This window comes from Meleagris gallopavo, chromosome 1, assembly GCF_905368555.1.
Source record: "Meleagris gallopavo chromosome 1, MGAL_WU_HG_1.1, whole genome shotgun sequence".
In the NCBI taxonomy this organism is placed as follows: domain Eukaryota; kingdom Metazoa; phylum Chordata; class Aves; order Galliformes; family Phasianidae; genus Meleagris; species Meleagris gallopavo.
This window is the reverse complement of record NC_139404.1, coordinates 43715811-43787899: the sequence shown is the minus strand read 5'-3', so window position 1 is coordinate 43787899 and position 72089 is coordinate 43715811. Positions and strand designations below refer to the sequence as shown.

The following is a 72089-nucleotide window of genomic DNA, read 5'->3' as shown; positions in this document are numbered from 1 at the left end:
TCAAGCTTTAACACTCTTCCATTTGCCTTGTTCAAACCCTCAGAATAAGCTTAGATGTTCTGCAAATGGTGTCATGACTCTTGTTATATGCTATCGAGGGCCAACTCTGTAAAGTGAGCTAGCACTTGTAACCACATGCGATGTAACCATTGGTTAAACTGGCGCTGGATGAAATGGCAGAAATCTGTGGTCCTGGCAGAGTTTTCCTGCTTTGTTCATGTCTGCTCCTAGTGTCAGGTGGTCAGAGCACTGCTGATCAACTGTTCCCAACTGGAAATAGGAAAAAGGAAGATAAGGCAAGGGATAGAACAGGCTCTAGGGACTGCAGACTCTCTGGGCCACAATCTAAGCTCTTACATCAGCTCACACTCAACACAAACACAGCCTCTGCCTCAGCTCTGCCTCAGCTCAGGCTACAGGAGTATCTTGTGTGTAACACCGCTGAATCTTTCTGCTACTTTAAATTCCGGAGGTTAATCTATAGATATAGCTACTTCCCACTATGCAGTTTTCTGTTGAAATTTTTACATGCTAGTGCACACAAATGAATGTTCTGAGAACTATATTGACAATAAAACACACTATATGTGGTGGTAAATAATCTCTTAACAAGGCTCTGGTTTTGTAGCAATATGTGGAAGATACGAAAAGCAAAAGTGCAGTGGGTAAAGATAGTTATGTTCCTTTAGAAGAGGGTGTATATGTGCGTGCAGCAGTCAGATAGTTATCCTACAAAACACTCTGCTAAGGGCAGTGCTGATATCTAACTGACAGATCAGCAGCAGTACTTCCTGCTAAGAGTGCACCATCCTGTATTCTGCTACCGGACAGGGGCTTTTTTTTGTTTGTTTTGTTTGCCATTTGGGGTTTTCTTTTTTGGGAAATTGATCTCTTATTCCCATGCAAATAAAGATTATCTAGCATTAGCACTTAGAAGAATATTTGAAAAGCACAATTTCGGAAATTTGGTCCTCCTGACACTGTGAGCTACACTCACACCAGATACAAATACACCAAAGCATCTAGGAATGTTGTAATCAGAAGGCAGAATGTTAAAGCTGGATCACACCTTCCATTAACTCACACCCCCATTTGGTCCTCTATGTCTGCAAGAATACTGATGGAATATGAAATATCCATTGGGAAGTACTCACACTTTGCATGAAGGTTCAAACTGTGAAGCTGTTTTGGGGATCTCCGTCTCTTTCATTTAGTTTGAATCAAAATTTTATTCTGGTCCCAGGAAATTTATTTAGACCGACACAACTGATTCCTATGACAGTTTCTATTTATAAGAATTACCATTTAATCCATTATTGACTGAACTTTCACTTAGCACTGCTTCATACAGTTATCCTGCTCTTTTCCATGGAATGGTCATTGTCAGCTGGGTTCCCAGTCTTTTGTTGAGGGAAATGTTGCGTTCTTGTAGGCATGATACTTGCACTCAGAGGTTTAGGTCTAGTTCTGGCTTCATTTTCAAACTACTGAAGGACTTAGGCTAATTTACTTCCCTTATCATGATGTCCTCTTGGAAAATGAGAATACCAGTACTGATCTCATGCACTGTGTGCTTCAAGGTCCACAGACGGCATATTTTAAGTGTATGTTTTATGCATGTTCCAAGGCAACATTTTGTTTCAATAAGATCCAAAGAATGGGCTTTTCTTAACATTTAATTTTATAACTGAACTATGTGGAAGAAGCACATTATATTTTCTTCTTGATGGAAAGAACTTGATCCATAGTACTGCATCCCCCATGGCTCATTTGCTTTTAGCTTGGAAAACAGCATAGTTTTTCCCCAAAGCAGCCCTTTGTTACTGAGTAGGCATCTGTTTTGTGACAAGCCTGTTGACTGGGATCTGTCCTCTAAGATTCATAAAAGAGTTGCATGTCCAGCCCATGAAGATGATCAGTTTACTTTGGCTTCACTCGCAGTTTTGTAGTTGTCTTTGTTTGCTACTGTGAAGTGCAGCTTTAGCCATTGTGAACGAGGGCAGCTCTGTCAGCTTGCATCAACTGATGAGTTTGCCTAATGATTTCCCTTTCCCTTCTCTTGCCTCTTGGGGTAACACAGTATGGGTGGTGTTGACTCCAGAACAGTAGCCCCATGTTAATGTGCAAGGCTTTATGCAGGCTTTGAGTACTGAAGGATGTTATCACTCAACACTGTTCTTTCAATATATAGTGAAGTTTTACCTACTTATGTCTCTTCCAGAAATTGTGAGCATGTCCATCTGTCTAATAAAGCAGCAAAAACTGCTTTCTCTTTCATATATTTTACAAAAAGATTTTTGATTAAGCTCTGTTGAAATAATGTTATTTTGGTTTATTATAAGCATGTACTTTTTTTTTTTTTTTTTTTACGTTAACATCTAAAATTATGTTTTGTCTTTCATTCTTGTTTTTATGTGTTTATTCTCCCCAGACACAGGTACTACAGCTATTAGATATCAATTAATCATTCTTTCTCTATAACCAAAAAATCGTGCTCGTATGATATCCTGCAGCTCTCTGTTGTTTACATAGTATTAGCACGGGGAAATACTACGTTCAGTTTGATGCATAAAGCCCTCCTTGTATCTTGTGCCTTTGTCTGTAGGCTGTTATGCATGTGACTAAAACCATGCATGACTTGAGCAAATGTTTGAATAGGGTTTCTTGTGCAGTAGGACTGTATAAGCCATTAGGCATACTCCCCTTAACTTGGTGATGAAAACATTGTGGTACATTTGATGGCACAGAGTGGAGTAAAATCGCCTTTGTGGAAGCAGAATAAACAGCTCTCTGATTTGGTTTCATTATCGTGCACATGGTTGAGCTGCAGACTTCTGGCAAAATTATCAAGGAGGACCAAGAATGAAAAATATTAAAAATTGTAGATGAATTCTGGACTGGAAAGAGATAAAAACATATACTGAATTTTTTGTTCTGAAATTTGAAATCAATATTGGTCTGTCATTTTTATTCTCAGAGCCCTGAAATTTGTTAATTGACAGATGGAGCTGTTGCTAAGAATCTTTTCTAACTATAGAGTCTTTTGTAAGGGTGTTGTTTTTCTTTCTTGTCTGTATGTAATGAATCCTATCTTAGGGACTTGCATTTTGCTGTGGGAATTTGAAAAACATGGGAAGCTGCTCTCTGCCAAGCTATTTCCTTAAGGATCCACTTTACATACTGCTGAATCAATGGCCTGTCAGGTGTAGTTACATGCCATGGTGATGATACGAGGTCAATCAAATGAAACCAAGGTATGTATTCCCAGCAGATCCCGGCTATCTGTTTAACATTGTCAAACTACATTTATTTTGATACAGAGCATCCTCTTTCAGTTTAATTTATTTCTAGATTTGATTAAATCTTAATTTGCATCTATTTTTTAAAACTCAGACAATGGAAAAAAAAATTCATTCATTTTACTTTGTCTTGAAATGCTATGCTATATGTTTATTGTATGATCTTTCAAGACAAAGCTGCTTATTGTATCTCTCTGCAGATCTTCCTGTTCTAGAGAAAGTGTTTATTTCATTTAATAAATCATATTTTTTGCTCTAATGGTGATGTGGCATTTAATAAATCTATCCTACAGTAACATAAATTAAATATTTCCTAAACAAATATATGTTTTTTTAGAAAATGCTACCTTAGGAAAAAAAATTCTACATTTTTTCTTAAGAGATGATATTTATGAAGAAAATTATACATGAATCTTGTTTGTAAATCACTATTTTTACACAGAATAACTCAGTGTGCCCTGGAAAACCTACATCTCACCAATGTCTGAAATATTTTGATACCAAACAAGTAATTGTTTTCTTAAAATGGATTCGGGATTTTCCTTATTTCCTACATAAAATGAAAAAAGTCAGCCTAATGTCTGAAAACTGCAAGCATTCAAAGCAAATACATTTTTGATATCCTGTCTACAGTATAACAATGCAAAACAGCATTTTTAACTATTGTAAAGATTGCAGAGGACATACATGATACTTGACTGTAGAAACTAAAAGTGTGGATGAAAAAAATTCATTTCTTAAGTAAAGCTATAAGAAATGAAAGAGAAAATGTGGTTATTTTATCATTTTGCTTTTACAGAAGAAAGGGACCACGAAGTAAGAAGGAAACTAAAACTAGAACATTTCAAAATATATACATATATAAATAAATGATTCAGGAGTTAAGACACTCCTACAGAAAGCTGTTCTAAAATTTTGTATGAAAAAATCTGTTTTGTTTTCAAGATGTCATTCATCAATAATTTGTTATCCTGATAAAAGCAGTGTTAAGCATTACCATTTGAGCACAAATTTGTGTAAATTTGCATTGTGATTTCTTTCTTTCATGTATTCTGAAATCATTTGATGTTTTTATGTGCTACAAGACCAGTGCCGATTCATTTCAGTACATGAATTTTATGTTCCAAAATATGAAAAAAAAAATGCAGTTCTTCACATAGAAGCAGCAGCAAAGATCTCATCCCACAATGGAGTGCTGGGAAAAGAACACAAAGGTGGGATGTATGATGATACCCTAACCCGTTAGTGTGGGATAATTTGTAGCTAATTTATGAAGTTGATACACAATTTGAGGAAATAACCATCCCACCCATTTTCCTTTGCGCTCTCTATAGAATTCACATCCTTCCATTTTTGTTTTTGTTTCCTTGAATTGTGCCTCATAACTTATTGTCATTACTCGTTAGCTGCTGATGTGTTAGGAAGGCTGTCCAGACAGTGACACTGCATGGAAATAGCTGAGAACTTTAGATGAGAGATTCATGCCTCACGATGACCTTTAATGATACGTGCAGCTAAAGAAAGCTGCTTCTAGTTTACCACATCTGAAACAAAGGGAGAACTCCTGTTATCTTTAGTCTTTGCTTTCATGCTATTTAATGATATTCTAATGTAAAATGAAATTCTTAATGTAAAAAATATGTCTTCACACAGGAGCCTAATTTTATCATCGTTTTGGTGAACAGCCTGCCTTATTTCAGCTCCCTTTTCCCTCTGACCATCAGATTCAGGGCCTGCTGACCCAGCTCTCAGCTACATTGCTGAATGGTGTGGTAGGCCATCCTGAGCACTGCCGCATTCCCACCTTTCTCTTTCTCTTGCATTGCTCTGAATGCTTGAGTTCTGCTTGAGTTTTCTTTTTTTCAGTTTTTCCCTATTTCCAGCAAAGAAACACTGGATTGGTCTTTGTTCTCCACAGCCATGCCCCAGCAGCAGTCTGGACTGCTCCAAGCCCACTGACAAAGCCAGGACTCCATACAATGGCCATGCAGGGTCCAGGGGAGTTGGGACTGGAGAGCACTATACTCCAGGGTAACTGTGCTTAGGCAAGCTATAAGCTGGTCCTCAGCTGGCAGCACTGCTGCTGGTGGAGAGCCTGTGGTTGGGCAGAGAACATAGGGCTCGTGTCGTCAGCTGCCACTGTGCTCTGGCATAATGGGGATCGGCCTGTGCTAGGTGAGCAGTCCAGCTGGAAAAAAAACTTATTGACTGTGCCCTAATCCAGTTTATCAGAGGATGAAATTGGTCTCTCCCATAGACGAACTCTGTGCCAAGGCTGAGCACTCTCCTCTCCCTGTTCCATGAGGTTCTCGGTGCACTATGAGCCTGTGCCCCAACCTCGAGAGAGGAAATATGGCCAGGGAACTCTCAGAGCACTTCAGAAATCTATCTGGTGAAGACATACTGAGTATGTCTAGCTTATTCATATTTCTAAAAATGAGCAAATACCTTCTCTATTTGGGACTCTTTCCATTTGCATGACACTAGGTTGGTTACTCAAGACAGACTGCCCACTGTGCTCTAAAATGGGGAAGGTTATCTGTGTGCAGCCTGAAAATGGAGCTGTGTACCAGCAGCTGTTCAATCCCATTACAAAGGAGGCCAAGAGAGTAGGAGTAGAAGCAGAATACAGCATATGAAGTGTGGCTTTATTTTAACTGAAATGTATAACTTCCTAATAGAAATAAATGATTTCTTCACAATGCAGTACCACGGTGGTGAGAACAAATTTTCCAAGCAAATTGCAAAAGTTCAGGAAATTCTTGGCTTACTATGTGTTCAAGAGACTTTATCCAGCATAAATCATATTTTTAAGAGTTTCCCAATATTGCTTGCTGCCTTTGTACTTGAGTAGCAGACTCTATATAGAAATGAAACAAATTTGTTTTATCTTTGCAGAAGAAAGTGTCTGCTGCATTACTTGCTGGTTCTCATTCATTCTTTCATTCAAAAACAGCAGGAAAAGGGCTTTTGTATTGAGAAAAGTCAAGGTCAGGGATTTTTGTTTTTTTGATGTTGGCTGCCAGTAGCTTGACTTCTCCGACTACTATTGCCAAGCCAGCTTTGGATAGCAATCTCATTGTTAGCTTACGGGAAGAGGCTTCACAGCTACAGGTCATTGCAGTGGACACACAGCAGAAGACTTCAGGACTGAATTAAAGATCCTATGCTGTCTCTGTGTTGTATATGCCAATCTGAAATGAAGTTAATCAAGACCACTAAAGGGCTGCAAAATTTGATCCTGATATTGTAAACTTTTTCACGCACGCACATCCTTGGAGTTTGTATGAGCAGAAATTTTATTTACAAAACCCGGTTTACAGAATAAAGGCTCTATACATCGCTATTCACCATAACAAGTATTTCTTTTCATAGCAAGCAATTGAGAATGTAAAACACCCATATGGTTTTGTAAAAAAGAGAACCAATAATCTGCATGTGATGAACTGCATGTCTGGGACATTTTTTAAGCCCTGACACAATCAATTGCATTGCCTTATTCACAGTTAACTAGAATGTTTTTATAGACTCAAGTTAATGGCTGCATGACAGTAAAATAATCCATTAGTTAAAACAAACACCTATGTCAAAAAACGTTGCTGTAGAAGTTTGAGCATTTCTCATTGAGTTTATTTTCCTGGTAACGGGGTGTTTTGGTAGCAGGCAGGTGCAGCATGGGTAGAAAGGTAGAAATGTGCTCTAGTACACACTAGTGTGGTGTAGTGCTGTAGAATAGTGGTCTGTAAAACCGATTCATCACACCAGACTGCAGCATTAATTAGATATGCCCTTACAACTCTCACTGAAGCAGTGTGTGGCAAAGAGAGATTCCACTTTTATCACACCTTTTAATGTAGTTTTCAAGATTTTACGAATGTATCAGAGATATTCGGTAATCGAAAGCAGATTTCAAACCCTTTGGAGAAGCACAATGAATTGCTAACCATATGGGCTTTTGTTATTCAAAGAAAGCTGTAATGAGACAAAAGATGAAGTAAGTTAGACCAGCTGAACACTGATCTGAGGCGGTTTGACGCAGGCCCCAATACCTTGGCTTGTTCACAGGCTGCTCTTTTAGAAGACTGAAAGAAAACCTTTTTCAGCTCTTTTTTTTTTCTTGGCTATGTTGGAAAGAAAGCAAAGAAAAAGCCATCTCAGCGCTGCTTTTCATGGTCTGCTTACTTTGTTTTCACACGAGATCCTGTGCGCTACCTTTGTTTTCCCCCCTTGGTTTTTGGAGGGCTCCCTGTGCCAAACAATGGCGAAGCCTGATAACAACGGGCAGTTGCTCTGTGGCCCGGCTGTACCACAGGATTCGCTCCAAGAAATGGAGAGGGGTGTGTTGGGTCTTTTTTCCATCACCGGCCTTTATAGTTGGCGGGCCAGATGGCATGATACAGGCGCAAAAAATAACAACAATAAATAATACCGCGACTCGCAACGTGGACCAAGCTCGGTTACTTCCACTTCATCACACTGTTTGGAAGTCTCTTTGATGTACAAAAGCCCCCCCTAAGATAATGAAATGCGGTGGCAGCTGGCTAATGGCTGGGAAAGTGCAAACCCTGCATTGAACTCTCCCCGCCAGGCTATTCAGCATCCAGGCAGCGTCAGTCCCAAGGAGACAAGAAGCTGGGAAGAAACAGTCTTGTTGCCGTGCAGCACCATGCTGCTGGGCAGGCTGCTGTAGGTGGGGTATTATTTGCCTGGCTGAATAGCAGGGATGTGCCCAAGGCAAAGGGAAAGTTTTACTGTCTTAATACATTAACTTTGCAGTCTCTGTGCTGGAAATGTTAAACAAAGCCACAAGGTCATGCTGCTTGAAGAGACACTGCTTTAAAATGAGCTGTATTTTTTTTGCTGCAGTCCATCAGTTGTGGCTTCATGGGTCAGTCCATTTCGGGGAGAACTAGCTGGTGGCTTGGCTCCATGAGCAATAAAAAATAGGCACAGACAGACTTTTCTCTCAGCTGCTCCAGGCCTAAGTGTGGGGCAGGCTAAATTACAAAGACCCAAAATAGGAAGCAGACGCTGACAAACATGAAAACCCTACTTCAGGAGCCTTGAAACAGTCAGGGATTTATTTCTCAAACACAATGAAAAGTTTCTTATCCCACCATTAAATGATCCCATGTTCATATTATCACAGTGGGGTCTGCAGATCTACATGCAGCGTTAATTGTGTCACCCCAGTGCCACCATCCCCACCATGGGGCTTGGAAGGCCTCACACTGGGCAGCCCTGCACCTTCCCACTGCCAGGGGACAGCACAGCGTGCCTCAGTGGAGGTACTGTGCCAGGCTGGAAACAAGGCTTCGTCACAGAACAAGCGTCTAAGAAAGCAAAATCTGTCAGAATAAGTATTGTGGGGAAAGAGAGATCAACTTTGGCTTTTATTATTCTGCAGGAAATGATAATTTTTGACGATAACATTCTGAAATGCTTATGCACCATTATAAAATACAACTTGCCAACTGTCCGGTCTTAAGAGCTGGCTTATTCCAAAACATTGCTGTCCTGGATGTTACAATCTGACAGGCCAGTGGAGGGTCATTTTCTGACTGACTGTTATGCAGCATTCATCTCAGAGCAGGAGATTGCCTGAGAGCTGTGGTATCCTCCAAATCTCATCAATTTGGGAGGAGATGGAAGACTAAAAGAAAGGATGTTCTGCATACCTTGTCTCAAATAAGTACCTAGATGCATACCTAAGGCAAGATTTCTGAATATCACTGCATACTTTCAGTGACTGTATGTCAAAGGCATATTGATTATTGTCATTTAGGCTAATGTATCCTTTATGCTATAGTGCAGCTCCAATAGATTTCCTGAGAGCAAGCATGAGTTAATGTCACAAAAATCACCAGTGCCAAGTGGGAATAGCTCTATTTAATACAGAGATTATGGCAGTAAACTTCTGATCTATTCCTTATGATCACTTACCTGAGCACTGTGTAAATGCTTTTTAGGAAAAGTCTTTTAGTTTCATGAGATTGATGTTCACAAAGAAATCCAGGTGTATATATTGGCTCTATCAGTCAGCCTTAGACCATTCCTTCCACAAAGCTTGCTTTCCAAATCTGGTTTCAAGAGCTGTTTGCTTGACAGACTGCTTCACAGACTTGCAATTGTTTGTTTCTGGCTCTTTTTGATTGCTCCACTGATCTCTCGACTTTGGCCTTGAGGCTATTATTTATATTGTACTTTTATTGGTGTTTGCTATTTGAAACTTTGTTTTCAGTAGATTTGCTGCTCCGTCGTAAACTGCTTTTCTGATTAAATTCTGTTGAAAAGGCTTGGTGGATTGCTTCACCTTTTTTTTTTCTTTTTTTTTTTTTTTTTCTTCCTGTTTGTCCTCCTCCTAATTGCTCATTTGAGAACTCACCTGCCTTTTGTTTATACCTTCCGTGTGATTTGGTCTCAGATTAACAGGGACAGCTGCACAGCTTTTACTTTTAGTAGTTATTTTGCAGTGGGGCAAAATATTAACCTATACTGTCCTCCCCCAAAAAATCAAGTGAATTGCAATAGACTCTTTCTCTCAGAGTGCAAAAAAAGTATTTTAATTTTTGATAGTCACTGCAGGCAAGTATTTTTCTGTGTCTAGATGTGTCTGCTATAAGTATAGAACGAGCTTAAGAATCGGGACATATGAAACTAGCTTGCTCTTTCTGCCAATATGTATGAACTTATATTTGCAAGAACTTGAGTGTGAAATTCAAATCCAAATTCAGGTCTCAGCCCTGTAATGCCATGAGCTGGGTGGGACTGTATGCACGCATTCAGTATTTCCTGAGCATAAATCATTCAAAAAATGTGTTGTGGTTCTCAGCTCTATAATTCTTTGAATTTATCTACCAGATGTAGTTTGGTCCTTCTTAGATCTGCTAATCAAGTGGCTTCTGTTTTGATTTGAGTGATTTACAAACTTCTGTAATTTCTCAGTTATTCAGCTTTCTGCCTGTTTACTTTCTACGGGTGATTGCTTGGTTGATGCCATATCCTTAATGGGAGCCAACTTTCCTACAATTTTCTTTATTACAGTCTCTAATGTGGGACTTTCTTCCTACTAATACTTTCCAAAAATGTGTTTTCTTTTTTTGAGTTTCTTGGTAGATAAGGGAAAGAAAGGGATATGAAATGCCAGAGATTAATTAACCTCTCATAAGACCTGTTATTCATACCAAATTTCAGTTCTTCTCGTAGAATGGTTTGGGTTAGAAGGGACCTTCAAGATCATCCAGTTCTTTTACTGATTTTAGGTTGTTATGTTTCAATTGTTCAAACCTGAAGCTTTAAGACTTTAAGACCTTTGCTGACAAGAAGGTGAATGGTCACAATGACAGCTAAATCCAAAGAGCTCTGCAAGCGCTTCAGGTTTGTTTTTTTTTTTTTTTGGAATTGGACAGGATGTTCAGAACAGGAACATCAATGGGGAAAGAGTTATTTTCTGTGCAGTTCTGTATTTGCCTCACATTTTTCAAAAGCACACTAGTATTCATCATTCTCCTCACTCTAACCTTCTGATTGAATCGTTTTCTGGGTTTGTTTACATTGCTCATTTTTGCTAGTCTCTGGTCTTTTCAGTTTCTAACAGTCCTCTCAACATTTCGTTTGCTCTACTGATGTGGTGACTATTTTCACATCTGGGGTTGCTGAAACAATACAAGGAATGGGTTCTACTCTCTTTCCAAGTCAGTGTGGCAATGTTCTCTACACATGGCATTAGTGAAACCTTCTCCACTATGTGAGCTGCACACTGGGCTCATTCCAGCCTCCATTTCATTCCACTGCAGATTCTAATACTGCATCACTTCTTTGAACTGAAGCTGTTTATATTAATAAATGGATTATAAGCACATTGTTTGATCCTTCATGTGCTTTTGATGCTAATTCTACTTTATTTATTTGTTAATATAAATACCTTAAATAAATTTAGTTTCCTATGATAGCATGTATTTGTTTCAGTGGATCATGCTCTATTCTCTAAGTCATTATGAGTTTTATCTCCTGTCCAGACTCTGTCAGAGGTGCAGGGCATTTGATTTCTTTTTCTCAGGAGGAAGATTCAAAATCTATCGTAGGACTGACTTCAAAGTGTTTCTTCCAGTGCAACCTCTGTGGGAATTTAGCCTACTTATGCCAGCAAATCTACAACTGACTGTGTTACAGTATCTTATCTGCTGGAGTCCACAAAGCATTTGATAATCTTCTTCAAAAACAATGCATTTAGGTGTTTCATTTCCAAAGAAGAAGTGAGGAAAACATAATTACTGGAATCTAGTTAAAAAACCAGCACCACCAACAACAAAAAACTACCAACAACAAAACAGAACATGTTTCTTCTTTTTTATTTTTTATTTTTAAATCAGCCTAAAAACTCTTTCTCACCTATGTGGTAGTGTACCTTTGTGCATCAGATCAGTGATTCTCCTGGAAATATCTGGTAATTGCTTTTGAACTGTAAGCTCTCCTAAGCAGCCTAGCTCAGGAGAATTCCTCAAGGGTATTTCAATTGCTCTGATCCACTTGGATAAAGTAAGTTTCTGTGAATCTTTGGGCTTGCTTCCAGAAGAAATGGGTCTGATTGGAAGACTCTCTCTACTGCAAGAATATCTAAGCAGCACTCTTTGAGATGCAGGCACTCCTAAAATGAGAGTAAAGTAAACTCATCAGTCGCCAGCTAGAAAAAAGAAGAAAGGAGAAAAGAAATGAAAACATAGAGGATGTAGCTGACAATTAATTCACTGCAGATTCCACATAGCCTTTGTAGTATCTGGAGAGAAAGAGATGCCAACAAGATCATAAATATTCTCCTGTTCTTCCATCAGAAGATAGTTTAGGCCTCCCCTCTTCAAATATTTGTTCACATATTTAATCTTACTGACTTTTCAAATGGTAAAATTTAACATGAAGGCCAACCTACATAAGAACAAGAAGTGCTTTTTTTTTTTTTTTTTCTTTCTCCAAAGTGCACGTCAGCCAAACTAAGCTGCAGCAAAATATTAGGGAATGTTTCCAAACCATTGTGTGTAGACTTGCTGGAGGGATTCCTGAATTGCATCTCTCTCAGAGTTGATACTCTTGAGTATCAGGAGTGTGATGGATACACATGGTTTCTTTTGAGTTATCTCAAGTGCTTTACAGTGAGCCAAATTTCCATTTGCCAGTAACTGAGTTTTCAAGGGGGAAAAAACATCTTGCCCAGTTGTGAAAAAACATAAAAAACACACTTGTTTGGGAGAAAAAATGAAATCTGTTTTGATTATGAAACCAAAGTATTTTGGAGGGAGGTAGAGTGGAAGCAGGATGATCTTTTGAGTGTAATGTTTAGATTTTGTGGGTCCACAGATATATTTCTAATGAAATACGTCTGCATGAATTTTTCCATAATGGCTATCTGCCTTGGGTGGAATATTTCTGGAAAAAAAACTTTAAAGACAAAATAGTTAAGCCATTTTTAAAAACCACTTTTAAAAGAAAATATATTTTTCTTAGTAAAAAGTAAAAAACCTTCAACCACTCAGTGAATTGTTTGTGGAAGTATTGGGTCTCTGTAGCTCTGAAATGGCATCCTGAAGCTTGGCATCTCTTTTAAGGAATTATCTTTTTGCCTTCTTTTCATTGGACTTGGCTGGTGTTAGCCAGTGTGAATATTTTGAAAAACCTCTTTCACACGTGCTCTACTGAGATTTGTTAAGGTTTGGCAGCTAAATTCTCAGAAAACAGGGGAAAGGCACAAAGGAAAAGGAAGGAAAAAAAAGAAAAAAGAAAAAAGGTAGAAATGGAAGAAAAAGAGAAAAATAAGAAAAAAAATCTGTGGTTAGCAGATGGGAGCTCTCTTCAGGGTGCCTTGCTTAAATCAAGACTTTCTTAGATGTATTTTTCCCAGTTGAACGGAGCTACCCTGGTGCCAGGAGCGCTTGTGGGAGGTAAGGAAATTTCTTTTGACTGTTCAGGTGGTCTGGAAGAGGAGTAGGTTTGCCTTGTACAAGGCATTATCAAAAACATCAAGAACTTAGGTTCAAGCCTAGTTTTGGTTATGGGGTTACTTTCTCAGATAAAGATCATGAAAGATAAGCTGGAAATGCTTGGTGGTGGAAAGTAGGAATATCAGGAGTGGGGAAGGTAAGACCAAAATAAAGCCTTTGGGAAGACCTGAAAAATTAATAAGGAAAGCTGGGCTGGGAATGAAGGTTATTTGCATGGAAAATGTGAAAAGGATTGCAACTGCAAATACAGTAGGAGAGAATGTTTTGTTGTTGGAGTGAGAAGATTGGAAGGGAGAGAAAAAAACATAGAAGGCATAGGGAAGAGAGAGACAGGAACAGGACAGTTTGGTCAGGGCATGGAGGGTCAGGTCAAGAGCCTACAGTCTTCTCCTGTGTGTTATGGATATCTACAGACTGAAATGAAATGCCAGGTTCCTTGCTGGCTGCAGCCATCTGAGAAACTCACTGCCAGAGTACGTGTGCATTCCTCTTGAGTGTAATCAACTCTCACAAAGAAAATATAAAACGAATGTGACATGGCTGTTTGTTGAATTTGTTGAGTCTGCCGCGTGTGCTGAATTGCAGGCAGGCTGGGAGAGGGTGGGGAAGAGATGGAAGGTTATGTAAGTCAGTCTGCACCTCAGTGCATTCACGTCAATGGGCTGGATTGATGTTGCCCAGGCAGCTTTAATTCTGGCATTTTTATCTTTTTGCATGCTGACTCTGCAACATTAGCAATGTTTTAATGCACTTCAAGTATGTATGAATAGAATACAGTAGAGATATGACACAACAGACAATATGCCTGGGCAAAATTAATTATCTACAGATCTGGCATGTGATTGGAGGGGCTCTGCAGTACACCTTTTCCCTTCAACTCTTGTTATATCATGTAGTCATTTAATTTGACAATAAGAAACCAAAAACATTACAATGTGGGGTGAGGAAAGACAGCTTTTTAAAGCTGTTTGATTGTTTGCCAAAGCTTCTGCAAGTGTTCCTGTTAGGACATATTACTGTGTACTATATACAGCATGTTTATATTCTTACAACATGTTTAAACTTCTCAGTTATAAATTTCTTGTATGTCTAGAATTGCCTGGGAAAGCAAACCTGCACAACCTGTTGTCCTTTTTCCTGGGCAAGGTCAATGTGCCTTCTGTCAGGTCGGTAGGACCTCAGAGACAAGACTGGAACTCCACAGTGGACTGGGTGTGTTTATAATGGAATGGGATGAATTTGGAGAAATCTGAGTGATTTATGTGAGATGCAATTATAGAAGAGTGATAGTAAGAGATCAAAGGATGTTGATTCAGTTGTATAATTTGGCCTCGAGACTATTAAACATGGGTTACAGTTCACCAGGGGAATTTTCTTTCTGCTAGCCTGTTCTACTCACAGCCAGAGAGGGGGAAGGGAGATGGAAAAAAAAAATTGTTTTCATTTCTACCAAGCTGAAGCAGAGCTCGAGGGGGGAATATTTGGAGCTGAGCTGTATGACCTACTCCTTTGTTTACCTAGATTTGTTAAAATTCCTTTTCTTTCTGCTTTGAAAGGGTTTGTAGCAAACTCTATTAAATGTGAATGTTTATCACATGCTTAATTTTAGCTTTTTTTATCTAACAACAGGCAAGTTCTTCAAGATACTTTTCTCTGACAGATAACAAAAAGTGCAAATGGGAAAACTTACAGAACTCTTTAGTGCTAGAAGCACTAAAACAGTGAAACTGCAGAAGTTCAGAAATGCAAATAGGAATTCACTTCATTGTTTCTCTCTCAACAAGTTCCTACATGTACCTATTGCCACAGAAAGGAGACTTCCTTCTTGTGTCCTTGCCCAGGAGGGAAAAAAAAAAAAAAAAAAAAAAAAAAGGAAGCTAAAAAATGCTCCTACATTAAGTTCAGGACAAAAGGAAACATTGTGCATAGAGAGGCTGGTGCACACTTGAATTCCTGTGCCAAATGAAGACTCTGGCAATTTTTCAATGGTTTAAATCATGACCAACATTTCTCTGTCAGCAATCAAATCTTGGCCTTTTAATCCTTTGGAAAGTTAGTATTATTTGCTTTGTCACACCCAAGAGTTTTTAGGACAACTTTGTGCTGTACTATCATCCATGTTGTGAACCCATTGGGTCCACGGTATATTGTCCTGCTATTTACAGCAATAGGAGGAAAAGGGGAAAGAATACTGTCTTAAAAGAGTGAAGTTGTACTTCAGACATTGACTCTGCATGAACAGTTCGCAACAAGCAGAAGGGAAGAGAGAATTAAGCAGTATTGTTCTCCTAAAGAGCTTTTCCTCCCTTGCTAAGATACTGCCTGTTCTCATGGAGCATCACTGCAGGGAGATACACCCCACGTCTTCATCAAACAGTATAGGTGAATAACATACTTTTTTTGTTCATTTGCTCAAATCTGAAAAGCGAGAGGGGAGCATGAGGAGTCGAGTAGAAGAGAAACTATTCAGTTAAGATAAATTCAAAACCTTTTATTTAAATTGTGATAATTTTTCTTGTTAGTTGGGTAATTTTAAAACAAAATAATGGTGTTTTGAAAGGAAAATTAAAAAATCATTTATAAAATAAAATTGAATGAACATTTTAGCTTTTTCAGACTTCCAATTTAAAAAATGTCAAAATGGAAATGTCAATTGTCTTTTTTTGTCCTATAACTTTTTAGTCTCTCCCCCATCATGTTGGTGAATCATGAAGTGTTTTTCCCCTTAAATTTCCTGAGACAGAAACATACCACAAAGACTTGATCCAGCTAAAAAACTAAATAGCCATCTTCTGCTTAGAGGTTGCAAAATGTGAGCTATTGTTCTTTGCATTTTAGCCTCTATATCAGAGACCAGTGTGGTCTGTATATAATTCAACCTTCTCTTGCCACAAACTGGAAGACCCTGATAGAAGTTTTACTAGCTGCCCTGACTGGGTGCTTCCTCCATTATCACTTCATTCTTCCCCACAGAGTATATGTTTGTTTTGGGATTATTTGTTTTATAAAGTCTGGGAACTATAGTGTTTGAAAAACCTCTGTCTACAGAAGATGAGTCCAATAATGTATTTTTATGCCTATTCATTTGCATCCATCTTGGGGAATATATAAAAATATCTGCTTTCTGCCCACCAGAAATTCCTGTTCTGCGACATGCTTTTCTCCAATCTCCTCTCAGCTTTATCCAAAAACATTTAATTTCTAGCTATCGTTCTTCTTGCATATGGAAAGCCCCTCAAATGTCTTACCATGACTACTACTACTGTGACTACTACCGTTTGCTGTATCAGTTCACACTAATATAATTTCCTGTAAGAAGAGATGAATATATTAGTTCTGCAATGAAATCATAGAGGGGTGGTGGAAGAGAAAGCCTGACCAGTGTTTTCAAAGAGAATAATCTCAATGGAAAATGCTAAATTGGTTCCATGATATGAGTGTTTGTTGTACAGTCTTGCTATAGCACAGTCTCCTGACTTTCTCTTTGGTTTTCTGGCTGGCAACAGATACTGTTGCTGCCACCTGTTTGAAGACAATTGTGCAACTGGGACCATGGAATGATGTCCAGTTGCCTTTTATAGAATATGAATAGGGCCTTTGAGTTTGACTGTGCTGAGCAGTTTGAGGCTGAATCACTCTGTAGACTTGCCAGAGAAAGCGTTTAGCCTATGGACATGAGCCAAAGCCCACTGAATCTCACAGCAAGGCTCTTTTTGGCTTCGGTGGGCTCTGGCTCAAACTCTGTATGAATGAGAATTTCTTCTCAGGAATTAAATAAAATTCCTTATTTTTTGTTTCTCTTTTTATTTTCCCATAGATTCTCACCTGTACTTTTCCATTTGAAGCACTGCCTCTTTGCTCCACTCACCCCTGCTCTGGAGCTAGAGTATTAGGAATGATGGCAACACAGATGCTCAGTCATGAATAAGGCAGGTACAAGGAGCCGTCTCAGAGCTCAGCTGCTTGAACTGCACTGTACCCACTGTCCACTTTTACTTGCTATTCATTTCTGAATGTGTGCTATTTTGAAATGCCTCAAATGCTGTTGGACTCCGAGCTATTTTAGACATGAGCATGTCATTTCCCCTCCCTCTGCTGCAATCACAGTTGGATCCTGCAGGCATTTCCCATAACAGGCCTCAGTTATCAACGGCAAGAGTTTTAGTGCATTTCCCTTTGCAAAGACTTTTCTTGCCAGATGGGAGTTGTTAGTTGTTTATATCAGGCTATGAGTAATGCCCTTTCGCTAGCACTGTACACAATGGTTTTTTTTGACATTTATTCCTTCTGTTGTTATACAATGTTAGCTTTGCAAGTTATAAAGAACAACCTTTTTCCCTCAGGTGTCCTTTTGTGTGCTTTTTCCTCTATTTTTTTCCTCTCCAGATTTTCTCTTCCAATTTTGAAGGTAAAATGAATGTATAAAAATAGGAAAAAGAACAACAAATCTTCCAAGTCTCCTACTTACCGATGTGAGTAGATCCTAGACATAGATTTGTGAACCCATTTGCGGGTTTCTCAACTTCCGTTTCTTCTTGAACCTCCTTTATATCTGTTACAGGACTACTATTTCATTCTGTTTTCCTTGACCCTCTTGGACACAACATAAATACCTAAATTTTACCATCTCTAAGCTCTTCCATTACATGGTAGGATGAATCTTTTCTCTGTAGACCTCAGTGCATTATAATCCACACAGTAAGATCTTACATTATGGCACATTGAGCATTTTCTGTGAGAGGAGCGCTCAACCCATGCTTATTCTGAGTATTGACCTTAGGTGTTCGGCCAATCAATTTGAAGTCTTGATCATGAAGATTTTTTGTGATGACTTTGGCATCTCTCTCATGCTTTTTCACTTCATAGGTAGATAGATAGATAGATAGATAGATACATACATACATACATACATACATACATATTTTTTAATCATTCTGTCTGCTTGCTTCCCTAAATGGTTCAGGATCCCTTTAGATGTGCTTAGAAGATGGGTTTGTTTGAGCTGTTACACTAAGCTGTTATCACCTTTTTTAACATTACAAACCTGAAAATATTTCCCATGCCCCACTGTACAGAACTAGAACCCCCATGACTTGTTCCTACCTGCTTGAACTATCTTTTACAGCCTTCTAAGAAATAGCCTTTAACAACAATAAAACCCTTTAACCATAAATGTATGGGTAACATCTGTACTCTGCACTTTACGGTGCTAGTAATTTAGGAAAAACATGGCAGAACTTCTAATCTGATCCTAATTATATGGTTGCCCTTTTGCTTTTAGTCACTGCTTTGGAGTGTCCACCACTTAGGAGTGTGAAAGGCTTTGTGAGAATGCACAAAGAAATAAATAACTGCTGTTAAAACTCTGTGTTCTCTCTACCATTAACTCAGCCATAGAAAAAAATAAAGGAAGAATGTACCCTCAGGTATACTTTCCTTGATGCATATAAATTCAAGACCCATGAAAATGTTTATCTGTAAATAAGCAGCTTGGTTTAGTCTTGTTTCTCAAGATTATCTGGTTGTGAGTTAGAGTCTGCACTCAGTAATAAGTGAAAAACAAGTTTGATCACTGGAATTCTGTTATTTTCATCTGCAATATTATGCAAGATCAAGGTAACAAATTTTGTTGCCAGCTGGAGCTGCAGGGTAACAGGTTGCTGCTGGTTTTCCCTGTAGACAACAGTAAAGAACACATTTTATGTCAAAGTAATTGCACTAACAGGTGCCGTTGAGCAACTGTGTTTTGGTTGCGACACTTGTGGCTCAGCACTTACCACAAATGTTTATATAAAAAAAATTCAGTTCTGCTTTTAAATTCCTATTCAAACTGACAAGAAAGAATAGGGTAAACAAGAGTGAAGCAATAACTACAGTTTAAAAACTAGTTGAAAGTTCCTTTCCCACTTCTGGTGGTTGAATGTTGCTGTCCTATCAAAAGTCCTTCCTTGGGCATTTATCACAGAGACTGTTAGCAGACTTCCAGGGCTGACAACATGAAGACATGTAAGAACTGAGTGAGATTCTTGCAGTGGGATACATGGTGATGTGATTATGTCACATATTTGGGAAATAATGTGATTTCAGGCTCCAAACACAAGCTGCACAAGCAGTGGGCTCTTTCCCTCTTGCCTTTGTAGTGCACTCAGCTGCAGAGCAATCGATGCAAGGAGCAGTGTTGGGAAGGCTGGAGCCAGAGCGTGCCAGAGATGAAAGCTTCATGTGAGATGCCCCAAGGGTGTATTTACAACATTGTAGGTGTATATAGTGATGGAATGGCTGTGATATAAATCTCCTAAAGATGGACTAAAGAAAACTGGCTTTAGCTGTATTAGTGTTCTCATACAACCAAAACGTATCTTATTCTAACTCAGATTTCTATTCCAAAATTATGTTTGTTTGTTTGTTTGTTTGTTTGTTTTGGAAGCCAAATATTTATGCCTGCAGCCTGCACAGTTCTTTGAATCTAAAAGAATCAGCTCTTCCTAACAAAATATGCTGAGAACAATCTGGAGATTGTACCTCCACCTCTCCTTCTAGATACATCCTGTGCCTACAGCCTCCATGCCTTTTTGGTTTGCCTTAGCATCTTTCTCATATATTCTTCTCTGGTTTTAGAATGGATAGATGATTTCCATGAGGACTGTGATATTTCACAAGACCCACTCTTTCTTCAGTCTCTATTTTCTCAGTCTTTTCCTTCTTGGAGACATTGTCTTTGCTTACTTGTGGGATTTCTCCAAATCTTCCAATTGCTTCCTTTCCTCCACCTATACCCACCAGGCTTATTTCTCTGAAACTTACTTCACTAGACTTATTGTATCTTAATATTGTATCTTAATTAACTGTTCATAATTTCTGCTGCAAATTTATACATGCATGTGCAGTGCCACAGCCAAGGCAAGAGTATGGACAGCTGTATAAAACTCAGTGAATGTGGGCTAAGATAATTCATGGTACTTCACATTCTGTAGGCTTGAAGAGTGTCCATGGTTATCAAGGAAGACTGAACCCTTTATACAACTCATCCTGTGTTTCGGCAGCCTGAGACTTCCCTGTCCTCATCCCCTTCACCTCCAATTCATTCTGATTCTGATGAGTAGTAATTTTTTCTACTGCCAGCAGTGCTAATGCCATAAATTGCATGATCCCACTCCAAGCCCCTTTGCTTCCACTCTTACGAGAATGAAAAACACTCTAATGGTGTGGAGGGATATTTACAGTTCATGCTCTCTTTTTACTTTGTTTTCCCACAGAAGTATTGCTGAAGTTTTGCAAAACAGTTGTTTGCATGCATGGATATGAAGGCCTCCTCTTAATTTGGTTTCCTCAGTGCCTTTAATTGATGTTATAGATAGATTCCCATTGTTTAGTACTTTTAAGAACACAGGGCTTTGTTATTTTTTTCCATAAAATCTCTTTCTTACACGATGCCCATACTGAAAGTGTCGGTAGCATTCGCATTTTTCTCTGTCCATATCTCTTTTTTGTAAACAGTCGGATGAAACCACTGAAGTTGGCACACGTTTTAACTGAATAGCCACAATGTTGTGCTGCCATGCAATGCTTTCCCCATCCTCTTTCCCCACCCCAGATGTCACGTTCCCTTACATGGACATGTCCAAAATGTGGTGAGCCATTCCTAGCAGAGACAGAGTTGGGCTACAGATGGGAAGCAAATGAGAACAACCTACAAGAACAAAGCTGCTGTAGTCAAGGGCTTTGTCTTTGTGACTCTCCAAAAGCTTTCAGTAAAATTTCAGCTTACAGAGACATATTTTGTCTTGGTCATTTTTGAGCACTTGATTACATATAGTAAAATTTTTGTTTTTTTGTTCTAAGAACTCCTCATTGTCTTTACTTCCAGAGAGGAAATCCAAAAATTTAGATTTACTGGAAATGTTAGAAGACATTTGGATAAAACTGAAGTGATTATCTGAACTAGATGAGAAGAAAGCATACAGATTTGATAATAAAATACCAAATTTCATATAAGGATTTTGAGGGATCTGGATGTGAATCTCAAACTTTTGAGATATGAGACTGTGGTTTCAAAAAAAAAAAAAAAAAAAAAAGAAAGAAAGGACGGTGCACCTGGAATAGATAAGTCTTTTCAATTCACTATTGCATTTCACTGAAATGAGAGGGTGACATGGAAGCTGCCATCTCATTGTAGAGCACCATGGGCAGTGAGAGACAAACTGCTCTTTTTGATGAGTTGCTGACTGTTCTCTCTGCCATTCACTTGGCATGGGAGAAAAAAAGCCAGCCTGATGGAAGGGCAGCATTTTGTCTATTGTTTTATTAAGAAAAAATACCTGTAAATTGTAACTCAGCAGTTTTGCAGGTAAAGAACAGGAGGTGATTTACTTCAGTGAAACTGAAGGAGAACTCTGACTTCCTGTAGCAGGAAACCACCTCCTACTGAAAGAAGCTTGGAGGGCAACATCTAACCAAGAGCAGGACTTTTGGTGGTCAGAAAGTATTTTTAAGAGGGAAGGAAGGTGAGGGAGGGAGCAAAGCAGGGCTGAGTCTGGCACAAAAGGTTGCTTTTTGGGTGGTACCAGCTCTAGGTTTCTCTAGGTGTGAGCAGGGCTGGGTGGGACATGGGCTACCTGGTCACAGGGTCACTTGCTCTGCTTACCAAACTGCTTCAGATGACACCATAGGCAGCATGGCACACTGATGCCCCCCCACCTGCTTCACAGCATGGCTGCAGGCTTGCTGTGTGTTCCTGGATGCTCACTCCCCATGCTAAGGTTTTCTGTTACAAAGAAAAACTACCAGAAGGGAGAAAAGCTCTTTTCTTTTTGGTAAAAAAAAAAAAAAAGATTTAGGTATGCAGCATCTTACTGATTCTTTCAAAAAAATCCATCGGAAAACAGCTTTTCTAGCCAAGAGTTTGCCACCTGAGGTGAAATCCAACTAAAAACTCTTTTATGGAGAACAGAGATCACCTCACCTGTCTTTAGCTACTGCTCTTATTTATGATCAGACTGCTCCAAAAGGGAAAAAAAAAAGAAAAAAAGAAGAAGAAGAGCTGCCTGCTGACTGCTGCCTGTGGTGTGGTTTGGCTGCAGCTGGGCCATGTGATGTATGCTGTACATCTCCCCACCTGCACCATGCAGCTTGCTGTGGTGGGCTGCTGTGCTCTGTGGGGACGGATGCTCTTTGCATCGCTGGTGGCAGCTGCTGTTTGCTGGGGGGGCTGCTGATTGCTTTCAAATCCCATGGAGAGGCCTGTGGGGTGGTGAAAGGAAGGAGGAGGGGAGGGAGGGTTCATCCTCAAAAAGGCTGTTACTGTTTAACTCCATGCAAACTCAGCTGCCACACACCATCATGCAAGAAGTCTGCTCTTCCTGAAAATGTGGCAGTCCTTTCACAGCACCTTCCAAAATTTCCTTGGATGGAGCTGGACTTGGCCCTTACTCAGGAGGAGTGGTTGAGCATTTTTTAAAGCTGTTGTTCCTTAACTGAAAGGCTTTTTTCCTAACAGAAAATAAAGGCCTTCCACTGCCAACCTTTCTGCTTGCAGACTGGAATTATAAATGGCTTCAACATTTTGCTCATGTCTGCCGACACTGACAAAGATTGTTAAAAATTACCTCCTGGTCTGGAGCTATTCAGATATGTAATGTTTATATATATCTGTTTTCCTATCAGTGTCCAGCCCTATGGCTTTCTCACAAACTCTGCTTTCTTTACCGTGTGGGGTAGAAATACATGCTGTCATCAGACTGCTAGTAAAATATCAACTAGAGCAGCAGCAACCAGGTATCTTGAGATGATGCAATTGACAGAAATCACTCTGACATGTTAACTGGGAGCTGGGAGGGGAGTGGAACAGCAGATATACTTTTGTGGTACTTAATATACAAATGACATTTAAGGCTTTCAACTGTTTTCTTTAAGCCTGATCTGATTTTCTAATTTCTAAACCTTAAATTCCAGCCAAGGACATCTCTGAGCTAAGAAAAAAAACAAACACCTCTCAAGGAGAGATGACAATCACAAATTTATTTTCTTACAACTACAATGCCAACAGAGCCCCTCCTCTCCCCTCTTCCATTCCCTCCTCTTAAGTGTGCATTTACAGAAATCAAGGCCAGGTTGATACAGGGGGCTTGATTCTGTTCTCATGGGCAGTGATGACGTGTTAGGAGGATCACTACAAGGTCCTGAGAGTCTGCACCACCCTGAAAGTTGAAAGCTGTGGACTACGACGTGCTGCTGTTACAAAAGCAGCACTGAGGAATGTGGCAGTCCTGCACATCTCTGCAGCTGGCCACCTCTCACCAGGAAATGATGCAGAAGCCAGGAAGCATTCACATTTTCTCTACTTACACAAGTAAGAATGGCAGTGGTGTTTTGTTCTTTGACTTTCCCTCAGCACTAATTTGCTTTAACCCTTTGACTTTACTTACCTCCTTGACAGCCAATTCATTTTTTACAAATGAAACTTCAGTTTTATCTGGATCAAGTCAATTTTCTGTACCAGTTGCTGGGCTTAAAATGCTACAGGTCTCTGCTTGAATCACAAGGAGACAAAAGACATCTCAGATTTCATGCCTGTTTATGGTAGGACTAATATCAAGTCCTTTAGAAGCAAAACACATTAGCTCAAAACTCAAAGGACTAGAAAAAATTACTTTGCCTGATTAGCTTTAAGCTGACATGTCTGAAAACATCAAACAAGAATCAGCCTGCTTTTGAAATTTGTTTCCACTTACAGAAATGACCTTCTTAATTCCCAGCAGCATCACATCCTCGCTTAAAAGAGCTACCCTTTCCTCTCACAGCCACAAAGGTGCTCCCATAGGCTGATGTCTTTGATAACACTGATGGAGATCCCTGAAATCTTCCCATCCATGTTAAGAGGGATGGGGAATCAGAATGATCTTAACAACCTTTTTTTTTTTTGTATGCGTGTGGCAGACCCTCCAAAGTAGGGGCAAGTTATTTGTGGTATGAAGAAGAGTCCTTCTGTGTGTGATATTTTGGCATTGGAGCACTCCACATCCCAAAATAGAAGATCTTTCAATCAGTTTTTCAGATATTTCAGACATTTCAAAATATTCTGGCAGAGGCTGCATTTATTTTCACAGGATCACAAAGTCGCAGAATGGTAACATTGGGAGGGATCTCTGGATGTCTTATGGTCCAATGCCCCTGTTTGAGCAGGGACTCATCCCTACGTTTCATGAACAAAAGTATGTACTGTTATCATAGCAGAGAAGTAATGAGTGGCCTAATCCCAGACTCAAGTAGAGGCAGAGCACAGGTCTACCGGCCCAGGTAGGTTTATCAACCAAACTGGCAGACTGTAGCTTCCATCATGGTTGTATTTTTTTTTGCTCTGTTATCTTCCTGGAGGACAGTGTACTTCTCTAGGAAGAGAACTAGAAAGCCATCTTTGCCAAACCTAGCCTTGGATCTCAGAGATTGGAAACCCAAGGGCAATTTTTCCATTGCAAGGAATGGACAGAAATGATATCAGGAAAAACTTTACAGAAAGGGTTGTTAAGCACTGGAATGGGCTCCCCAGGGAGGTGGTTGAGTCACCATCCGTGGATGTGTTTAAAAACCATTTGGATGTGGTGCTCAGGGACATGATTTAGCAGAGGGTTGTTAGTTAGGGTAGTATGGTTAGGTTGTGGCTGGACTCGATGATCTTTAAGGTTTTTTCCACCCTATGAATTCTATGATTCTGTAACATTTCTCCACTTGCTTCCACCAGGGACCAGCTGTTGAAGCACATATGTGTACTATGACACACCCACTCTTACTGCTTTATATATTTCAAGAACAATACACTAACCCGAATAAAAGTTATTGTTAATAGGTTCTATTATTTTTGCTGAGTGTTCAATGCTTGAGATTTGTGCTTTGTTTTTTGCTGAGTCTCAAGTTCTTTCTTGGTTAAACTTTATTTGGTTGACAGGGGAATATGAACAGATAACCTCTTGCCTGTCATCTTTATGAAGAACATATTTGATATAACCAGGCACTGACAACCACAGAAGTCAGAGCTGAGATTTCTATGTACTCAATGTTGCCTTGTAGATGTGCACCTAAATTTCTCTGTTTTGCTCATGCAAAGAAGTAGAGTATTGAATGGATAAGAGTCCCTATCTTGGTCTTGCATGGGCTTTCAATAGAAGAAGTAGACGGCAGAGGAAGGTAAGAAGTTATTCAAGTCTAGGCAGATATGAAAAATAAATCAGTGGGTAATTCCTTTCAGGACTGTGAAGCCCAACAGCACTACTTCAAACTGGGTAACCTTCTCTCCAGCCTTTGCAGCAATTTCAAACAGGTCACCTTAGCTCGAATGGATTTCAACAGACCAAATTCATATAAGGAGGCAAAGCAGCAAGGCTATTCCAACAACATGAAGTTTACACACTGTAAAACAAGCAGCCAGTGTTTTTTTTACAGTGACTATTCTGTTTATTTGTTGATGTTTTTTTTTTTTTTTTTAATCCCCTTTGGCAAAAATATAAATGAACATGATTTTAGAACCAAGACATCAATACATTTCTCTCAGATTCTTTACAACCAGTATGCTGATATTTACTCATTCAGGATAACCAGGTCAATTGTTTTTGGCACATATCCACAAGCATCAGTTCCTCAGTCTGGTAAATGCTGTTTTTGTAGCAGTCGGCAGGGCTGCTGTCTAGTCCACTTCCAAAACATCCTGGTAGAAAACAAAGAGCAGATTTAGCAAAACAGTAAAGTTTACTTGGAGTTAGAGCCACCGTCTGAGGCAGGTGATTGCATGCACATAAATGAGTACAAGGAACTGGTAAAAATATCTACAAAGGCAATAAATAAATCTGGTTTACAATAGGTGGAATTCCTTCCAGTATTACAGTTTAAAGTAAGATTTGTGATATATAGTTTGACTGCAGCCTTCAGCACAGAACTAAATTTCCTCTGATGACCTGTATCAGTTTTGGCCTTATCCTTGAAATTTATCTATCAAATCTTAGCTACAACATCTAGTATTTAATTTGAAGGAATATAGCTGCTTTACATGTTGTTTGTGGTGACATTTCTGTACAGTTATCAGAAATGCAATGCCTAGAACAATCAAAAACATTAAAAAAGCTGGTTTGACCATAAAAACAGCTGGTTTTGCATTCAAATTTTAGGTATGATATAAAAACCAGTTTGGTATCAAAATCTGCTTGAGTTCTATATTTGGATTAGTAATCTAACGATCTAAATAGTGCTTACATTATGCTGGACTTGAAACTGGTCATTACAACTCAGGCAAGAGATCTTGGAACGTTGCTGCACCAAAATCAACTCAATGTGCAGCATGGCCAAATAAGCCATTAAAATGTTGGGCATCATCAGAAAAGATACTGGGAACAGAATGGGAGCTATGATTTTCTGCTATTTAAAACCTGATGTACCCCCATCTTAATTACCATGTGCAATCCTGGTCTTTATGTCTCAAGAAAGATTTAGTGGAGGTGGAGAAGGCACAGAAAAGAGCAACCAAAATGATCAAGGAGATGGAGCAGCTGCATAAAGAGAGGATATATTGAAAATATCAGGACTCGTTTGGAAAAGAGAAAGTTTAGGTTTATGTTAAAGTGAAGGTGATAGACACGTTGGATGTGGAACTGTGTGTCCGCACTACCTGATGAAATTTGTAAATCAGTTAAAAATTAGCAAAAGAAGGCATTTATTTCTACAGTAGGTGGTAATCTTCTGCACTCGCTGCAGGTGAGTATCAACAGATTGAGAATGAGAAAAGACACTTTCATGGATACTTGAGGCAAGAGGTGAGGTAAGGAGGTGCCATCTGACATCCCTAAAAGGGGGAGGAGGCAGCTGTGTCCTCACTCCTGTGCACCTCTCAAACAGTACCCAGAAGAATACCATGCAACACGGAGCAGTGTCTTACTCAGACAGACACTTTGCTTTTATGTTTTAAGTTTGCTGTCTGCACAGAAGAGAAGTGGAGCTAGTTGCATGACTTTAAAGCAGAAACTGATCAAGCTGATGATGCGGCAGAATGGATTACTGAAATAGTAGCTGGATCTTTTCCCTCTAGGAAGGGAGAACATTCCTGAAAATGCAGAGTTTTTTTCAAACAACAGACTTTCCCCCATTTTCTCACCATTGTTTTGAAACGTTGAGTAGTGACACATAAACCATCCAACTGTAAAGAGAAAGATGTCACAATCCCATATGTCTCCATAAAATACAGATAAAAGTGTATCCTGAGTAAGTAGATAAGTTCTTATGGAGTATTTTCTTTCCTGTTCTTTTTCTTTTTCATGTACCTGCCTTGGTTTTGGTAAGTGAAGAACACTATGCCTGCAAGCTCTTATATTCCATTTGCCACCAAGTCTACCTGTAAACCTGGTCTAGTGGATGGTGTCCCTGCCTATAGCACGGAGTTGGACCTAGATGATCTTAAAGGTCCCTTCCAACCCAAACCATTCTATGATCTCTTGTAAAAGCCATCTAGGCTTATCTCCCTGAATCTCAAAGCAGTTCTGTGAAAAGCACTGCCTATCCTTGGTATAAGAGAAGAAGAACAACCAGAAGAGTGAAGTAGCCCAATTCATGAGTACCCATTGTCTTTGTTGCTCAAATCTTTTATGATAGTATTTCCAGACCTTCGTCCTTGCACAGCATACTTGTCAGAATTGTGGCCTGTTGTTTCTGGGCAAATAAACTCACATTATCCTTTTATGTGATTCTTACAGAAAGTGTGAGAGCTACTAGAGTGTGAATTGTTTGTTCATGAGCTTTTTCCATGCAGAAGGTACCCATGGCCTCTTCCTTTCTTTCCCTCATGCACACTGTAACACTTGTTAAATAGGGGTCAACCATCCTAGAATTTTCTCTCAGCTGCCCTATAAATAATAAATAATAAACAAAGCTGCATGAAGCTAGGCATGAAGGATACTGGTGGTTTGCCATTAATCTTTCAAGCAGTAGCCAGCTATATCCTGTCAGTTATTGTGTGGTTTGCTAGATATATTTTATAATTGTCTTACTGGATACCTTATGTATTCACATTATGTGGGGACAATTAAAGCTCACTTCAGGTGAGACGCTTATCTGTTTGGTGACGGAGACCAGCTCAAGGATATACAGTCAGCTACCAGTGCAGCTGACCTGGATTCTTAACATTTGTTATGTTTTTTCAGACTTTTGCCAGAGACCATAGATTTTGCAGTTTCCTATTTCCAGCCTGGTGCCAAGTGCTGTGCTATTCAACTACCTCTCTCAGCAGAGACCCAGAGTTATGAATCTGTATGCCATTGCTTCCAACTGCAAATATCCTAACATAGTGGTTTTCAGTCTATGGCGCACTGATGCAGAAATCAGACTCTGTGGTCTATGTCTATGTGGTAAAGAAATATTTGAGAAATTAAATTCAAAAGAGAACAGCTCACTGTTCTGAGCCAAAGATGTCTCAAAAAAAAAAAAAAAAAAAAAAAAAAAAAGACTGGGCTTTCGTATGTGAAATTTATCACACTGTTCAAATCTTTAGCAGAAAATACCAGGTGAACTGAAAATTGAAAAAACCTTACAAACCACAACAGTGTTCTTCCTGCTTGATATTTTGGGTTTTTTTTTGGTGGTTTGGGGGTGGCTTTTTTTTTTTTATTTTTATTTGTTTTGGTTGCTGACAATATGACAGTATTCTGCTTTTGGTCTAATATCTTAGGTGTTGACAAATAAATAGAACAGTTTATTCTATAAGCAGTGGAGGTAGAGCCCTGCTGAAGACTCTCAGGAGACCCCAGTGCCCCACTGACTTTCCTGATTCTGCTCTTCTTGAGACAACTTTGCTGCAGCTGAGCTGAACAGGAAAATAGCAACAGGACTGTAAGGTATGCCTGTGACAGAGCAGCTGTCAAAGTGCAGCACTATATGTTGTGCATTTCTCTGTAGATCTGCCAAGAGCTGGCACACTGAATAGATAAATCTATGATTCTTAGAGCAATGCGTCACAGTGACCTCGGACAAAAGATCTCTTGCCAAAGTGCGGCAGCTGCTGCAGCCCTTTGCTTTCCAGGCTCCAGATCTGTTTTATTGTATTTCATGGGGATATTTGTGTTACCCAGAAGCCGTCAGAAAGAGACAGGGTTTCTTCTGGTGCATGAACTGAACTCTTGTTTATCATTTGGAAAGATCCTACCTTTGGAGAAGCCTTCGAACATGGTATCTTAAACTATAGTAGATCCAGTGAAGGCAGAAAGAGGCCATCTGGACTCTGCAGGTGAGATTTATCCATGAGCCAAAGCTAACATAAATCTCAGACTTATGCCTTTCTTTGGAATTTCAGCAATGCTTTGCAGAGCCAGCTCCAGGCTTCTTGGCAATGCCGGCCAAAGAAATAAATAATTTAAAAAAATGCCTCCTGCCAGAGAGCAGAGCTAGAGACAGGATGGGCCTGTAATTGAGAAATGTGGGGAACTGCTCTCGCTTCTGTCAGAAGGGCAGGGGGTGACCGTGCCTACTGCTGCCAGACATCCTCCCCAGCATGCTCTCTGGCTTTGCAAAGGGAGCAGAAACAGGAAACTGGCTCCAGCAAAGCTGCAACTGCCAAGGATGTTGTGTCACTGCCCGCGGTTATTGCCAGTCTTTGCTCACAGTCAGCAAACTGAGCTGTGCCAACTTGGAGACAGTGACTCTCACAAGGGTGAATTTCACCCTGCCCATACACAGGTGCTCTTCCTACGTGGCACATGAAAGGATTTTGTAGCACTAAGCTTTAGTTTATGTTTTAAGCTTGGGTTTTGCTGTTGATGGGAAGCGGTTTTTCCTCTTCAGTTTTGTCATTCTGTAGAACAACTCATGGCCACCATCTTTGTGGGCACAGATACTGGACCATGGCTTACTAGATCTGAGCTCATTTCCTGCATCAAGCCACAGATTTTATGCACGACCTAAGGAAGTTACTTCAACTCATCCAAGTATCTCTTCACTTGTATGAAACTTTCAGCTTCAGTGGAGTTTGTTATAATGACCCCACTTAGATGTGAAGATGTAACAGCAGAAGCCATAATGAAGACACTGTGGTTACCTAGAAGGCTCAGTGCAACCACTGTTGGTTTCACTGGAAGCTGCTATGAGTTTAAAAATTGGGTCCCTCTGACTTTTCCCACATGAATTCTAGAAATTTGAGCCAGTGACTACAATGTGGGCCACTGACAATTTAGTAATGATGTTTCTGTCCATCCTTGCTAGGATCAATGAGACTCAAATGGTGCAAAATTTACTAAGGGAGTTGAGCTGTCAGCACTGAATGTCAATTCATAGGACTAGCACTAAAATAAAGTTTGTAGGAGTTTATTATTCTCAATGTTAAAGCAGACAAGTGGTAGAAGATGAGTGCCTGAGGCTGTGTGACACTGAGAGCAACTGGAAGAAGCATCTCGGGCAGTGGGCCAGACTGGTGTTGTTGTGGCCCTTTGAGTTCATTAGGTAAGATGTTTGCAGTTTCCCGAGATATCTTGTCTCACTATCATTGTGTGTTTTCTTTTCCCTCTCTTCTGACTGGTTGGGATCCTCCCTGCCTCTCCCCTGTTCAAGCTGCAGAAGCCACATTCTTTGCTCATGCAGTATGTGTCTTGGAGGTGACCTGTCTCTCCCTCTGTGCTGCTGGTGACAGGAAAGCCTCTGTCCCTCAGCAGAGCCATCCCAAGTACATCTTCCTGTTAGCTTCTGCAGCACAGTGCGTGCTTGTGGGTAGGGAGATCAGGTATATGTGGCCAGGGAAAAGATGAGGAGCTATGGACAGGGGTCTTGGGTGGAAGCCATCTCCTTGGCTTAGAAAATCCTGCTCATTTCTCCACCTTTGTACCCGTGGTGCTGACTGTTGATGCAGAGCAAGATTCCACTGGCCTTGCTGAAAGGATGGTAATGCCTGTCTTATCCAAATAATTGTGCCTACACATAAAATGTAGTGGTTTTGGACTACTTTGCTTTTCATGAGCTGTGTCTACAAAAAAAAAAAAAAAAAAAAACCAGCCAAAGGAAACTTATATAGGGGCAAATATGTTGTCCTCATGATGCAAAGAATCATCTTGTTTGCTGACTCAGATTTTTGTGGTGAAGGGAAAAAGAAATGATTCCTAGCTAACAAATGATTTCTAACAAAATCTAAATTTTGAGGAACTCTTTTTGCCAGTGCCTTTCATATCGCCCCACAAATTACAGTGTAGATCTATCTTATTAGATGAATTGGAAAATTTCCTTATAGAAAGATTTCCCCTCACTCTGTGATCAGGGTGGGACAGAATCAGAGCTCTTCTGAAACCTTTTGCATGTGCAGCCCCTTTGGTGGGACTAATTAAGCAGTCAGCATCATAAAGCATCCCTAGAAAGAGGATTGTTGCTCCTATTTTAAAAAATGTGTTCTTATTTGGGATATCACAATTTCGATTACATCCAGTGTGAGCAATGTTTCAGAGGCCAGACTTTATGTACGCCCTTGCATTAATTTTCCAAACACAATTGTGTTGTGTTCAGATATGCAAAAGAGGAGGTACTCTGCAATTCAGGAATTGTATGTGAAAAATTTGAATCATGTTGGATATTCATAGAAATAACATGAAGAGAGGAGTTCATCTTTTAAAACTGGAATAAAAGCCCTTTTTGAGTAGTGTTTTGAAAGCATCCTCAGAATGGACAAGGCAATCCCAGAAAATGCTATCTGTAAAAAAAGAGCAAGTCAGTTAATAATCTATTGCTCTTTTTTATGAGAGGTAAGTAGAAACAAAATGAACCACAGAATTATGCCTTTATGGCATCAGAAATATCACCTCAGGGAAATTAAAAACTGCGCACAATTTTAAGCATTAATCCCTGCCCTGGATGCTACAAAAAGACCCCTGAGTTTCCCTTTGGCAGAACTTCAATGTCTTGATGATTTTTTGTGTGTGCACAGCAGTGCCCCAGTTGGCACATCTGGGTCTGTGCCCTGTCTGTACCTGCTCAGCAGGAATGTAAACATGGCACAGACACTGCTGCCTTTAGCTGTGAGATCTCCTTGCATTGGCCAAGGGGAAATGATAGCAGAGTTTCTTCTGTCTCTACACTGTGTGTGCATGTTTTGTGGCAGAAGAAGGAAATGGTACTTTTTGCAGGTGAGCTAAAGAACAGAAAATGAAATCCTCGTGACTCAGAAAGGAGAAGTAACATAAAGCAAAGGTTAAATCTGCAAAAGTGCCATTCATTCACTGTTAAGCTAAGGAAGCAGTAGAGAAAGCCTCCCAGACAGATAACGTGACTGCAGCCATGTTATGTTGGCTTTTATTTGTCTTGCCTGGTTAAAGCTATCATGCTACACACATTGCACAAGAACTGATATGAAAAGGTCAGCTACATTGCTTAGGTGAGAACAGAGCAGCACTAGGGTATTTCAGCATGTTGCACATGCCTACCAGACAAGGGAACTACTGAGAGTTTGCAAAGAACCCATCCCCTCAAAGCTCAGTAATGTGTCTGGGATTTTGCTAAATTTGCCAGTGTTTCTTGCTTGAACTGTGTCCTGATGTTCAAAGGAAGACTCTGAGTAAGGACATCTATTGTCTATTTTTAATTCTGGCTACTAATTTTGAAAAAAAATCACTTTTCCTTGTGTCTGATTTCTCAGTAATTTCAGAGTACATATGTGAATATATGTATGTGATCACAAAAAAGACTTCTGTAACTCTTGGCGAAGAACCTTTTTTCCTACGTAACTTGGGAGATGCTTGTGGAAGAGCTGGAAATGTATTATGTATTTTACTTCACTGTCCTTTGAAGAGAGGAGTATTGCAGGAAATACAGCTACCAGCTTCTGCTTCAAAGTGTGTTTCTCCACTGTGCCAGTGCTATGGCAGTAATTAAAATGACAGATAAACAACGTTCACGTTTGTTCTTCAGGCCCAGCAATGGGGAAGCTCTGCACAGCCCAAGTTAGAACTACATGAACTTTGCTGACCCTTGCCTATCCCACTTCATCTGCCTTATGGGAGGATGATGTAGTTGATTATTATTGCAATTTGGAACACGGGGTTGGTTTAATGCAGGATTAGTGAGAAAAAAAAAACATGCACTTCTCTGAGGATACTCCCGCTCCTGCAACGACAAGAGAACTTAGCTTCTTTTCAATGGGAATCCTGCTGCTTATTTAATAGCAGGTGGGATTAAACCCTGCAATAGGTCAAAGTGGGAGGATCTGGAGTGACATTCAGGACATATCTAAGCATTTACTGGTGTGGTGTCCAGGTTCTCTATGTACCACCACAGTGTTTTGTTTCTGAGAGCGTGGGGAGGATTAGATAGCACGTGCAGCCTTATTTCTTCAGTATCAACAAGAAGCAACTCAGCTCATCCTTTCAGGGGGAGAGCAGTTGGCGTAACTTATCCAGCAGAACAGCTGATTCTGTGAAATGTATCTGAGAATTAGTCAAACAGACCAAGAGTGAGTACAGCCTGCGGTTTAATGACAGCTGAGCAAAGGTTCTCATTGTACTAACAACATCCTGCATCTCCGTGGCAGTGATGTGGTATATGCACACGTACTCCTTTGCAGTCAATAACTTCTCATCAGATTTTCACACCGACTGATTTGGCTGTTATTTAACAAGTGTGTTTTTCTCTTCCTGCCTTGTGTTTATTTTTGTTGCTGTTGTTGCAGAAGTAAAATAATCTCAGATATTCTCAGAAATTCTTCAGAGTGCTGCTAATGTTTTGCTTGATGTTTTGCTGAAAGAGGTTTTGCAGGGACTTTTTAAATGTCACATCTGTTCTCAAAGTGCATTTACTTAATTGGTGTACAGTGCTGGATGGGATTCAGTACCTACGCATGTACCAGCTAGGTACAAAGCTGCATGGCTTTTCAGAGCATACCTGAAAAAGAAGCATGAGCTCAGCTTCCTCTAGAAGTGTGGCAAGCTCTGATGATATGGGAGATAGTACAGCATGATGATACCTGTGGCAAATGATGGGCACAGGCCCGGGTTGGTGGTGCCAAAAAGAAGAGGAAATCTTCCTTTCCATGAAAAAAATCCTTTTACATTTGGTGGCCTTTCCACCTGAATAAAAACAAAATCAATATTGCTAACATCTCCTATAATGTTTGATCTTTTCTCATGTCCTTTACTTCTTTTAGAATTCTTACATAGGTATCATGTTGTGTAATATATTTTATATTTAGCATACAAATAATGAAACACAGCTTTTCCCCAGTGCCTTTTATTATAGATATCAACATGCTTAATCAGTGAGATCACCAATCATCCCCATTTAAAGGGCTGGAAAACAGAAAAACAACAACAACAAAAAGATGTACCACACAGGCCAGAAGTGCAGTGGCAAAGCCCTCAATAGAATTTAGGTCTCATTAGTTGTAGCCCAGTGGTCCCTTTCTAGGAAATGATGCCTCCTTATTTTATAGTACAAAAATATAAAAATGTAGGGCAACAGCATTGAAAATATCAGAAAAGGCTTGAAAGAAAGCAATAGGAAAAAGTAAAATCACACAATAAGTTTGGAAACAAAATGTTTTCTGAATGAAAAGGCAAAATGATCTGTTCAAGTAATGACTTTCACATTCCGCTGTGCTTTTTTTCCTTAAAACAATCCGTGATTCCCATAGATCCCTCTATACTCTGAAACCCAATACTGATATAACTGTATTTTTTTCCATTGGAAAAATAATTTTTTGGACCATTTTCACTTGCTCTAGAGGAAGAAAAGGAAAGTATGTAAAGCCAGCAGGACTGCTGGAAAGCTGGTAGTTTTTTCTTTTTCTATTTTTTTTCTTTTATTTTGTGAGCTTTACGAATGTGCTGTAGGCTTAGTTTGTGCTTCATTTTATCTGACAAATCACAACTGATGCAATATGATTTAAAAGTCTCCGCCATCATGCAGAAATTACAGTTCTCTCCCCAGGGACCTTCCCCAAAACATAAAGCAGAGCCTTCCTCCTCATTAAAACATTTTGTTGTGTGAAAAATGACAATGAGCCGTAAAATCTGGAGGGAAATGATTGCTGCACACTAACATATGCTCAACGATTTCAATACCAGAGCGCGTGGAGACTGTCAGTTGCACTTCAAGATGCGGAAATGAGCTTCTTGATCTTGTCCGGATGGAGGGCAATTTAGAGGGACATTGCAAGCAGAGCAGTTGGGCCCTGAAAGCCTTTTTTCAGCAGAGCAGCAGAATATCCAGCAGTCAGCAGTACCAAGGTACCAGTTTTTTTTTGTTTGCAAAACCATATCCCTTCGATATTCCTGTCTCACTTTTCTTAAAGCTGATGAGAATAATTGTCACTGTTATTATTATGTACAAAAACAGCTCAGAAAGAAGATAAAGGTTGCCTACTCAGGCACTCAGAAGTTAGAAAATAATGGGATTACTGTTGCCTTGACAACATTTCCCTCTCCTTCGCCTGCCCCCAGTCTCATTCCAGGAAATGGCTGAGCCACTTTGCTGAAACTCTGCAAAATAATTAAATAAAAGATTCAGCCAAAGAGGGACACTTGGCTTGGAAATCTTCCCCCTTCATGCATCTGACAACATGATAAACAGATGAAAAGCAGGATTTTTTGAACAGAAGAAGAAAGTAATGTTGATTGTACCAGTAGCTCCATCTGCATTTTTTTGTTATTTTGCTTTAATTTATACTACATCCCTGCAGGCTGTTTTTGGAGCACATCCCTTTGTTCTGCAAGGCACTGCATCATGTACGCAGCAGCAGGAGGGGGCTTAGTTTCCTGCTGCTGCTCATGCAAGGAGGACTTCCCACCCCAAGAAAGAGAAGACCAGGTGAAACTTGAGAAGGCTGCGATGACACTGGAGGCACAGCTTCAGGGCTTTTAGCGCTATGAGTCACACTCGTGTGACCCACGACCAACCTGCAGTGTTGTGCCTGACGTTAGGAAAGAGCTCTGCTTCTCTGGAGAGCGTCACAGAGGCTGCAGGGGTCTGGAGCTGGCAGCCCCCTGGGGCAGGCGACAGCACCCTGTGACACCTGGTGCGTCATCTGCAGCTGAGCTCCCAGTAAGGTCAGGCAGGAGACTGATAAATGACCCCGCCTTGTCAACACAGCCGTCATTAGTGCTGTTATCACCCTGCAAATGGGAACGTGAAGGAATTTGTATCCCTGCCCTTGCCAAAGCTGGAGAGCAAGTGGGAACAGGAGCTGTGGAGGTGACTGTTCACACCACTTACATTCTCCTGCAAAGCAGCACAATGTTTGGTTTGTAACCAAAGGGATTTTGTCTCTGATCATTAAACATTATTTCAGATTGATGGAATTTATAGGTTCTCTGATCATGACGAGGCTTCTTACAAAGGAGGGACAAAACATTTCAGCATGCACTGGCATGGCTAGAACACTAACAAATCACTGGGCTGGTGGAAAGCCCAGAAATGCTCTCATACCCCTCTTCTCATGCAGCCTCTGTGAACTAACGCACATCCAAAAGCGGCAGGTAATGTAGCCTGCACAGGGGCTGGAAATGGGCCCACCTGGCCACATCGATTTTAAGTAATTTGACAGCACTGTGAGTGGCAGGAGCAATGTGATTTATTCAAAAGTTGAGTACTCTGGAAAAAAAAAGAAACACAACTAAATTTGCATGTAATGAGACGCATTTTAAAATCAAAACAATTAACAGCTATGTTATTTTTTCTTCCTTTGCTTTTGCTTGGTGCACAGTCAGCCCTGTTGCTTAAGATTCCTATTGAATCCCTTTCGGTGGGAATCTGATGAGAAGCAGGGAGCCTGGCAGCCCCTCCAAGTACCTCTGTGTACAATCAGCAGTGTTGGTGGAGTTTCATCAGCACATGGGAGACATAAGGGGCTGGCCAATCTGGCCCATCAAGTCCTGGATTGCAAACTCTGCTCACCTAAGGGATACCAACAATTGGATCCACAGGTCCTGACTGGTCTGTCTGAAAATTATCTAAAGTGACAAGCAAGGTCACTCACAACTGACTCATATAAGGTGACTGTCTCATTCTTGTATGGGGTGTGCTGGGTGTTACAGCTATTTGTGACCTCAGACTGAGCACTGTGGGCTTTTGGTTTGAAAATATAAGCTTCAGTGAGATGTTCTGTGAATTTGGTAACCTCAGTATTCTATGAGATGTGTTTGATTTCACAGGGGAAAGCCTAAGGACATTTGAAATGCCTTGTTTCTGCAACTCTGAACCAATTTCTTTTCATCAGGTAACACCTGGTGCTTTTGTCAGTACTGAGCAGCACTTTACATTCTATACTCTAAACTAAAATCTTTGGATCAGTTACGCATGGATGCAAGAAAATAAAGCCCCATTGTATATCTTTGCTCACTATCTGTCCTCTGTCCCCGTCATTCTAACACACAAATTTCAAAAGAAGACAGTGCTCTGCTTTCCAGTCAAAATATTAAAGAATGCTTCTATCTGTCTAGAATACTTTGTTTATAAATACGAGAGTGTTATGTAATGTGAGATATGTTACAGACTGCAGCTTGTGTAATACAAAGGAGCAACCTCAGCAGAGCAGTCCAGATGTGCATTGGCTAAAAATCTGGCCTATAAAATGGTGGTTAATAAACACGGAGTAATGTATCAGGTATTCAGCTAGGAGCACCAGGCTGCTAACATCTGTTGTGAAGTGAAATTGGTTGTTCTCAACTCAGTACATACATGTGCTTTCCTGTACATTCACACAGAAAGCTGGATAGTGGCTCTATAGGTGGCCAAAACACAACCTTTCTCCAACAAAGGGGAATGATCTGTGATGGAATTATCTCTGGTATTGGTATTCTGGATTCCCTCCAACACTGATAGTTTTGAAAGCATAACACAGACTGGTCTTGAGAAAAGACTATTTTTGCAACAGAATAACACATGAAAATCTATACTGTGCTGGAAATTTGGGAGCAAATGCATTTAATCAGGACATACAGCTTGGGAAATGCTCTCTGTTGTATTTCACACCAATGAAAGTTTCTCTTGATTTGATTTGTGTGTAGTGGAGCTTCACCAGAAAGATTACAGGAAGTCCTGAGGCAGATTTGCAGCTGAGACATAGGTGTAGAGGGATTTTCAACCAGGATATCACTGACAAAAATGTTTTGGCTGAAATTATTTTCCCTTACTGTGACTTCTGTCAGGGAAGACAACAGTGCAGCACTGTCAGGGCACCCAACAGCACAGAATGCTACCACAAAGGAAAACAGTATTTACACTGAAAGGGAAAAATTAGTTAATGACCTGGTTTAAAACAGGAAACAAGTTGTCACGTTCTTTCCTTGGAAAGTTAAAATGATAAGAGCTTTGATGAGTGGACTCCACAATCAGGGCCTTGGTTTTATGTCTCATCCAGGTGCAGCTCCTCACCCTATACAGTCAACCATCCATCTCGGCACAATGCAGTCCTTTTTTAATCCTGGATCACGGGAAGGGCTATTGCCAAGCAGGGAACTTGTTCCCTCTGGCGCATGCTGTTATTACTCCTTCTGGAATATTTTCTTCCTCTCTTTTTCTATTTCATTCCTGCTTTTAAGTTCAGCAATCCCTTTTTTACATCTAGCTCAAACTGTCTTCCCTGTGATGCTGTAGGTGGGACTCAACACTCGTGAGGCAAAAGGAGCTGTGGGTCCCCCACAGGACAGGACCAGAAAGGCAGAGTGACAGTGTTCGTACTCACTGGTGCCACTGCTCAGGGATGTCCCTGGTTTCTGCGCTTATATCTAAATCCACACTAGAGGCTCCAAGCCCGAGCCCAGTCACTTCACATGGGGTTGAAATCATTGAGGTGCATATTTCAGTATTGTCGGGATTTGGGAACAATTACCCATCTGTTGTTAAATCTAATAGCAATTCTGTTTCACAGTCTGTTGTAATTTACACCCGGTTTATTATCATAACTGAATAAATGACTCTGGCAGGTCTTTGAACTCCCAGCCCTTTGTTGCCACCTCCCAGCTGAGAGGCAGTTACCTGCCATATAATTGCTCTTAAAGTGTCTAAGAGCAAAGTCACACAAACTTAAATTGCTGCCGAAGGTTTGCTTGTTTGACTTTGTCCGCAAAGGGGTGTGTGTGTTTGTACAGCAAGTTACGCTTGTCAGCTGGGAGGAAGTAAACACCTGCTGGGAAACAGTTGGAGCAGATTTTAAGCTTCTTTTCCAGTGCTCTCACCATGTGGCTGCTCTATATCCACGTTGATGCAAGGTCAGCAAGGCCGTCTGCTGCTCTTTGCGTGGAGAATAAGGGGTATCAGAGGGACCACTGCCTTCTCCCTGCTGCAGCATGATGCTGGGTGGTGGGAAAAAGGAAGGTTTCTGGCCCAGCACTGCTCTTCTCCCTGATGCTGCATTTCACAACTTAAATGTACTCTTTCTATCTTCTGCTTCAAAATGAGAAACCCTGTCCAGGTTTGCAGGACCACCTTCAGGCAGGGAGATGATCTTCCCTTAGGAGGGCAGGTAGAATCAGTGGGTTGGATCACCCAGCAGATGTGCTCACATGCAGAGGCTAAATCCCAACATGAAAATTGAGCTTGTATTTAAAACAGCCATTCAGGGTCCTAAAGAAAATGGAAATAGAGTGAGCCTTTGATTCAGTTGTAAGGCTGAGCCTCTTGAAAGTTATTTCAAGGATTTCCTCTTACACAGTTACAATAAATACCTGCTTTCAATATTCACGGTCTGTTTTTGCTTCTGCATGCAACGTTTCTCATCTTCTCTTGTCTTTTCCTGTCAGGAGTCTTCAAGCACCTAATTCTGTTCTGACTTTTGATTTCTCAAATAGAAGTATGCATCTCATCCATGTCTGGGGAGCAATATACCACCTCATCTGTCAACAGCAAGAAATCACTATAATTACAAGAAAGTACAGACTATACCACTTGCTTTACTATAACTTAGGGATAAACTTGAAATTCTCAGATAAGTTTAAGTAGATTCTTACCGTTGTCACAGGAAGCCGAGATCTGAAGTCCACCGAGGCCAATTAGGTGGTTATTGACTTGGAGCTATTGACTTTGAATCATCTCCACAAATAGCACCATTAGCCCGAGTGACCCAAGCACCTCTCCTGTCTGCATGTGTTCAATGATCTGTTGGCATTGCTCTGAAGATGTGAGTTTAACTTTGCTCATTTTCTCCTAGGTGGAGGAGAGATAATGCTGTATTTGTTTTTAGATGTAGTATACCTGCATTATTACAAAATACCTCTCTCATTTCACACAGTTATGAAGTAAAGGAAATGGAGCACTGCCAAACACACCAAAGTTTTTTGCTGTTTATTGGTAAAATGAGAGACGAAATAATCCATTTTATGTTTCACCATGTTTGCTTACCATCTGATTTAGTGCTCCTCCTTCATGGCTAATTACTTTAAAATAATTCTAGTCATAGTTCTCAAAACATATGAATAAAAACATGTCTATGTATACCATGTATGCCAGGTGTGTGCAGATATCCACACAATGGAAGACTTTGGATTTTAATTAACTATGGGAATGGATATGCCGATTACATGAAAAATCAAGGAAATGTTAATCAGATAAAGGAAGGCAGCAGGTGGCCAAGATATCAGTAGGGCACATGTCTTATAGTGTGTACATCTCTGCAAACAGGAAGGTCACTTTCATGGCATCACCAGATATACTATGTCACCAAAACAGCCAAAGTCACCAAAATGTCACCATGCAATGCTCTTTAAGCAAGAGTAGTTGCTTTTACTACTTGTCCTGCTTTTCCTTCTGGAAACATATTTTTCAGTCATGTTGGTGACGCTTTTTTCTGCTTCATGTGGGCAAGAGTGAAGTCCTGGAGGGCAAAAAAAAACGACCAACCCCCACAACAGAATTGAAGCTCCTTCTCACCCCATTATAACGTGTTAAAGAAATCTCACAGCTTTCATTTCTCTATTTTCCTTTGGGGAAATCAGGAACATTAAGAGACACTCTTGTATCCTCTCTCGGACCTTCTGGGCTTGCTTGCTGCTTAATTTTGCTTCCAAAAACTGTCTGGGGTTACAGAAACAAATGTGCAATCTGCACATGGCAAAGCCAAATAAAACGTGATGTTTCTTACTTCAGAAGTGGATACTGCCTTGACTACTTACTTACTGTAAGTGTTTGGATGATGGTACAAGCCCAGTATGCTTCATCAGCATCTTCTGAGGTCCAAGCCCAGGCTCTGCAGGGAGGCCAGGCCTCTTTGTCACGATGCACCTCTTGATGCCCTCTCAGCACCCTGGATGTTGACCTTCACACAGACTGAAATATCTTCTTGGTGATGTTTTGGATTTCAGGGCCTTTCCTGTGTGGTATTTTGCTGAATAGTGGAGTCTGGAGAGAGACAGGCTTTGTTCTTCTCTTGCAAGCTGAGCTCTCCTCCCATTTCCCCTCACAGATCCCTTTGCAGGATATGTTTTTATTGCACCCTCGCTCTCTTCGGTTCATGCAGAGTTGTTCATTTCCTGACTGTACGTGACCAGATGCGTGGCTGTTGTTAGTGGTGTAAATCCTCAGCCTTCAGCTGAACCAAAAATCAGCTTGTGATGTTTGATGTGCTGTGCTAATGGGACAGGGCTGGTTTGAGACTTCTGATTTGCACAAAGCCAAACACTTCATCTGTGCCTAGAGGAAATAACAATAATTCATTAACATCATGACCCCGTGTTTCTTTTTAAACACAGATGTTATTTGATGCAGAGCTCTAGGTTGGTTCTACAAATATATTCTTTTCCTTTACAAGATAATGTGTCTCCTTGAGTCTTTTTTCTACTCAAGCAGCAAAGGTGGTTCTGATATCAGCTACAGGGTGAGACGTAATGTGGATCTGTGAAATCCCCCTTGACAGCTACAGCCAAAGTGAAAATAGCTTACAAACAACAAACAGAAATCTTTCCTCACATATAGACTGCTTCTGTTTTGTAATTGTCACTGATAATCTCAAACACTTCAAACAGATACAGGGCTTTTGAGTGACAGAAATTCTTCCCTAGAATCTTTCAAAATTCACATAAGCATATATATAAAAGCCATATCCCCTGAAGAATACAACCAGGAGAGAAACAGAGTTGCCCTACCAAAGGTCAATGAAATCCAAAATAACAGTCTGTGGAGGCAGACAGTCTGTGGGGTTCGCCCTCCCACCCCTGTCTCCATTGTTGATTGGGGAATGGTGAGGTGTGTTTGTGTGAAAGTGGAGAGAATGAGGGAAAACACCATTGTCAAAGGAGAAGAGCTCTAAAGAAACCTGGCAGGGATTTTGTTCCCATTAGTCCTAATTCCTGTGATGTATGACAAGAGTAGGTTCAGAAAACAGAAGGAAACATGCTGATAAAAAGGATATTTTTCTAGAAGTGCTAGAAATAGTTAATGTGTCTTGCTTTTTGTGGTCTCACATCCTGTTGAGGTTAGTGTAAGTGGAGAATTGAGGATGACATCCAAGAGGTGGTAGTCGCTGAAGGTGAATCCCGGTTATGAGAGGAACAGCCAGGTGGAGGAGGTATCTCAGTCACTGCAGGAACCTGGACAAATAAATTAGTTTAGATGCCTAATATTCAAGCAGCTGCAGTTCACTGAGATAAATCTTAGTCTTTCTTACAGTCAAAGGCTGATACTTCAGCCTCCGAAATTTTCCACAGGGAGACCCAACTCTGTCTGAATTAAGTGAGACCATGCGCGACAAAGCCAAGATGTCAGTGTTCTCACTAAGATTTGGCTAAAAGTGCTGGGACACCTAGTATTTAACTGCATCTATTTCAGCACAAAGCTTTAGATGTTTTTATCCTGCTTGAGCAATCCCTAACAGAATCAGCTTTTCTGGAACATGAAACCCTACTGGACTGTGTAAACAAGCCACATTCAGCTGAATGCAAAGCCTCACTACACTTTCAATTTCTGTAAATTATGCAAAGATATAAATGATGAGTAAATCAGTGAGCTAGACCAGAGGCTGATTCATTCATGTATTGATTCATGCATGGTTTATCTTCATGCCTTGCAGAAAAAAAACAATTAAAATGGTTACACTGAGCTATAAAACTTGAAAATGGTGTTGGAGGGGGAAGTGTGATCTTCTGCTTGAAGACTGCCAGAAGAAACCATAGGTTGCGTATTAACCATCTTCTAATTTGCATTCCTTTAAATGTTTCTCAGCTCTGTGTAACCAAACTGGGAAAAATAATTAGCTTGAAATCTAGAGGAAATTCACTTCATATTTTATTACTTTAATGTCATGTGTTTATTCAATACCCTTTCTTATCCTTGCCTCAAAAATAAAAAAAGAAAGAAAAAGATATTTATATCTTTAAATCTTTGTGACAGCAGAAATAATAACAGTAAGAATTAATTGTGATTTGGGAGTGTGGTCAAGCATATTTGGTATAAATTTGCATTAGAGATTGTAGATGAACAAGTGGGAAAACCAGGGAGAGAAGACATTCAATTTTCGAAAAAGCAAGAACAAAAAAGAAAGGACAAAGAATATAAATCCATCCCTTGCAATCTTCAGCCAATCAGTGCGTGGGTGAGTAAACCATAATTCTGCTCTCTCATCATCTGTGATGATAAAATGTTGTAGTTATAGAAAGGGTAATTATTACTATTATTATTTTATTTTAAGAAGCTTTCAAGAAACAAAATATATCACATCAACATACTGTATATACAGGCAGTTTCTGGAATCACAAACTGTTTATCTATAAGCTTAAACATAAATAAAGTCCATTTACACAAAAGCAAACCATGTAATGGATATGCTCCTGATTCTTTCAACTTCTATTTTCATTAGCTAACGCAGACTCTGAGTAAACTGCATGTTGTTTGTCATTAAGCACGTCATCTCCCATTTTTGTATTTTTTTGATTGGCTGCTGCTAAGGGAAAGGAAAGCTCTGCGATGGTTGTACATAAGACAACTAACTCCGACACTATGCTGCGGAAAGCTATGCTTTCATATAGCTTCATCTTCACCACCCCCATGTTATTAAGTTATTTTCTTTAGCAGAATAGTTTTAAGCACAGCATTAGCAATATCTACTTTTATGTACAGAGTTTTGAATTCACAGGTTGGCTGTCAGCATAACTCTCTACACCTGGGGTGGTTATAACCCAGCATATCAAGGTATAGAGGTTGTTCAAATTGCATATAACAGATTTCAAAAAATTTGACTGCCAAAACTGATTCAAAAAGAAAATTTTATTTTCAAAGGCAAAAGACAGGTAAAGCCAGGTTTAAAATATTAATGCTCTCCCCACCTATCCTTTCTTGTTTGTTTGTTTTATCTGATTACAGATGAGCACACAAGGCTGAACTTGATTCAGAATTGCACAGAGAACTCTGACTCCTTTCAGTCCTCAGCAGCAAGGCAGACTCACAAATGCCATCCTTTGTTGATGTTTGAAATGGAAGCCTCTCATGCCAGTTGAAGTATAAAAAATCTTTTTAAAAAGCCCTAAGGAGCTTTTCAAAATGCTGCCTATCCACTCTCCATTCCTATACAAATTTTTGATAGACAAGGAACACATAATGTCTTTTCACCTAACTTAGCAAACATTGTATAAACAGTCTATATGCCAAGAGTTGGTTCTGTTTTATCACTCTCAGGAAAAATAAAAATGACACAGTGGCAGCATGGCTTCCAGTAGTACGTGCTCTGCAAACACACTCGAAAACCATCACCCATCACTTTGCCTTTTAATGATATAATGCAAAGTATATATCTGCTAAAATACTAGATAAGGTCAAGTAAGAATATTCCCCTTCCACACTTAAACTTTTTCCTCAACTTTCAGAGGAAAATCAACTCAATTCTGTAGTGAGCAGTTTTGCAAATTTCCCATATGAGAGAAAGAAAATAAAATGCCTAAAAAGCAGAAAATTGAAGCGCTAAACCTTTGATCCTGGATTTGAAGCTAATCTATGCAATTAGCAGTGCTTTTTGTCACAAAAGGAAGAGTCGCAGGAAGAAAGGATGGCATAGAGCACAAAGAAGAAATCTGGGGAAAAACTGAGAAAATGATGCTTCAATCATCTTCACAGCCACACAGATTTTTAGTAAAGAGTAAACAAAGAAGATGAAAAAATATGAGAGAAAGAAGAAGAACAGCAGCAAGCAAACTCCAAACAATTCTGAACAATTTCCTCCAGGTTATCTCACTGTAGGCAAAATTTAACGCTATCACATCAGGGAAGCAATGTTCAAAGGAGGGGTTCTCAGTGTGCAAGAGCCATTATAGGAATGTGAATTTGGTTTCCAGCTGTATACTTTGTTTATTAACTTCTTCCTGTCTTGACAGGTTACTCCAGGAGAGTATTCAATGGCTATTTGTTAATGCGGATTCCCATAACCTTGAAGAACTTCTTAAACCTGGCAGACTCATGGATTAAGTGCTGTCGGATAAGGAGGTAGTTTAATATATCTTCTCTGATGGAGCAGACACATACACATGAAGTGAAGCACCCGTGTGATTATCCATAGGTACCAGTAATCTTTCCTTTTCCCAAGAGCCTTGCAAGAATCACCTTTAAGAAACCATTGAGCAATCTTGGAACCTTTGCCAGTCCTGCCTTACAGCCACTGGCTTCTTTGTGCATGGTGAATAGGTAAAATCTCAGGGTCCTGGGCTCAGACACACACTGTGCAACAGCTTTGTCCAACATGTCATGTAAGGGTATTACAGACTGTTACCAGCTTGAACTCATTGTGCAAAGCGGAAATCCCCATTCTCACACTTTTTTCCTCTCTTAATAAAAGATGAAACACCTACATGGATATTTTTAAAAAATATTTGGAAGAGCACAGCTGATATGTATTGATGATGGCTCATAGAGAGGTCAGATTCTCAATGAGAAGATATCTTTGACATTTTTTTGGTGAACGCTTAGGTGAAGCCTTTTATCCCCAAACTGAAAGGACACTTAAACTGGAGCTGAAAACTATCCCAACTTGTGAGACTGCCAGCTGTGACTACCTAAAGGGGGTAGAAATTAAAGTAGGGCCATTTATTTATTTGTTTAGACTGAATTTTATGAATGATTTCTGATTTCCCTATCCACATAGTCTTTTGCAAGGATGGATTCTCTAAGTTTTCTTAAAAGTTTTATTGAAATTAATACAAAGTGAAAATACGAATGTCTTATTTAAAAGTATATGCAAATAGGGTGGACAGCTGTATACCTGTTTTGTAAAGCAGAAAATGGCCATTATAACTTTCTCTTTCATGACTTTCACAGGTTAAAAAAAGGACCTTTTCTTTAGAATCATAGAATGGCCTGGGTTGAAAGGACCACAAAGATCATCTAGTTTCAACCCCCCCTGCTATGTGCAGGGTTGCCAACCACTAGACCAGGCTGTCCAGAGCCACGTCCTTGAGCACAGCATCCTTGGCAACCTGTTCCAGTGTGACACCACCCTCTGTGTGAAAAAATTCCTCCTAATATCTAACCTAAACCTCCCCTGTCTCAGTTGAGTCTTAACTTGATTACTAAAAATATATTGGTTTAAATGAAAGGTATTGTTGTTTGAATCTGTGCAATGATGAATAAATGTCTACAATAAATTCTTTATGAAATAGTGCTTCATTAATTTATTGTTCGGTATTCTGTTGTATACTGCTAGGCTGAGCATTGTTGGAGGTAGATAATACCTCATTTACAAAAAAAACCCAGAACTACTATAGTGTTCCAAACATTCCCCAGTTGCTGATATTAATTTTGTAATGTCCTGTTTTATTAGAATATACTTTTGGAAAAAAAGATTTTTGAATGCTGTCCTTGGGCAAATTATAGTTTCTGACATTTTGACCGCTATCAAAATTGCATAGTCACAGTATGCTGACTGGCAGTTGCTTAACGTTTTCATAAAGAATAGAGCAAATGCTCTGTCTGTAACTCTTCAGTGGGGATTACCATGCTGGAGAACTGCATCTTATTTTAGTGGCTGTGGGGACATGCTGCCAGCAGCAAGGAGCAGCTCCAGTCTACTTCCTGACTTTGCTCAACAGTGGCTTGAAATATGCGCACATAGTGGTTGTGTGGGGATACATTTGTCAAAATGGACTTTTACAAGTTGTCCTCCGTGAAAAAGAGACGTGTTGGACAGAGGTAACACAGGGTGAGAGGTTCTTACCAGCTACTCGTGACTCATGCAGGGTAATGGGTAGACAGAGCTATCTACCGTGGCTGCTTCTTGGCTGGTAGATCTTCTTCCATAGTTGATAACATAATTTAGTCCTTTGCATTTCTAATGCCAGCTTAGTTCTGTGTTGCACTTGTGATATTACACAGCTTGCCAGCAAAGGCTCTGTGATCCCCTATCCAGTGCTGTGAAGCTAATTAATCCCGTAATTTAAGGTTTTGTGACAGTTCTCTGCTGGTGTTAGAAATGAGAATTGGCTTTTCTGACAGAAGATTGCAGGATGCATAGAGTAGGAGGAAATAGTCTCCAGATTTCCAAAGGCAAATTAGGATACCCAGAGATGGAAATCTGGACACGAATCCAGTTCAAAGCATATTTAGATATTCATCCATCATTCAGTCAAAGGACTGAAGTGTGCCTTCAGTGGCATTCCTTTGATCTTGGTGAAACCATGGAGGCTTGAGGTGACTTGGGTTATTTATGCATACTATATAATGAAAAATGGATGAAACAGATGGCATTTGAACTTTCTCATAAATTTAATCATAACTCAGAGCTTCCTGGCTTAAAAAAGTTATTTCTGCATAAGTGGACCAATCTGAACCAGGCTTTTTGCCATAATGTTACTTATTTGTGCTAATGAGTTGTAACTTAATGAAATTTGTTACCAATCAGTCATTGAAGAAAATATAACACTTTCTGAAATGGGATTTCTCAGTGCATTTTTGTTTGTTTTCTTTTATAAATTGTTTAATTGACATTTTACTTCTAACTCTACCAGAATCCGATTCCAAAGAGATCTGTGGACTATTCCTGACTAAACCAACTGACCCATTATATTGGTTCTGAATGAGACAACTTGGAAGTTAGATTAGCTGTTTCGTGGCAGCTTTGACAAGCAATGGAAAGGTCCTTAGCATTCTGAGATGCCTGAATCAGACTGAGCTACCAAAGCAGGCTGGTGAGGATGGAGTAATGCAGCAGCTCTTTGCTGCATCAACACCTAACACACTCTGGCACCCAGGTGATACAGCAGAGCCAATCTGGCCCCCAGAATCTGATACTAATCTCACATAGTGACTTTATTGCTTTGTTACCTCTCGGGAAGTAAAGCGAGAATGGGTTATTGATCAGACACACAGAGTTCTGGATTTTCTGTAGTTGGCTCAGATTAGGGGCATTGTCTAGTATAAGAAAGAAAACGTTTTCATTACAAGCTGCAGTCCCTGTCAGCATGATCCTTTGCATTGCTCTGAGGCAGACAATGTAGCCTGAGAGTAACATATGTTATCGCCTCTGCTCTGCACCTATGGAGATTATTCTCTTCATTATTTCTAAAGTTACTTACAAGAGAATCAGAGACATCAAAATTGAAGCTTAAGAGCTGTTTGTTTTCACCTCTCCTCCCTGCTTGTGTTTATTTAATGGATAGTCAACAAATAGCAGGCAGCAACAGCGCATGGACAGAGCGATCAGCTGGGAAAAAGAAAAGCCTGCTGCCTACTTCCACTGCCTCTGGCAGCAAAAAACTGTGTGAAGCATCTAGTTCAGTGTAAGCTGAGATACTACATCACAGCAGAAAGATATGTGTCATATATGGCTAATTTATATGGACTAGAAGGAATAAACAAAATCTTTTCATCTTTGGAGAAGATGGCAATCAGTTAATGGAGCAGGGTGTAATCTCATTTCACATGTGAATTCTTGGCATATCAAGGAAGGGCATTCCAGAAAGACTAACTTTAGCTAAGGGCTAAACTCCAGTGGGAAAAAAAGAAGCTTTTCTAGGGACAATTTGAAGAGGCTTCTAATTTGGGTACTCTGAACCTTGTACTGGGGATGGCAGGCTCTTCCCTGGCAAAGCACAAACAGTGCTGTGTGCCTTCAGCAAGCCTTTGGGGAGACTGTACTATGGCTGTAGTCCTGAGCTTATGCACATTTGATACAGCAGTTGGTGTCTGCGTCAAAGTCTTTACAGTTTGCTATGCATTTTAGCAGCAATTGTATTTAAGGTATGTAAATAATGGTGTCAGAACAATGAACCAGCAACACTTCCTAGAAATACAGCAGAGAACACAATTCTGGCATAAGCCTTTTATTTTTAAGTTTTCAGAGTGCGATTTTTTTTTCCTTTTCTATTTTAAAACAGCTTCCAAACAGCAACTCATGCCAGGAAAAACAGAGCCATTCTCTCAATGACAACAATGCTCATTGTATTTTCTGTAACAGATGCCAGGATTTTATCACCAGGCCAGACATTAACCCCCTTGGTATCATTCTGAAAGGAAGCATCCGTACACCCTGCTGACTTCTATTCCCTCTGGTGCTTCATTATGCCTCCTACCCTTAAAGCTTCATACGTACTTCCTTGCCTAATACATTAAGAAGATCTACAGAGTTGACCTTACTTTTTTCCTCTCCTTTTGAAAGGGAGAATTTGTGCCTTCTGGTTTCCCATCACACACATACAAGAAAAAAAAAGAACTACAGCTTGGCTATTTTTTTCTTTTTTTTCTCCTAAACAAAAGGAAAATGTTTGGATAAGCAAGCCTTAAAAAGTTTTCTGTTCACAGGGGACGACTCTTTCCACAGGAGTATCCATTCAAATGATACCTCTTTGAGACAACAGATTTCAACACATGGATATCTGAGACTAGCAATTATATATTTATGATATGGAAAAGCTTGTTGGAAATGGTCCCAACATCCCTTCTATGTGTAAGATACTGTAGTCACTCTTTCTCACACAGATATGCAAGGAAAGCCTCTGTTGAGTCCCTGAGCACCACAACAAAGAGAGGCTGATCCTTCAACTGCCAGCGAGTTTCAGTGAGAGGGATGTATTTCACTGAGCACATAATTCTCTGTGTACTTGGCAGTAATGGTCCTCTATAGGACCAATTCTAAAAATACTTCAATGAAACACGCAGCTAACACTGTTCCTCTGAGGGGAATTATTTGACATACAACAGTGTCAGTCAACAATGCTAAAGCATATGCTTAAGACAAACTTCTTTGGCAATGCCCCAGTCAGTTTTAGATACAAAAGGCATCATCTTTAGTTCTAATTATTACTGTGTTCTCATATGGCCTTTTCCTTTAGATTTCAAAGAGATGGCTTGGACAAATCAGATTTATTAGTGTTTTTAGAGGGAAAGATGGAACTATGTGTCTTTTGAATAAAACTATATATGTATATGTTTTACTAGAAGAACTTTGTCTTTTGAATACTGGAGAAGTAAAAGCGGATCCTGTAGAGGCATTTACCATTATTCATATTTGAGACTGTTGAGGACAGCTAGAATCTCCTCTTTGCAGTACCTCTGACTGAAAAGAGAAAGATAAACAAGAGAAAATTGGATGAAGCTGAAACATTTTCATTTAGATCCACAAGAACAAAACCAAGTGCAACACGGCATTAGCCCTGGGAACTCAGAGTCACAGGATATTATATTGAAGGAAAGTAATCATTAGGATTCGGAGAGGAAGGCTCAGAAATAAAAATAGCATTGGCAGTCACTCTGGGTAGGATAACAATTATCTGTCCTCATACTTCAATATATGAGTTGATTACTGGCTGGGGAAAGTTTTAAATTTCCCCTAGAGCAGTAGTATTACACAATTGTCAAGTACACCACAGGGAATTCAATGTTTTCCTGTGGAACATCTGCCATAAAACATTGCCCAAGAAAGGATATGGAACCAGGCAAATCACCCATCTATTCCAGTGTTAATAAATCCCAAAGTAATTTCAGCAGGATAATGTATACTATGTTTCTGCAAATACTCAGAATGAGAGGGGCAAGATGTGGTTGTGTATAATGGTGTGGGTGTTTGAAAGGATGCAGGAGGCTGTTTTGAAGTACTGCATTTGACTTTTTAAAAATTAATTAGAAGATAATTTGGTCTTGATTCAGGAATACAAAAGCATATTAATCTGTCAGGTCAGTATAGAAATAGAGACCTGCTGTGTTGACTACCCTAGACGTAAGGAAAAGAAGAAAAGATTTTAGAAATGAATAATTAAAACAGTAATATAGACACCTATTTCTAAAAATATATTGATATTGTCACAATTGCTCTTATTATTTCTACTTAGACAGATTGATAGCTGCTTTTATCATCTTTCTAGGTGTCCCATCAAGTTCTGATGTATGAGCAGACCTGATAAGAGATGAAAAATGCCACTCCTGGGATCTCCATGGATTATTTTTATGCACAGCTGTTCAATGACAGTCAGCCACAAAGGCTGGAAAGCAGTTTTATTGTTCTGGTGGGGCAGCTGCTATTCCTCATCCAACAGCAGTGTAGAGAGGGATGCACCTGCCATTGTGTGACAGATTGAAATTAAATTTCTTGCAATTTTCAGACTGCATTGATGTGAAAAAGGACCATCTTCAGAGGATGAAGAGCTCACTGAAAGGAAAGAAATAGGAAAGAGTAAATGACCTCCTGGCCTCTGAGGCAGATGCTGAAGTAAGAAGTAGGGCCACACAAGAGAGCATCCAGGAACTGTAGGAAATAAATTGTTCTCCAAGAGTAGCAGGAAAGCATGAGATAGTTCAAGTTTGCTGCTTTTGACTCATCTCCAGAACCTTTCATAGAGCTTCAGCCTGGGGGATGAGAGCATTCTGCCTCCTGATCAGGGAGCAGGATGTCATATCCATGATTTACCAATCAGGTAAAATGTCTGCAATACTTTGCGTTCCCAGAGCCAATCTCCTTCAACATTCAGTTTTGCTTTAAACTCAGTCTCTCTCCTCTCCTCAAGGAACATAAAGCAATTATGATTTTTATATTTCATGCTCCAGTCTCTAGTATGGTCCCAGGCTGCCTTCTGTCATCAAGGTCTTTGGCTTGAAAAGGTCTTTCTGTGAGAATGGTTGGGATCATTGGTCGGTTGGCAGTATCTATCAAGTGCTTTTTGTTCAATTTAGATCTTCATTCTTCCTACTGCTATAATTCTTTTTTACTTCTGCCTTTATCCTTTAGCATATCATTTTTCTCAGAAGAAAGTATCAAAATATCACTCTTATGTAGACTCAAGACTCAGCAAACAGGATGAAAAGAAAAAGAACTTAAATCATATTTATTTGAAAACAAAACAACAAAACCAACTGCACATAATAGTTCTCAAGCATGCTCATTGTCAGTTCTAGTTCCACTTTGCTGTCATGCTTGTACTGGCTTTATAGACTGACACAAATTTAAGCAGATTCATAAATGAACCACAAAGTCATACAGGAAAGTAAATAAATTGATTAAAAAAACCCAAGTTCATAACACCTGTTAAGACATTTAGCAGAAAGGTACCATGCAGTTTTATGCTGAAAACATTTGCTTATTCATTCAATTGGCCAAAAGAAAAGAAGCTGAACGATATAAACTGCTCTGTTTAAATTTGGATATGGTCACGTAAAACAGTGTGTTTGGATTCTACTGCATGCGATGAGCTAAAATTATATTGCCCAGTGGTTAGCTTGTGTCTTAGCTTGTCTGTCTGTAAACAAGTCTGAGCTTCATTTTCCTTTGTGAAATAGATCATCACATCTCATTATTATCTGGACTTTGATTATTTGACAATAATTTTGTTTTCAGCTGTCAATAGCTGTATGTAATAGCATGTCTTGTGTGGGTATGCCAGACAAATGACATTAGTAACTTTTTATGTACTGTCTGGTGTAATCTAAGAGTAACAGCTTGAGTCTAAACAGATTTTGAACACTGACATATTATCCAGATACATAGAATAGGGCTACATGAAGCACTTGTCCTTCATTTTAAGTAGTAAATATGATTGAGAACAGGCTCTGAAGAGTCATATGCAGCATCTGAAGGTGAATCTTCTCCCTTCAAGGAGAACTTCCCAACTAATGCAGTATAGATGCCTGTGGGGTTGATTTTTCTCAGTCTCTCTCAGATAGAGTAATTTTACCACTAAAAAATGTGTGAATTCACTGGAAAGCACTGGTGCCTCTTCCCTGAAAATCAGACAACTTGATGAGTGACAGGTTACAAAGAGAATTTGAATACAGTGTTACTGCCTTATAGATTTTAGGCAAGATTTTCCCTTGTTCCTTGGGATGTCTCATTTCATTATTGGGTTGCCGAAGAAGTAAGTGACAGACCAAGTCGATTGTGCCAGCCCAAATTAGACATCCTGTTATCCTATATTGCCATCAGAGATCTGCCCAGAGGGAGAGGTGCCTCTGAAGGCTGATTCTGAGTCCTGAAGTTAGTACTGCTCATCTTCCAAACTGGGCAACTAACTCCCTCCCTAACCCTAAACTGACTGCCAGACCATTGGAAACTGCACATGCAGTGAACATCTGAACGGGTGATAGATGGACAGGCTTACAGCATTTGCTTCGGTCTGTTCTTTAAATACTGTAAGGGAGCATTGTTGAAGGACACTCTTTAGAGAAACAACGCAGTGGCTGAGGCATATGTGGAGACAGGAGATCTTTCAGGCTGCTCTTAACCAAGATTTTCTGTTCTAGCAGTCATGTTCTAGTAGAGACCACTTAGTCATATGTATAACTTATCTCTCTTGTAACCCCTTTAACAGAGCATCCCTATAGAACTTAGGCTGCTGTACACAAGTACCATTCTTTCCTCTCAGCCTCAAAGATATCACTGTTATTGCTACTTTCCCTACTTCCACCCAGTGAAGAATCCCCCAAAAGAGCACATAAAAGTACTCAGAATAAGAAGGGTTCAGTGACTCTGGGAAACAGCCAGGATTTCTCCAACAGATTTCCACAATCTACTATGTGCAGTTGTAGAATTGACACTCAGGAACAGGAAACCAGCACTGAATAGCATGCCAACCATTTGGATTTCTAGAATATCTCACCAGAGAAGATAAAGGATTAAATCAATGTTGTATTTTCCCTCTTCTCTTGAGGCATTATAAAAAGCCTCATGGTTTCCTGTCTTGTTAAAGCCGTTCCAGAATGAAATTTTTGGATGTCACAGATACCTGCATTTCTGGCAAATTTTTCCCATTACAGAGTGTTCTGAGCTAATGTCATATGTAAATAGATTATGTCATTATGACAAAATGCTTGAAATGAGAGTTCTTCTAAGAATACGGAATTGCCACATATGTTTTTTTATGAAGATGAAACTTTCCTCACTTTGTTCATGTCCCCATGATTGAGGGAAGGACAGTCAGCAGATCTTACTGATACAAACAGGATTTTTACTTTTATTTTGCAACTCCTCTTTGTGCTTATTCTTTATGAATATGAAGTAGATCCTTGAATGTGCAGAAGGTGCCTTTGATATCTCCAAAATCAACATGTATACATTAAGCCTTTCCTTCAAGAGTCAGAGCAAACTGCTCAAAGGAAGCTGCTATCTCATTCTACAGTTATTGGTGTTCTCCCATAATGGAGTTTTCCTCTTTGGGTTACATTAAATATTTCAGTGCATGCATCAGATGAGTGAAAGGAAGTTCATAGGAGAAGCTTGAAAGCACAAAAGTGCAGATCTGAGCAAATGCCTTTATCAGAACAAGGTTTTAATGCTGAGAAAAGATACTTTGGAAAATTACCTCAGTCAGATAAAATATTTTATCAGTTCTCTGCTATGGAGTACTATTTTATAAAACAAAATGTGGGAAAGGAAAGGTAAAGTATACACTGATAAGTTTTTTGGATTTGAACAGTGTATTTAAAACATGACTTGAGTACAAACAAAGTGCTGGCTAGTGGGAAGCTATGATTGGAAAAGTTTGCTTGAAAAGTGATAAAATTTACAACTTTCTTAAAGAGAAATACCTTTCCATTCCTTTATATGATCATTTTGAAATTGCAGTTGAGCAGCAAAAAAGCTGCAAGAGGGTAAAGCAGAGATGCACAACTGGTGTAATGGGCTACTGCCACTGGTCTCTACACCCACAGAGAATCAGGTTAGTCCTTTTGTTCTACCAGCTAAAAACAGGTAAACAGCAGAATCTGAATGTCAGTGCAAGAGGAAGGCCTAGGGCAGCTTCATAACTGAACACACAGGCAGTGTACTGATTGTCAGCTTCAGGCAGAAGTCAGGAAATCCAGAATGATACAAACAGGCTATTTAAACAGTGTGGTGCTGTCAAAGCAATAAACAGGAGCTTTCATATCTATATTCACTGGATTTCCATTATTTTTAGAAAATATCTGAAAATTTGAAAACATTTTATAAAATAGTTATGTGTGTAAAAAGAAATAGGAAAACTGGCTTCTGCAAATCAATATTATTGCTATGTGAATATTCAAAACTCAAAGTCAAGAAATACTTTCTGTAAAAATCCTGCTTCTTTCTGAATACAGTTTGAGTCAGCCCATAAATCTTGCTTTTAAACTTTTGACAAACCTCTGAACCTGTATAGTTAAAAAAAATTGTGAAGGGAAGACGTGATTCACAATTTCCTGACCAACTATAGCTACCATAAAGCTGATCTTGCTGCTATGGCTCTTTCCTATTAATGCAGCGTTTTTGAAAATCCTGGGGAAATATTGTGTTCTCCCTCTGAGAAATACAAGTTTTTAAAAGACTTAGTCTTAGAACAGAGATGTTTGGATTATTTGTAGTTGTAACGTTACCTAAAAACTCAACCATGTTACACTAGCTAGGAAGTATGACACATTTCAATAATTTAAGCTTTCTTTAGAACCCGTGTTGCCCCACTAATGACATTTCCCAATCATTTTCTTGGCACTTTGTGGCAGAGTGGAAGGAAACTTTATGAGCAGCCCTTGGGCATTAGCACTGAGGTTTGTTTGACGTGTGTATGACAAACCTTGCTTTTTGAACCGCAAATGTGTGGTTTGGGATTAAGTAAAATTTAGGATATTTCTACACCATTTTAACATTATTATTCCTGAATTATATGAATAGTAAAGAAAAATATTATTTGTGCTTTTCAGAATTCTATTTTCAAGTAGATTTATCTAAATAATAACTGTTTTTAAAATCTTATTTTAAGGCCAAGTCTGGATCCATAAAATGAGGTGTTCTTTTTCTTTGGTTTTGGATAAACAAGTTGAGCAAAGGAAAATGTGGAATGTTGGTCCACTGCATGTACAGGTGTTCTGCTTCCACTCCTGAAAAATCTGGGCAAGAAGGGTGAGTTCAGATGAGATACACATAACACTGAAAAGAAATAAGAATTTTTCATATGGCTGACTGGCTGAATTAGGCAGTATGTGCAATGACAAACTGACATTTTCATATGATTTCCAGGGTATTAAATGATGATGTAAAATACGTTTACACTGCAAATCTTCAGGCGCAAATCTACTATGTTACTGCAGCTAACAGTAGAGAAAAACATAAGTGTGGATGAGTGTGAAGATGACATATTATACAACACAAAATGAGAACAAAGGCCTGAGAAAGAGAAAAATGTTGCTAGATGGAAGGCTTTGGCACAGGAAATCACAAGAGAATCACATGAAGATTAACGATTTTCGGAAGGATTTGCACCAAGCAAGATTTGAGCAATCCTTTTTGTTCCACTACCTGTCCTCTCAATTGTACTGCATTTTTGGATAGCAGGCTTCCACTGATTAGTAAATAAATGTCTTCAGCTATATATAGTATAGTCAGACAATCTCACTGGTACTCTGGTATACACTGATAAAAACCTCAAACTGAAAACATCTTTGAGATACCTTAGTGTCTTCACATATATACATGAGCAGATCTGTCAGCCCCTATACATTCTTGTGGCTTGTGTTGTCTTGGGTGAGGGGAAGAAATAAAATCCAAGTGAAAAAAAAAAATCTTAACACTAGTGGATCAACAACTGGCATGTAAATGTCTGGCAGATTGGTAAACTACTTGGGAAAAAAAAAAAAAAGAGGATTTGAATAATAGTCACATATATTAGAGATAAAGAAAATAGGCTGGCTGAAGAAAAGCAAATGTTTTGCTGATAAGCAGATATACATTCACCATGCAAAGCTCTCTATAAAGTAGATAATGTGTTTTAACAACAATGTGGCTATAAGGCCAATACACTTGGGCATAAGAGCTTTCTTTGATGAAAACAATATCCATTTGGAGAGTTATTTGATAATGCCTGCATAGGAAAATCTAATGGTTTCAGCAAAATGTAGATCTTAATTCTGAATATTTTGTATTTTCTTCCTTTCAGGTATAACATTATTGTAGTACAGCCAGAGATAATCAATATGATAAACAGAATCATCTTCTTGAAATAGACTTTGCATCATCTTCCCCTCTTTGTGTTGGTTTTTTTGTTTGTTTGTTTGTTTGTTTTTTCAGTTTTTCATTCTTCTAGTTGGCTGAAAATTGTTTGAGATAGTTATCTTAAATGAAAACTGATCTATTTTAAAATATTTTTCTTATATTCAAAAGCAGTCTTTTATAGTATAGTTCTACCTGGAGTTTGCCCTTTTTTTTTGTGCTAATATCATTCTAATCATAAAGAAGATGATAAAACAGCTCAATTCTATTCAATATTTTCTTCCACCCTGCTAGCTCCCAAGATGAGCTCTAGGGAACTTAGAAATCTACATGACTTTCCATTTCAACCGAAAAACAGAGTTGCAAAGAGAGAAATCTTTTGGTTTTGGCTGACTTTTTGAAAAAACGATACATACTACATCCGAAAACCCGAATCACTTCTATTTGTTTTCTGGGCTATAGAAGTAATATCCTAGGGTTTCAGTGTTCTGATTTTCTACTGATAGCTAGCTCTTTCTGAAGAGATAGGCCATCGAAGTGTGAGTGCTTCTGAATAAAAAATCTGGAAGTGGCACAGTGTTAATCTTCGTGTTGAAAAAAATTAAATGAAAAAGAAAAAAAAAAAAGATCATTTCAAAGAAACTGAAATAGAGGTTATTTCTAAGGACTTTTTCATTTTTCTCATGGAATTTTATAAATGCCAAGTAGACATGAAAAAACACCTTGATCTTCAAAACTGTAAGCATCATTTACAGGTTATCTACTGTCTCCTTCAGAAGGATAGTCCAAGTCTGTTGACACTGAAGCTGTTACCATGGTTTGTCTGGAAAGAGTGCAGTCACTGACTCTGCAAGATGAAGTGGGGGCTCTAACAGAGGGCGATACTTCTCAGTATTAAGTATGTTTCTGCCCACACATCCCCATCGCTGCACTGCCATTTCTGATGAATCACTCTTCAGTACACTGTTATCTTTGCATTAAACAATGATAAATATCTCAGAATGTACCTTGCACTTTATGACTACTACTGCAACACTGCTGTTTCCATGGAAATAGGATGATTAGCTCATTACATTGACTTACTGCCCTGATTTTCTCGTCTCTTTTGCAACACCCTAAATATTTGAATTGCCCAAGTAAAAAAACTCTATTCTATATATCCAGTTTTGCAGATTTCCCTTTAATTTCTTTCTGAGTTGGAGCAGTTCTTGTAAAAAAGAGGCATCTAAGCTTAAATTAGATTTTTAGTGACAGTAAACCTGCCAAAATGTTAGAGAAACACTTCCAGTGTTTGATTTGGGTCACTAGTGTCATATTTATTTTCATTTTCCAGCTTCAGCTGGTCAAAGTTTGCCTTTTTCAGTCTTCTGGACCCACACCTGCTCTCCTAAGATTGTCTAAGCTAACAAATGATATCCCTGAGGACTGCTTTAGCCAGTTGTCTAAGTCCCCCGGGGCAAATTTCATCAGAACTTGTTGATCTAAAGCAATCTGGCTTATGTGAATACTGTCTAGCCTGATCTGTTCTCCACACTTTTCTTTCTCTGTTGTAGCCTGAGATACCATTCCCTCATCACTGACATTAAGTATGATTATCTCCATGATTGCCACTGACCTCCCTATTGAAGAAGAAAACAAAAGAGGAATTAAACATTTCAGCTTTCTTAATTCATCTGTCACCTTTTCTTCTATTTGCTACTGATTTTATTACTGAGTATGACTATGACTCACTTCTCTTTTACTCATTCAGTGCAATGCCCTTTCTTCTCTTGTCCCCACTTGTCTGTATTCTTTTATACTCATCCTTATTACTTTGTCTCATTTCCACTTTCTTACTGCGCCACTATTACGTCTGAGAATATTGGACAACATATGTTTTAACTAGTAGGGCTCCTTCTACACTTTTAATTTTCTCTCCTTATCAAGACAGCTTGTACCTGAATCCTTAGAATCGTTCAAGAAATTGCTGGCAGTCCTTACTTTTGTTTTGTTGGTTGCTTCGGTTTGGTGTTTGTTTGTTTTTTCAATAGTCTCTTGTAAACTATGGGATTTTATCTTTCAATCTTTGAATGTACTGAAGTCTCCCTCTTGAATTTCTCCACTATTTTTGCTATTCCAGTCTTTTCCTTTGTGAAGATCCTGATTTTTTACAATTTCACAGTGATTTTCACCTAAGGTGCCTATCATTTTTTATCCTTGACTAGTCTTTCCTTAGTGGAATTCATATCCTCCATTGCTTTCAACAAGCTCAGAATTATCACCTGTTCATTCTTGCTGTCTTCTTTCCCTTATGACTGATGAAAAATCCCAGACAGATCCTGATCTTTAGATGGACATTTTACATAAAGCTTCATCATCTTGATCATCATGGTGATCTACCTCATCCTCTATTGCAGTTCCTATGCTTGCTTCCCTTTCCATTGCTATTCTTATTTCATCAGACTTACACTGTGATTTCAAGTCACTCTTTGTCTGCATGTCCTTAATAAACAATCTGCACTGTCACCAGAACAATTCCCTCGACTAGAGGGAATGGCTTCAAGCTGCACCAGGGGAGATTTAGGCTGGACGTTAGGAAATACTACTCTTCTGAAAGAGTGATCAGGCAGTGGAATGGGCTGCCCAGGGAGGTGGTGGAGTCACTGACCCTGCAAGTGTTCAAGGAACGTATGCATTTTGTGCTGAGGGATATACTTTAATGAGAACTATTGGTGATAGGTGGATGGTTGGACTGGATGATCTCGTAGGTCCTTTCCAGCCTTGGTGTTTCTGTGATTCTGTGTGATTCAGTAGAAAGTAGAATATAATACTGAGAAAATCACAGTCTTTGTCGGTGTAAAAGCAATTCATCTACTCCTTAAATTTCAGTCACATTTGTGCTTTTTGGAATGTTTATTAGTGACTGAAAGGATTATGCAGGCAGATTATAAAACCAAATTATTTCATTTCTTTTTCCCAAGACAACTTAGCTCTGTTTTGGCTCTTGTAGTTATTTCTATGCGGATAAACAGCATGGCAAAGGTAATATGACAGATGATTATTGTCTGTCAAATTACAGAGCTCAAACGTTTTTCTGTCATTGTGCCTGAATAAAACAAGCAATATCACAGACAGTATTTTTAGGTGAAACATGGCTCTCTGTTCTGCCTACAGTTCCTGATACCACACATCAGATAGTTCCAATATTTGGCACTGATTCCAGCTTCATAGGAAAATATGAGCTTAGCATGCTAAAATGCATCAAATATTAAAAAAGGATTAGGACAAGGCCTCAGGTTAGAATCAAGCCTGTGCTTGTTCATTTGTTCTCTCTCTCTCTTGCTTTCCTGTTACAGAGCTGAATGAGAAAGGCTGACCATGATGCTTTGCTGCAGATGCAAAGCTACAAGCATGGTGGCCTTCAGCAACCCAGAGTCCTCATGTCTTTCCCAAATAATAAACACCAAGCTCTCAACCAACACATTGTCCAGAGCAGCACTACATAGCACACTCACGTCTGGAATTTCTGCCAGGATCTGTATCTAACCCCCATTTTCTCAGGCTCTTTTTGTTGTTGCCACTCTGGTGGCTCATGATTGCGATCTCTTTAGAATCAAGACTTTCTGTTCTGTTCAGTGTTCAGAGAAAAAAAAAAAAAAAAGAAAAAAAAAAAGTCCTTGTCCCAGCTGGAGCCGTTTGCAGCTACTGTAATGAAAATAGTACGTAGCCCAGATGTACAATGAACTGCAGGACTGCCAGTACTTTACGGGCCCACACAGTAGGAAGGGGTGGAGGGCAGGAAGGGGAGGCAGAGCTCCACTGAGCGTGGTGGAGGTGGCTGGGCAGCTCTTTCTCAACACTGCCTTTGTGTGCATGCTGCAGTGTGATGGCTGCTCCAGGCCAGCATCGGGGCTCTTTCCATGCTCACTGAGATTTTGCCTTGATTGCCTGAAAGCACTCTCAGGTTAATGATAAATAGTGAGGAGATTGTAATGAAAGTGAGTAAAAAAGCTTTTATTGATCTTAGTGGTTACCAGCAGCACTAGCTGTGTCAGTAGCAGCAGAAATATGCAGCTTAGGCGGATGTCTGAAGCACCTCATAGCAGCTCAAAAAATGAAGAAAAATATTTACTTGGGCTCTGCAATTGGTTTCATTTACTTCTACATGCTCTCACACACACTAAACCCAACTGTGTCCTTTTTAAATGTAAAGTAAAAATCCTTTTATTGAGTCATCAGGCAAAAGGAACCTGAACTCTCTCAATGAGTAGGAACACAGCAGATTTTCCACAAGATTCTTTGAAAGTCGCCTTCGTCTGGGCTGAACCCTCACATCTGGCAGCATCTCACTTCTGCTGACTCCAAGACCCACATCCAGGACATGAATATTCATCGCGTTACTCATGCTGCGTTCCTTTCCCTCTGATGTGTTTAGCTCCGAGTACCAGGGAGACACTCCAGAGCAGCTGTGGGGTTTTTGCCAGCTCTTACTCCTTAGGCTAAGCAGGAAATCATTTTCCTGTCCCATGAAACTTTCCAGTGTGAGCCTTTTCTTCTTCTTTTTTTCCCCTATTCTGCTTTAGGACAAGTCTTAATTCCCAAATTAAGACTGACAAATTTTTGGTGACTTTGGCCACAGGTTCAAACTTTTTTTTTTTTTTTAATTGTATTGTTTTTTTTTTTCTGCAAACAGAAAGATAACTTGGCACCAAGTTATCTTTTATTTCAATAAATATTATTTCAGCCTGTTTTTCATTCCCTGCTTGAAATTCCAGCTTCGCTTTGAAAACCCATTTTCCCAATCAAGGCTTCAGTGAAACTGTCATATTTTCATTTTTTAACAACTTTATTTATTTATTTGTTTGTTTGTTTGTTTGTTTGTACGTATGTATGTACACACAGGTAAGTTCCTGACTAGATTTTATTTCAGCATTTTTTTGGAGTTTCTAAGTATGCATGAGGGAATGGGGATGTACTACTAACCTAGCAAGCGCTTTGATGAACTTTTACTACACAAGGAGGACAAAACAAGCCCACTTGTTGGTAGGGAAAATTCCTCTGTCTGTTGGAACATTTCCCATGGTTACTTCCGTCATTTCTCAAGAAGAATACAGATGTAAATACAGTGATTGATAAGATTTCTACTTGTAAGATAAGTTGTTGCACTCAGAAAGCTGCTGTTCCCAGTTGTCTTTTGGAAATAATGAGTGGGGAAAAGATGGCAGCAGTTATTTCCTCTTTGGTAACTGATGTAAAAATGGGATCCACCATCATATGCCTACGTGACTGTGAACAGGGCTTGGGGGAACCTGCCCAGTGCTTGAGCACCTCCCAGCAGCACGACCCCAGCCTGCCCAGCACAGCCCTGCACAGCCCGTAGCAGTGGCTGCCAGAGACTCACTCCAGCACTCGGCAGGTAGTGAACGCTCCAGTACATAAATAGCAGCAGCTTGGAAACAATAACTGATGTCTATTAATAATTATTACTACTAGGCACACAGACTAGAGAGAAGTCAAAGTGTTTCCATAAGAGGAAGGGACAATTTTCTCTAAGATTTTCTCTAGTTTTCTCTTAGTCACCATCAGGTAAATGTTTACTATTAAAAGAGATTACTTCATTATTAAAGGAGGTGGCTTCTATACAAGAATCACCATGTTTGGAAGAATAAATTAATGTAGATTTATCTTCCACCAGAAAAGATGTTTTCCATTAAACAACCCATAAACCTTCATCTAGATATAGCACTAAGATATTTGACATTAAGACATTTGTGTATAACCTGTGTATATTTTAATATCTCATTAAAATTCCATTTGAAGAACATATGGCATTTAATAATTCATTTGTTATCTTGATTGATGGCATATTAGTGAGCACTGGTTGAATTAACAACAAAATATAATCCTAGACCTAAGGAAGCAGTCTGTGTAGACTGAACTTTTTGTAGCTTCCCACAAACTGCCTCAGCACTTCAATACTTCTTGGCAGTGTTTTTTGTGAAACCCACCACAAGGGATGGATCAAACATATCTTTAAAAAATGCATCCTAATAACAATTGTGATTATAAATGAGAGATAAAATAGATATTAAATGTTTGAGAGCATTAAATAACACATTGTTAACATACTAAGTCATCTCTGTGAGAAATATACTATACAGGGAAAAATATTTCTATCCTGTCGAGGGAAGATTAACCAGTGCTTTATGAGTGATGCAGATTGAAAAACAAGTTCTGTAAACAGTATTTGAAATATGTAAGTGGGTGATGTACTGATCACTGGTGGCTGAAAGAAAATGAAGGGGTTTTAAGAGTTGGCTGATACACTCTTGAGAAAAGCAAAGGAAATCATATAGACAAAACCAGTTGAGTTCCCCAGTCTCTCCTCTGGGTCCAGCATCCTGTTAGTATCTTGGTGAGAGAAGCCTCCTTAGCATTTAGGAAACTCGAACTTGCCAGCTGCCAAGATTTCCTCCATGGGAACTGTCCAGACAGCAAGGGACCTCATCTGCTCAAGACATCTATCTCAGGATGAATTGAATCGTCATTTAGAAATTCTCTTGATTACAGGAGAAAACCTAAACACCCACTTTAGACAGAACAACTGGATTTTGAAAAGCTTATTTTGACTGAAACAAATGCTGCTCCCTGCTTGTAGGATGTGTAGAGCAGTGCTTGGAGTTAGTATAGGAAATCAGCCTGACATATTCTTACTGCTGCTGCTGCTTTGTGAGCCAATGAGCTCCTATGTATGTCCATGTAGTTAGGCATGTAGTTTAGACTTTTTATTTCACCTCTGAAATGCTTAAATGCTTCTTTTTGAATTGCATCTTTTCCTTCCTTCCTTCCTTCCTTCCTTCCTTCCTTCCTTCCTTCCTTCCTTCCTTCCTTCCTTCTTTCCTTCCTTCCTTCCTTCCTTCCTTCCTTCCTTCCTTCCTTCCTTCTTTCCTTCTTCCTTCCTTCCTTCCCTTCTTTCTATTTCTTTTTCTTTTTTTTCTTTTTCTTTTTCTTTTTTTTTTTTTTTTTTTTTTTTAAATTTGCAGCATGGATAGCATTGGAATACAGCTTATATAGCACTGAAGTAGATCAAGACTAAAAGGAAATGTGTCTAAACTTCCTTCTCCCAGTACATAAACTTGCAAGTAGCGCTTTATTTCACAGATAAGTTTGGGTACAAACTCCTGGATCATAATTAGCTGTAAAATAATTTTCTAGACTAAACGAGGACCTATTACTTGGGTACTCTAGCACAGCTTGATCTCTTGTTTCACAGAATATTGGATATTTCTTTAATTGCTCTTCAGTTTTAGTACTATGGTATTTTGCTCTGTTTCCAAGGGGGAATAAACAGTGAGCTACTTTTGCTGCTCAGTAGATTAAGAAGGTCTTTTCTCTTCCAGGAAGTTAGGAAATGGAGAGACCATGCTCAGTGAAACCTTTATAGGACAAGGCTTTTTGTACCCCCAAGTTGTCTAGGCCAAGGGACACTGGGGATGAAGGGGCAGAAAATAATCATGTTTCACTTCTTACTCACTTGGTCCATGCCATGCTCCTTGAAGGACCTCATGCATAATCCCTCCTTAAACTTTAGAATTTTGGTATACACACAGCAATTCAGTTGCAAAGATGTGTCATACCTGGATTATTTCTATGATATTCTACCTATGATATTTGTTCTTTACAAATGATGACAACGATGACGATAGTTACTATGGCAGGGATAGGTGGGAAAGCTGTTATTGCGAGGCAAGAAGTTCACAATAATGAACCACACCCCTCTCTGACAGCATGTACTGAGTATATAGCACACCACCAGCTAAATGTGTACTTTCTTCAAGTTGTTTTTTCTTCCCCTGGCTTAAAGCCATTATATGTCTTAGTAGAAGTTTTGATCTGCTCTTGCTGAAACTGCCATAGGACGATAGGAGCTGACATATTATTACGATGTGCCATATAAAGTTCAGGGCAACACAGTAATGGATGAATATGGGTTATATGAAACTCTCAGGCTCTCCAGCATCGCATTTCCCACCCACAGTCCTCCCCTTCTCCCTCCCATATTCAGCTTCAAGATCAGGCTTAGCTCACATTTCTTTTTAGAAAGCAGAACTTGAAGCCAGGTATTTTGCCACAAACATTTGCAGGCTTACAATCCAAGCAGTTGTAACTGAATGCTGTCTCTCACATGGAAAACAAATTCTGTACATGCTGTACATTCTTCAGTGCAAAATAAAATCCAGATGGCCTTTATTAAAAAAAAAAAAAAAAAAAAAAAGTGGGGCAAACAGATGAAGAGACAGAAGTACTTTCTTACTCACATCTATCTCTAAAGATGGCCAAAATAAAGTAACCAGCAATATGCTCTCATTACCAGCCAAAGGATTATGAGATTACATTGAATTATGAGATAACAATACAAAGAGAAACCTGTTCCTTTTAAAAATAAAAGTATATTAACAGATGAAAATCAAATAAGCATAGATGTTTATCATTTTGAAGTCCAACAGCCTCAGCCTTTAAAGCAGAGCTGGCTGGCCTGGGATGTAAAAAAGCCAGGTCTAATGGACAGAGCTTGTTGTCACAGGACACGAAATAAGAGAAAAGAAAAAAGGACATGATCATTTTGAGTAGAAAATGCAGACATTCTGTTCTACGCAAAGGCCAAGGTGGAATGCTCCATGGCTACTGAGATCCATTCTCATTATGTTTCAAAATGATATTTAATTGAATATCCACCTTCTTTTGAGTTGTAGAAAAAACTGTCAGATGATGATCAATTGATCACCCTCTTCCAGTCTACACATTATAAAAAACAGAAGAAATAAGAAGTGTTAGCACGTAATATGTAAAAATTTATCCAAGTTTATCAGAAATATCACTCATTCATTTAAGCAAATAAAGAGGAGAGACATTCCTTTTCATTTTTCATTGGTATTACAGACAAAAATATTTTGAAACATGTTTTGTTGTCTTTCTGTATAAATTTATAGCTGTTGTTTACCTCTGAGTTAAACTCCCTTATCCTGTTCTCTGCAGAGAAGAGGAAGAAGAAAGAAAATATATACAATTGGGCTAAAAGAATACCTTTTTCTTTTATGAGTTTGCTTTGGATTGAACAGTTAAAAAAACAATAACAAAGAAGTAAAAATTTCAAAAACAATGTAGTGTGCAATTGAGAGTATGTGACACTGCTCTTCCTTTACAATAAGATCAATGCATATTGGGCACACAGTGCCAGAAAATGACAACCTCCTGTACATTTACATATTTACATACCTTGCAAATCTTTGTGCAAGAGAACATAACGTCAGGGAGTCAAAGGTGGCTAAACAAAGTGTTTAGAGTTTGTAGAAATGAAAAAGAAATAACTCAAATGTGAATGAATTTTTGATATAATGAAAAAGGCAGATCATGAGTCAATACTTTAGATTTATATCTGGCACAACCTTCATTCTCTCTGCTCAGGATGACTCATTCCTAGAACACAGGTCAGAGCTCCAATCACTAAAAAAAGGTTAAACAATTCAACTTAATTACTGTTCTAAATTCTGATGAATAATTGGTAGTTGTTTACAGCTGGCTTTAAGAAAGACACATAGAAAAATGAACAATGTAAAATATAATGAGTATTATTTATAATACTATTAAGCATTAGACAATAACTCTCCCCCATTCTTGGTGAACTTCCCTGGTTCTTGGTGAAAAAATACCTGCCTTTGCAGTTGTGTTTTTAAACAAAAGGCTCCAGAAGATCATGTTCTGTTCTGTCTTTTATTATGGATATATATTCACATTTTTCTATGGGCTTTTTTTTTTTTTTTTTGAGAGAGAGCTTATTTTTCCATCTCTGCAGTGCTGCCATCAGTGACCAATATGGCTGACCGTGTGGGTAAACACCAGTCCTCTTATAGCCAAATGTAAGACATAAATACCGACTGTTTTCAAGAACAGTATCACAAAAATGGGCTCCTGAATGAATGGATTTAATAGTAGGAGCTATCAAGCACTGCTTGCACTGCTTCTGACCATCATATGTGTCTTCAGAGCTTTGGAAGAATGGTGGTTCAAAAATCTAACAGGAAATAAACCTGACAACAAATAAACAAACAGTGCTCCCCTGCTGAGATTAATAGTTGTCTGACCCTCAGTTATTGCTGAATCAATAATGTGTGATACAGAGCTAGCGGGGCTGGTATCAACTTAAAAGCTATCCACTGTCTGGACCTCACATTCTGCAGAAGCCCATCTCATTCTCCCGAATTCAGTTGGATCCAGGAGGAATGTTCAAATCCATGCTCTATCCAGCGCTGGCTATCAGCTCTCTCCACCTAAGGGAGAAGCCCAGCTCCCAGCTAGCTAAGTAGTTTATTGTAAATGTTGTGGGCTGTGTATCTTTAGGGAGGATTGCTTTCCTTCTAGCTCTTCCTCTGAACTCATGAAATACATCACAGTGATTCAAACACTATAATAATTGCCTTTTTTAATGAGTTAACATATTTGAGCCAAAACACTGTTGTTTATCCCTGCGTATATACACACACATATTGATGTATGTGTATATATATATATATATATACACACACACTATAAATATATATTATATATATGTGAACCTTCCCTTCCCTTGCATCTCCCCTCTTTGTCATGTTATGATAGTTTCAAAATTCTCCTGTCTTCTTGGTGATTTTTTTGAAGGGATCACAAACAGAGCTGTTCTGTACAAATTCCATATTTTAGCATATATACACAAACATATTCATATCTATGCATATATAAACATACACAAATGGATGTATACAAGTATATATAAAAATTTCACATTTTCCAGTAAATATATTGCATTGCTCCATCAGCCAGTCCTTGGAGATCCCAACACGGCTGGTCCTGGCAATGTGCTGCCTCAGGCAGCACTCTTACAGCTCAGCTGTAGCAGGGGCTGTCCATGCTATTGGAAGCCAAGACCTGCAATGAAAGAAAGATGTTCTTGTACAGTCTGAGACTGCCAAACTGCACTTTCTCACACTCTGAAGGATTTTTGCAGCCCCCATGTCCATGCAATGTCCTTCTCCACTAGAGGCTGGGGGAGGAGGAGGAGGCCTGGGATCTTGATGGTAGCTCCAGGGCAAGTAGGCAAGATTCAGGGAGCCCCTGAGACAACAACCAGTGTTTACTAGAGAGCTGTGAGACTTCTTGCCTGAGGGAAACAGCAAAAGGCTGTAACTAAATGCCATCAAACAACTAGAAATAGTTCCTTTTATTTGGGTCAGAGGTTGCCTATCTCTAAATTGGCTGCTGGGAACAAGAAAACAACAAGAGCTGTGAGTCACAGGCTGCTGAGGGAAGGGACTGCGGTGACACCTTCCAACTGCCCCTGGTTTATTAAGAGAATGCTGATGTCTCTATGTCAAAATAATTATTAAGCCAATATTAGCAAACCAGCATAAGCTCAAACATATCACTGCACTGTTTTGTGAGCTCAGACCAGAGAGCCCTTCAGAGCAAACAGCACTGAAAGGATCTGGTTACATACTCCTGAATGGTCATGCCAGCTACGTGCTCTCAGACATTTCTCACGTGCACTTCACCACTTACTGGTTTCTCTGCCTAAAAATGTCTCAGTCCCCATTACAAACCTTCTCCAGGCCACTGTAACTACAGACAATACAGGCAGTTCTCAAACTTCCTACTGAAGATATTCCACTGGCAAAAACTAGCTGACTTAATTGCAAATGACATTTGCACAACCTTTTGTGTTTTTTTTTTTGTTTGTTTGTTTGTTTTTAACTTATTTAAGTATTATACTAAAAATCCGTCTTTCAAGAAGTCTTACAGAAATTAAATGGCTAGAGGATGTACAGATAATAAACATTACATAAATATGAGTCAAGTTGGAGCAAACTCCTCTTTTATGTAAGGCAGAAAGTGATTTATCTTTCCAATAATTCTTTATGTGAGTTTTCTTTTTGGTATATCTTTATATTGCCCATTCTGTTTTCCTGTACTCAAAGTCCATGTTTCCACTAACGTTGCTTATTTATATTCCACACAAGTCTATCTATTTCTGCTACAGCTCCTTATGTTGAACATGGTATTCCAGACGAGGACACACCATTGATTTATACAATATTATCAGTCATTTGATAACATTTCTGTGCCTTGGTTTCTGATAGTATTGCAAGCTGTTTGTTTTTATTGATGGAGTTATGTCTTCGGCGCTCATATTTACTGGAGCATTCATTCTGGCTGATAAGATACTTTTGTGGTTGAATAAAGTTATTTTGGATCTCTGACGTCTGTATGAATACTTCTCAGCGTTCCTTCTTCAATCTTGTATTTATCAACCTTGAAAAATTGCTTCGGTAACACATTCAGCAACAATATTAGATTTCTCTTGAGTTCTACAAAGACATTACTATTGTCTGACAAAGATATTATTTAACACCACAGGGAGAAGATGTTCCATGCATTTTTTTTTTCTTTGAAAATTATTTTGGTGATTAATTGTGTCTTAAGGAATCAGGCGAGAGTTTTGTAAGTTCAACCCCATAAGTTTTGTGATTAGTTTCAAATAAAGAACACAATGGAACTTTTGAAGAATCACTGGAATTAGTTTCAGAATTACTATTTATTTATTTATTTATTTATTTATTTACTTATTTATTTCACTAGTCATCAGATGAGGCCTAGAGACAATGATGAAAATCTTTACTTCTATATTCATGCACGTAAATATTCTGTAAGAAAGTAGAGTACCAGCAGGAATTATTCTCTGTGAACACGTAAGTTCTATTGAAACACTTTTATAATCTTAAAAATGCAGTGGACTGGCTGTGAATGGCTGTAGAATCGGAACAGAGTTAATTAAAGACTGAATTTTTCCATCATCAGCAGTGTAAGTGGAACTTTTGCAAATTACTTTATAAAATCCACAAAGCAAAAGTACAGTTTTAACTATATAGCCTAGCAATATACTGGGCAATTATTATAGTTCATTCAATTCTATCTGTTATTCATATTATTTAACCATGTAGGTGACAAATATCAGGACTTTTTTTATTGTGTATCTAGGGTCCAGCTGCATCATGTTCTTTGATAAACCTGGTGAAGAGGCAGAGCACACCAACAGAAAGTAGTCCTCTGGGAAGAACCACGTGTAAAAGAATTGTGCTACTCCAGGCAGATTGCTTTTCTTCTCTGTATAATTATTTTCCTTTCTGTTTTTCTGTCTGTGGTCTACCTCATTTAGACTGCAAGTTTTTTAGGCAGTGAGGCAAGACTCACTCTATCTTACCTTCTTAAAGCTAGAAGTCTCATTTCAGTTAGTTACCCAGACTCCCAGTACACTTAATATATAGAGAGAAATACTTTCAGAGGATGAATTGCTCACTGGACATGCTTCTCACTCATTACCTCTTTCAATTGACTAAAAAATCAGATATTAAAAGCAGGTAGTTAAAGTCAGCTGAGACGTCTCACATCTATGTCATTATTTTCTGCCAACTTATGGCAGTTATGGTTTCTAGGTATTATATTAATGCAAATAAATAACAATATATTGGGCCAAATGGAAGTCTGTTGCAGTTTGGGTTAAGATTTGTAAGATAGCCTTTACCTCTGCCAAGGTATTCATTATTTCTGTCTGACTTACTAAATTCACTTTCATAACACTACAGTTTCTTCCTGCTCAGCTTGGCATTTAGGCCAACTCCCTGGTTATCACTCTTACTCCAGGGGTCTTTAAAAAGAACTGATGTTCTTGTTTACTTCTACTCATGCTAATTTAAACCAAGTTATTTATAAAAATGCTTCATCTGAATCAATTTTAAAAAGCTTTATAGATCCTTAGTGCCACTTTCAATCTGAAAAAAAAAAAAAAAAAAAAAGCCAACAGAAAAACAGACCAAAAATCGAGCCTGTAATTCCATATGTATTTTTATAACACATCAACAAAATGGACGGTAAGTGTTCAACTCCTACATTCTTTAAATTTTCTCAGTGCTTCACTAAAATTTTCTAATGCAAGGAGATGGATTTTCAACTCATATTACCTTTACTCCCCTAAAAGTTGACCTGGCATTTAGCCTTGAATAGAGTTATTATTAGAAATATGGTGCCTTAAGTTTCAGTTCAAAGCAGCAGCCTCTGCTGCAATGCCTTCTGTGGGAGCAGCACCTCCTCTTCACATGTAGAAGTGTTTTGCCCTACAAGTGGATTCACACTAACCTCCGCTATGCTGGAGCTCTTGGAGCAGAGAGGCAGAGAGTTGTGTCAGGGAACTGCAGACTTCTCACCTATCCTCATACATCCCGTAGCTGGGCCAAGAGCTTCTGCACCTCACAGTAGCAACATTTGTGTTCTGCGGAGGTTTCTATGTGTCTTGGAAAGTGCCTTACTCGCCTTCTGTATCATGCATATGTGTAAGGTATACCAGTATATAAGCCTTGATACTTACATGTTGCAAACTGCCTTTTTTTTATGTATCCAGAACCATAATTT

The 72089-nt window shown here is 39.2% G+C and overlaps 2 long non-coding RNA genes across 3 annotated transcripts; one reads left to right on the top strand and one right to left on the bottom strand.

Annotated features, from left to right (window-relative positions):
- Positions 1-23663: 23663 nt before the first annotated feature.
- On the top strand, positions 23664-48108 carry LOC146545271 (uncharacterized). 2 transcript variants are annotated; one of them, XR_014883018.1, is made up of 4 exons: positions 23664-29157; positions 35350-35511; positions 45577-45685; positions 46514-48108. It is a non-coding gene; the product is annotated as an uncharacterized LOC146545271 (long non-coding RNA). The 2 variants fall into 2 exon arrangements; XR_014883017.1 differs by lacking the exon at positions 23664-29157 and adding an exon at positions 29170-29546.
- Positions 37452-40364, bottom strand: LOC146545272 (uncharacterized). Its single transcript, XR_014883020.1, has 3 exons — positions 40231-40364; positions 39949-40116; positions 37452-39847 (listed from the first exon to the last, which is right to left on the bottom strand). It is a non-coding gene; the product is annotated as an uncharacterized LOC146545272 (long non-coding RNA).
- Positions 48109-72089: the final 23981 nt, after the last annotated feature.